Below are 72,089 nucleotides of genomic sequence, written 5' to 3'. Positions count from 1 at the left end.
GCTTCAGCCTAAAGGCAGTGGGGAGCCTGGGAGAGTTTTAAGCAGAGAGACGGAGTCAGGACCGCATTTGGGAAAGACATCCGCCGCCACGGGAGAAGGGGTGGGGAGAGAGCAGGTGGGCATGAGTCGTGATCCAGGGAAGACTGTGCAGCCAAGAGAGGAGGGACGTGCAGAGGGAGAGAGCTGGAAACGGCGGCCTCTCTGGAGGGATTAATAGGACCCTCAGATTTCACTGCTTGCTTGTTTGGGTGCCGGGGGTGAGTGAGGGGAAAGGAGTTGGGGAAGATGCCTAGAGTTTAGGCCCAGCCCTGGACGGAGGCTGGGGTCGTTCACTGGAAACCTGGGATAGAAGAGGTGGGACACAGACCAAGTGTTCCAGTGTGAACAGCATGTGGGACATCCAAGGGCAAAGCCCAGGCATCTGTAGATAGAAGGTTCTGGACCTGGGAAGAAATGTCCTGGCCGGGGACAGAGATGTGGGGGCAGCTTGGAGACGGACTGTGAGCCTTTGAGGGAGGGACCCTGTGGGGGTCTGCTTTGCAGTCCCACATAGCCGAGGCCTGGGACAGAGATCGGGCTGGGTAAATGTGTGCTGGTTGGATGGGTGGGTGGGTGGGTGGATGAATGGGTGGACAAACGGATGGACGGACTGACAAATAGATGTGTTCTCCCCTCATAGAAACGCGGGCTTTCTGAGGGTGAGGACTGGGCTCTCTCTTGAGAGAGCCTAACCCAGGCCTCCAAAGTAGCCAGTACGCAGGATGCGACTACTTCTGCCACCCTCACTGTGAGGATGAAGGCGCAAGAGCGAGGAGGAAGGGGAGGAAGAGGTAGCCAGGCCCTCGCTCTACAGACAGGTAGCTGAGGCCTGGAGAGAGGCAGAGCGGGGCTCCCGGGCCAGTGCTCCTCCCACAGTGCCGAGCGGCCCTCTACCTCTACAGGCGCCTTTGGGAATACCGGCAACGTATCCCTCTGAAACACACCAAGAAATTGAGGCCCAGAGGAAATCACCTACTTGCCCACATCCACACCTTCAGACAGCACCCGGGATTAAAATAAACCAGTTTGGAGTTGAAGACTTGATTTCGGATTCCCAGATGGAACACTGGGCACTGGACACACGGGGCCATTCCGGTCCCTCCCTCTGTGGTCCCTCTTTCCTCAGTGACCCTGTGGAGGTGGAGGGGCCGGCCCTCTGGGGTGGGGGGAGGCTGGGCTGGGCATGGCACACGCGTGGTAACCTGCAGAGCCTTGCAGACGCTTGCTGGCCCTGTGGGTGGACTGCAGGGCCCTGCCCCCCAAGCCCGGCCCCCAGCAGGCCCTGGCTGATGTCAGTGGGTCTGCTGGCCAAGCAGGCCTGCCTGGGGGAGAGATCAGAGCTGAGATGGAGCATCTCTGAGATGAGGCGATATGACACAGCGTGGGGCTAACGCAATTTGATGGGCCCTTCCTCCACCCTCGGGAGGTGGGGCACACGCTGAGGGGCAGGCACAGGGAGGCAGCTTCACCCGGAGAATCTGCCAGGGTGCACTTAGCCCCACCCTCGTGCCTATTTCTGAGGGGCAGCTGGAGGGTCCCACTACTCCAGTGTGCAGATGCGGCATTTGAAACCAGCATGGAACAGGGCTTTGCCCAATGTCACCAAGCCAACTGGTGGCAGAACGGAGGCCCAAGGTTGCAGATTGGAGATATTTGCACTGCCTGTTTCTTTCATTCATTCATGAGTTCATTCAACAACCTTCCTTCCTGGCCCTGTCACAGGAGCTGCAGACTCAGAGGAATCGGGCAACGCCCGCCCCTCAGGGGATTCCTGGTCTGAGAGCTAAACAAGCACATAACTAACTAGTCAATGACAACATGGAGCTTGTGCCACAACAATTCATAAGGGAGAGCCCAGAGTGAGGTCCCATCCAGGCTCAGGTGCAAAGAAGCTTCCTGGAGGCGGTGGAGTCTGTAGGAGAAGAGGGACTCCCAGAGGTGGACTCCCAGCCAGGCAGGGAGCACAGAGGTGTGAGAGCCACATGGGAGGGCAAGACACAGGAACCCACAGAGGGGACACCCCGCTGCTAATTCAGCCCCCAACCCACATCCTCGGTTCTCTTCCCCCTCCTCAGATTTGCCCTGCGTACCCCTCAACAGTGGGGGCTGAGAGAGAGGAGATGACACCCTGGGAAGTTGTGAGGGACAAGCATGGCTCTGCCCACAGGCAGCTCCTCTCTGGCCTCGGCCGCCACCTCTGCACAGAGAGTATGGTGGCCGCCAGCGCTGGCACTGAATGCCAAGAAGGGCAGGTCATCTCAGCAGCCCCCAGCCCTGAGAACTAGCTCATCACTCACCCAGTCATTAAATAGGTATTTACTGAGTCCCTACTATATGCTAGTTACTCCCCCCAGTTACAGTCATTTTAAGAAAAGACAATGCATGGACTTTCTCTATACGTGCATGGGGACAGCTTAGGAAAAGGAGTGAATTTGGATTCCAACAGGTTTACATTCAAGTCCTGGTTACCCAACAATTCAGGGTCTCAGCTGGTCAGTGGGGACGGTGACGCCCACTGCTCATGGAGTGGCTGTGAGGACTGGTGCAGGAGGCATTTCCGCAAGCAGGCACTCAGCACGTGTGCGTCCCCTGTCTTGACCAGTGGAGCACGCACCCTCCACACACGTCCCTGGACAGGGAGTGGATGTCTCAGGGATGAGGCAGTCTTGAGGAAGAGCCAGGAGGCAGGAGGAGAGGATCTGGGGCAAGTTAAGATCGCCTGATTTCCCCACTTAGGGTGGGATGATGCTTACCCTTCATGACCCCTGCAGCAAGTTGGTGGCACCATCTCAGAGGCTGATCTGACTTTTCCCACCAGGGAACCAGCAGGGACGTCTCTCTGCAGCCCACAGCTGGGGAGCAGAGACCAAAGGCCCTGCCACTGAGAACTGGGTGGTGGTTGGCAGAGGCGCCCTGCCCTGAGAGTGATGACCCGGGGGAAGAGTTACCTTCCAACAGCAGTGGCTGGAGCCCTTGGCTGAGTCACAGAGAAGCCCTGACCAGGACGCCGTTGGGGCTCCCAGAGGAACGATGACCTCACCAAGCGGTGTGATGCTGGCGGGCAGGCGTGGTGATGGGCTGGCAGGCATCGGCCACCAAGCAGACACCCCTCTCCACAATGCCCTGCCCCAAACACACCCCCAGGCAGGGTGGCTGCAGCTAGAGGGAGCAGGTCAAGATTCAAGGAAGTTCTTCAACACTCTGGAGTGGAGTTAGGCCAGGAAGGCATTCGGGACACTTTCTCTTGGGGTTAAGGGTTAAATTGCTGCTGCCCAGCCACAGGGGCTGCACCAAATCACCGCCAAAGGGTTCCCTCAGCTGAAAGACCTGAGCACTAGCCTTGGAAGAGCAGGAGGGAGTGTGCCTTGTGCCGTAACCAGGTCAGACGGGGAATCAGAAGACCTGGATTCTGGGCCTGGATCTGTGTGCTACGTGGGCAGGACGAATCTCTGCCTGGGCCTCAGTTTCTCCTTCAGATAATGAAGTGCCTGGGCTTAGACACCAAGGATGCTTCTGTTCTTCTGTGTAGGTTCAAGACTGGAAATCTAGACACAGTTCTCTTGGAAGATTCCAGGCTACAGTTTCCTTTATTGGTGCCCAGAGAGGAGCAGAGCCCAGACCCAGGTCACACAGCAAGTTCAGGACATGCCCATCATTTATACTGCGACCCAGAAGCCTGAGACCACTCTGTCTGCCCCTCCTTTTGCCCTCCCCACCCCTGGGTTTCTCTGCAGCAAATATTTGCAGCTCGTTCCCACATTCTGCCCACCTGTCCTCTGTGGGCAGCCCCGCCACTGCCACTGGGCCCTGCCCGTCCCTGGATCACCAGGCCAGCCTCTTTGCTGGCCTCCAGCCACTGGTCTCTGCCTCATGGCAGCCACGTAAGTACTTCTGGTCCTCAAGTCTGCCCAGGGCCCTGCCTGGCTCAGAACAACTGGGGGCTCCTCATGCTGCAAAACAGGGAGGGAACCTCCCTTCTTGAGGGCCCAGGCACCGAGTGTCCTCCCGATGGCTCCACACTAGCCTTGCTCAGCCCCTCTGGGAGATGTGGCCCCCACTGCCCTGTAGCTCCTCAGAGCTGAGCTGACCCTTCAGTTGTAGCCTGAGGCCTGGCTGTGCCATGTGACCTTGGGCAAGTCACCTTTCTCTCTGCGCCTCAGTCTCTTCTGCAAAACAGGGATAATAATTCCAATCTGACCCCTCCGGGTTGCTGTGAGGGTTGAGAGGCTGTGCGAGAAAGCACCAGCACAAGGCCTGGCCCCCAGCAGGTGCACAGTGACCTGGCAACATGCCCCCCAGAGTGTATCTGTCATTCAGTCATTCACCCAACAAGCCTGCACCAAGCTCCACCTGGAGCCAAGCCCTGTGCCGGGGGAGCAATGGTGAATCAGGTGCCAGGGTGCCCACCTCAGAGGCATTCCAGCAGAGGAGATGGGCAGGGCACCTAAACCCCCACACCTCAAAAGCCCCCACTGACTGGTGAAGGATGAGCAGAATTTGGCAGTAGGGTCAGCATGGATAAAGGCACGAGGGCCAGAGGGAGCAGGGGTCTGAGGGCCCAGAGCAGATCTGCATGGCTCAGGCCTGTAAGAGGAGAGGGGTAGCAGGGGAGGAGGGAGGCCTGAGGCACTGGACTGCCAGGCTAAGCAGCCTCTAGCGGCGATGGGGGCAGGGAAGGGTTTCATCAGGGGGTGATGGTTGGATCTGGGTGTGAGAAGAATCCCTGGGCTGGGTGGGGGATGGCTGGGCCAGGGCCAGGCGGGCAGGGAAGAGACCACAGTGCAGGGCTGGGGGGAGGCTGGGGTCATGGTCCAGGCGGGCAGATGGTGAGCACTGAGTAGGCAGGGGCGGGGGGTGGCAAAGAGGCGGCACACTGCTGAGGGGTTTAGGAGGAAGAGGCAGGATGACCGTCCACGTCTGGCACACTGGACCCACCCCCACCCCCACCCCGGGCCTTAGTTTCCCCACATGTGAAATAGGAACATGGGCCCCAAGAGCCCTGGAGGCCCTCTCTGCTCTCACACCCTGTGCTGTCAAGCAAGTGGCCTTCCTTGTTCTGGAGGAGAGGGAGCAAAGCCCATCCCCACCCCACCCCAGCCCTATCACTGGAGACAGGGCCCAAGCACCAGGGCCAAGCAGGACAAGGGGTCTCAGTCGCCCAGGTGAGGGCAGGTAGCCCCGCCCTGGAGGCTGCATACACAGAGCTGCAGCGCCACCTACCGTCCACGTGGGACGAGGCCACCAGTCCCAGGAGCCCGTCTCTGACCTAAGAATTAAGTCCCAGTGGACTGAAACACAGCAAAGCGTTCCAACTGGGACCCACTGCCCCAGTTCCGCCCTCAAGCCCACCCCAGGCCTCTCCACGTGACTCATTGAACACAGAATGTGTCCTTCTCTAGTGGATTCTGATCACGTCATTCTCTTGCACAGAAAGGTTTCATGGCTCCTCACTGCCCTTGGATTCCATGCTTGCTCCTTAGCCTTGAATGCAATGCAATTCAAGGCCATTCCCATCCCAGCCTCTGCTGACCTCTGCAGCCCCATTTCCTACACAGCAAAATAGCAGCAGCTCACTAAATACTCCACATGTTCCCCAGCCTCACGGCTTTGTATATATTCTTGCCTCTGCTTAAAATACCTTTCTCTGCCTTTTTGGCTTAGAAAACTCCTGCACAGCCATCAAGACCAGTGCAAATGCCACCTCCTCTGTGAAGCCTTCCTTAACATACCTTTTCCCCCAAGTTCACTACCGAGTACAGAACCTGCCTGCAATAAAGGTTCGATACCATCTTCCTCTAGGTCCCCACAGTCCCTGTGTTGTCCTTTATCCCTGCATTGGCCAGGTATGTTTCTGAGCCCATCTCTTGCTTTCCCCAGGCTCTGAGCTTCTCAGGGAAGAGATTAGGTGTAACCCACTGATTCCCAGGATAGGATTACTGAATAAAGTTGTATTTATTAAGCATCTACTATGTGCTATTGGACAGACACTTTCCCAAACTTTACCTCATTACCGTGACTCAGTTCACCTGTGTTGAACGTGGAGTCTTTACCACTTTGCTCCTGCTCTTCCTGTCAGCCAAAAGGCCCTGCCATGAGCCTGCTACATGACCATGTGTGGCTCACTCCACTTCCATCTTTTTACCTGTTATGGCTCCTTCATCTAGGACCTACCTAAATCCCGTGGCTTTGCTCACACACATCTCGTCCTGTTTTTCCCAAGATGCTCACCTTAGTGCCCTGATACCTGCTGCAGCTGTTCCAAGCCAGGCCCTTGCCAGTTTGTCATCTTAGACCTGTAGCTCTGGGCTGGCCTTCCAGGTACCTCTGCCTCCCAAGGAATCCCAGGCCCAATCCCACCAGATTCCAGGCCCTGCTGGAGGACAGGCCCCAGGTCTGGTCTCCGGAGGTCTGTAGGAGGGAGGGAGATACTCTTTCATCCCCATCAGGTGGCCCAGGAGGAAGCCAGACTCGCAGGCTGGAGGGAGGAGGTCATGACAGCCTGGGAATGAGCAATGTTATCCCACAGTGCTCAGGGCCTTCTGGGAGCCGTGGAACTCCACTGGAAACCAAATGACTGAGGGGAAGCAGTGGGGACACTAGGGGTCATCCTGCCCACCCCTTTCTTGTCCAGGGTGCACACAGGAGCCCTAACTTGCCTGAAGTCATATAGGGAATCCACAGCAGGAGCCCAGGTATTCCAATCACTGGCCTTAAAAATCTCTCTATCCATTCTGTTACTTCTATCCAAAGTCCTAGGGACATTTCCAGGCTGATCAAGTAGTGGGAAAAAAGCTCACTGAGCATACACCACATGCCAGGCATATAGAATCCTTCAAGAGAAGGATCATTACCCCCATTTTACAGAGGAGGAAAGTGAGGCTCAGAGGCAATGAATGACTGTCCTAGGTCACAAATCTGCATAGGACTGGGGCTCTCATGGAATTTTTTTTTTTTTTTTTTTTTTTTTTTTGAGACAGAGTCTCACTTTGTTGCCCGGGCTAGAGTGAGTGCCGTGGCGTCAGCCTAGCTCACAGCAACCTCAAACTCCTGGGCTTAAACGATACTACTGCCTCAGCTTCCCGAGTAGCTGGGACTACAGGCATGCGCCACCATGCCTGGCTAATTTTTTTTTCTATATATATTTTTAGTTGGCCATATAATTTCTTTCTATTTTTTAGTAGATATGGGGTCTCGCTCTTGCTCAGGCTGGTCTCGAACTCCTGACCTTGAGCGATCCACCCGCCTCGGCCTCCCCGAGTGCTAGGATTACAGGCGTGAGCCACCATGTCCGGCCTCTCATGGGGTTCTAACCACCATGCCAGGCTCCCTTGAAGGCTGATGCACACAAATTAACTCCAGAACAAGACTAGATTGTAAATAACCAAATACAAGTCTTGATGTTCTGGAGCAAGGAAGGCTTCCTGGAGGTGGTGGGGTGGGACACTCAGTGGGCTTTGGAAGAAAGATCCAAGCTGGGCAGACAGGGAAGGAGGGGTGTTTTGTAGGAGGAGGCATCACCCTCCCCCTTGCTTTCTATTTGGGAAAGGGCCCTCTCTCCCTCCATAGCCCTCTTCCTGACCCACATCCAGCCTATCACCAAGTCCTACCCATTCTACCTCAGAAATTCTCTTTTGTTCCTCCCCTTTCCTCCATTCCCACTGCCAATACCTCGGCCGAGGCATGTGACTTCTGCCTAGAGACTTCTCACCCGTGCCCCTGTAACCACTCTATTCCACCGCCCACGCCAAGCCAGAGTGGTCTTCCTTAAAAGCACATGACCGGCTGGTCACAGTCCTGCGTAGAATCCTCCAGTGACCACCCACCCCTCCAGCCTGGGACTGGCCCCTGTCACCCTCTCCCGCCCCATCTTGAGACACTCCACCTTGAGCTCAGTATTTCAGTGACACATAATATTTGAAATTTCCCCAGCTGCCACCCTCTTGGTCTTTGCATGTTCTGTTCCCTCTGTCATCATGTTCTTTCCTCTTTCAGAGCTTAGCTTAAATGTCCCCAAGAGGCCTTCCCTGTCCCCTGGGCTGAGTGGGGAGCTCTCCCCCAGAGGCCCACAGCGGTGCGGGTCTGCCTGCCCTGCCCACGCAGAGCATGCACCCCTGCAGACCCCAGGCTGTGCGGACAGCGAGGTGCTGACTGGCTTCCAGGCTTCTCCTCCAGGGTTCCATAGAGGAAGGTGGGCCAGGGCCAGAAGGCGCACTGGAAAGTCAGTTTCCGCCCCCTCTGGGCCCAGGGAATATTTATGGCCTGCGGGAGGGGCGAGCGGGGGGAGGCTGGAACAGCAGTGCACTCGGGTCTCCTGCGGTGCCTGGCCGGGTGGAGGGGGGTCTGTGTCTGCGGAAAGCGGCCTGAGCCCCCAGCCTCTGGCCGATTAGGAGGTCACTGCAGCCTGGAAGTGAGGCGCCTCCAGCTGTTTCCGGACTGGACCGATGGAGGCGGGCAGGAGCCGGTGTGTCGGCCCACTGTACAGGTGGGAAACTGAGGCAGTCCCAGGGCCAGAACTAAGAGAGGCGGTGCTGACCCCAAGCCTGCTGTGCCCACCACGCCCCCTGGCATCACTGAAGGCCAAGAGCAGCTCACTCTTAGGTCACCACAAGAATCACTGGGGGCAGTTGTTCACATACAGGTTCCAGGGCCCCACCTCCCAGAGATCAGGTAGGTCTGGGGAGGGACCCAGTAATCAGCTTCTTAAAACAAACAGACAGTCCACACTTTGTGAAACCTTGGTGAAGAGATATTTTGGAATAGGAAGGTTCCTCTTGGCCTGGATAAAGCAGAGAGCCTAGACTTACTTGGAAGGGAGGGATTTGAATCCTGAAGCCAAAGCTTTCCAGCTGAGTGATTAACTTCTCTGTGCCTTGATTTTCTCTTGCCCTAAAATGGAGATAACATTCAACCCACAGGATTCTGTAATCTCAAAGAGATCTGTGTAAAAGTGCTTTGCAAACTTCACCACCACCATCATTATTTGCTGTCACTGCCAATCCCCTAGGTAGGGAGAGAAGGCAGCCTGAAACGATGAGGCCATGAGTTCATATGCCACCACCTCTGTAAAGGCAGCCCGGATTCAGTGGCTTGGGTGAAGGCCTCGCTGCTTTGAACTGCACACCACTCCCTTTCCCCATTCGGTACTCCTTTCCTGTTCCTGGGGCTGACTTTGCAGTACATGTGCCATTTTTCACCAAAATGTGAGCTCCTCCTTTGGGGAGCCTCAAAGTCAGCAATAATGTCAGAGGGCTGGGTGGTGGAGACAAACTTGAGTTGAAGTCTCACTTTTGTCACTTACTAGCTGTGGGAACTTGGTCTGTGGCTTCGCTTCTCTAAGCCTCAATAGCTGTAATGTGTAAAGGTTTAAATGGAATGTTGTCTTAAAACACCATAATGTTTATCACTCAGTTGGCTCAACTTGGATAAAACAGAATACAAGACTGAGACAGGGATGACTTTAACCTGGGCTTTTAGAGCCAGGAAAGGTCATAACAGGTCAAGAACTGGTGGGAAAGGGCCTCTATGGGCCCTTCTCCATATTCTGGTTACATTCTCTATTTGCATTTATAAATTGGCAGCCGAGAATTCCTGATCTGAAATGTGTTGTTGCTGTCCATTTAAAAATTGAACTAGTATAAAGATAGGAAGTTGAATTCACACTGTGGTCTTTCCTGAAACCAACTAAAATGACAGTAAAGAGATTTATCAAAATATTGGAAACCAGGCCCGTCGTGGTGGCTCATGCCTGCAATCCTAGCACTTTGGGAGGCTAAGGCAAGAGGATTGCTTAAGACCAGGAGTTTGAGACCAGCCTGAGCAAGAGTGAGACCCTATGGCTACAAAAAACAGAAAAATTAGCTGGGCATGGTGGCACACGCCTGTGGTCCCAGCTACTTGGGAGGCTGAGGCAGGAAGATCACTGGAGCCCAGAAGTTTGAGGTTACAATGAGCTATGATCACACCACTGCATGCTAGCCTGGGTGACAGTGCAAGACCTTATTTCAAATAATTAATTAAAAATGAAAAAATATTGGAAACCAGACATAGTAAACAAGAATGGTAAAGAATCCTAAACAGGCAACAAAGACAGCTGAAAAGCAGCTCAGTTTACACTGTGAAACCCCTAAATGGTTAAGGAACAGGTTGTACCAGGTACTTCTGGAAAGTGGGTTGGTGGGTAAGCCAAAAACAGGAAGATTGCTTAGAAATCTATTTAAGAAGCAATCAGATTCTCAGATACCCTTTCCCCTGGCAAAATACTAATACTTCAGGCCGGAGATTAGAGGAGCTTTTCTCTTGACCAACTCGAAAGAAAAGACACAGAAAGGCCCAACCAGATCCCTGGGCACAACCCCAATCCCGTTCAAAGGGTATCAAATCTGTTTTAGTGTCCCATTCTTAAATATGAGCAGACAGCAAAGGGTAAGTAAGCATTTGAGGAAAGCCTGTAATAAAAGAAGTCAAAATAACAGGGGAAACAAAAAAGGAACTTAGAAGATAGCAACTATACAAAATGCAAAAGACCTAAAAGAAGAAATAAGATAGTATGTCCATGAAAAACAATGGGATGCTACAAAAAAAGAAGTCTTGGAAATTAAAAATACAATAGCAGAAGATGAAAAACTCAAAAGAATGGTTGGAAGATAAATTTGAGAAAATAGAGGAAAAAGGCAAAGAGACGGAAAACAGAAAAGATAAGTAGAGGGCTAGTCAAGGGGATTCAACATCTGGATGGCAGGAATTTTAGACAGAGGGATTAGAGAAAATGTCTGAAAACTAAAATACATGAGTTTCAGATTGAAATGATCCATTGAGGACTCAGCACAACGTATGAAAACAGATTCACAGCAAGACATCAAAATTTCAGAATCCTGAGAACAAAGAGAAGAACACAAAAGTTTGCAGATCGAAGAAAAAATAAGCAGGCTTCATACAAAGGATTAGAAATCAGAAATATCATTGGATTTCTCAATAGCAAGATGGGAACTAAGAGACAATGGGAAAGTGCCTCCAAAGTTCTGAGGGAGATTATTTCCATCCCAGAATTCTATACCCAGCCAAATGATCATCAAGGGTAAAGACAGAATACATTTTCGGTCAAGTAAGTTCTCTTTGCGTGCTTCTTTAGGAAGCTGCTGGAGGATGTGTTTCAGCAGAAATGAGGGAGTAAACCAGGAAAGAGGAAGACATGGCATCCAAGGAAGAGAAGATGCAACAAAGGAGAGGGGCAGAGGAATCCCCAGGCCAATGGTTATACAGTAGAAAGCAGCCCATCTTGACCAGAACAGGATGGAAGACTCTGGAGGAGATTTCTTTAGGAAGATGAAATTGGTAGAATAGCCAATGCATTTAAACATATTGACAGGAGATTTACATAACTGTAATTGTTATGCAGGGAAGCAAAAAGAATTGTAGAATATCACATGGCTCAGTTGTCCACAGTGTTTACATGGCCTAATAACACAAACAATGACTACTCTTCCAACCAAACTTGTGATGTAATCATACTTGGGGGAGGTGGGGAGACGCAAAATGTATATGTGAATGTGGAGAGAGCAAGCAAAGAGGCAAGAGAGAGGGAGAGGGAGAGAGACTGAAAAATCAAGAAGTAGCAATATAAGCAAATAATTTAGAGGTGAAAACTTGCCTCTGTAGAGTGGAAAATATTATGTGTGCATGCATTTGTGTGCGCGCGTGTGTGTGTGTGTGTGTGTGTGTGTGGAGGGTGGATGGCAGGGGAACTGCTTTCCATTACAAGTCTTGTAGACTTTCTAAACTATGTGCATGTACAACTAAAATTTTTTTAAATTGAGTGACAATAAGCCCTTAAGTCAGGGCTACTAGTGGCAGGAAGGCAGTCATTTTCAGTAGAAGCTCTAGCCAGATACTAACCAACTCCATGAGGCTGGCAGGAGAATGTTCTGGGGACTCTGGGATGTTAAGCAGAGTAGGTGGAACACAATTCACTTATGGAGGACAAATTCAAGTTCCGTGCCTTTGAAAAGTCTTCCATGGTCCCTGCAAGCTCATATGATGCTTGCTTCCTTCTTGACCTTCATCCCACTCTCATTACTGTGATTATGGCCTGGCTTCAACTGTAGATATTTTGCCTGGTCAGCTCTACCACCAGGCTGTGAACTCCCCAAAGACAGTGACGTCAGCCTAGTGACACAGAGAAGCTGCTAAATAAATGTTTGCTGAATGGTCAGCACTTAGTAACGGCCAGGCATACACTTATTAAACCTAAAATACTTAGTACCTATTGAACAGAGAACAGAATAAATGTTCTTCCTTAGACTCACCTTAACCCATGTTTTGATACAAAGCAAGTCCTTGATAAATGTGCATGCCTTGGTTGAGTGGATATGGCCTCCCAGACTCCCAGCCTGAGAGATTTTAAAAAAACTCTCATAAACTTTCAGAAAAGTGCCAGGATTTCCCCATATATCAGTAAAGGAAACCGGGTAGAGAGTGAATTCCCAGGTCTGGGAGGCCTGACCTAGGAGTTGAGTGGGGGGAGAGGGGATGGCAAAGATGGAGCACTGAGGATTCACAGGTGTCCAGAAGACCTGGCCCTCGGGCAGGCAGGTGGAAGGGGATAGTAATAGCTAATGAAAGGGGGCTGCAGAGAGGCCTGAGGAATGATTCCTTCCCCACCCCCATCTCCTACGCAAAGACACTCCTCCTTACTGCCCCCTTGGCTCTGGCTCCCAGCAGCCAGCCATGCTGAGTGAGTCCTGCTTCTGGAGGGATATTTTGGCCAGATTCTCCCTATCCCTGAGATTGGGTAGCTGGGTCCCAGGCCCAGGCCTGCTTCCTCTGGCTGGTGCATCACCAAAGATAATGGCTCTGAGGGCTCCAGCAGAACTGCACAGGACATTAGTAGATCATCTAGCCAAAAAGTCCCCACATTTTAGATTTTACCAACTGGTAAAATTTAAGTAAAGAGGAGGCAACCGATATAAAGTTACCAACTTTTTAATTTTGTTAAGAAAAGGACATTAAAAAAAGCACTATCACAATGTTGTGTCTCTTGATCTGGGTGGTGGTTACACGGTGTGTCACTTAGTGGAAATGCATCAAGGCTGTACATTTATGAGCATGACTATTTTGTATAGGTGTTTGACTTTGTAAAAAGTTTACTCGTGGCTGGACTCGGTGGCTCACACCTGTAATCCTGCCACTCTGAGAGGCCAAGGCGGGAGGATCACTTGAGGCCAGGGTTCAACACCAGTCTGAGCAAGAGTGAGACACGTCTCTACAAAAAATTTAAAAATTAGCCAGGTATGGTGGCACATGCCTGTAATCCCAGCACTGGGAGGCTGAGGCAGGAGGATCACTTGGGCCCAGGAGTTTGAGGTTGCAGTGAGCTATGATGACACCAATGCACTCTAGTCCAGGGCAAGGGAGTGAGACTCTGTCTCAAAAAAAAAAAAAGAAACAAAAAAATTTACTCAAACTATCATGTACTATCACACCATTATTTCATCTTTAAAAAATGTTAATACCCAAAAATGGGAAAGGCATAACCTCAATGAAGGAGAGTTGGTCCTTCTAAAAAAGGGCAGGGATAAATTTACAATAGCATATTTTTATATACAATAGTTAAAAAAAAATCCAGGGGAGAAACTATCAAAATCTTTATTTGACAATATTACTCACACATTGGTTTTGTCAATTTAGAGATTTAGATGTGAAGTGGAATCCTATATCCAGCTGTTCTTAAGCTTTATCACAGTTGTTGAGAAAAATCCAGTTTCACTTGGTTATCCTAAGGGGAATGGAAGCCATGTCCAATGTAGCTCCACTGAATTTGGATGTTCCCTGACTCCTGATAGCAGCTGCCAGCCCCCTGCACTCCCTGCCGCTTGAAGGGCTGGAAGGCCGGGTGGAGAGGACCACGGCCCTCCCATCGGGCACCCTGATCACCCCGCACAGAGTAGTCAGACCTTCATCTGCAAGGGAGGCTGCAGACCGAGAAGACCCTGGCCAGTCGGTCCATCCAGAAGCATGTGGGGACCATCTGTCAGACTCTATTATATGAGAACTGAGGCCCAGAGTGAGGAGGTGACATATTCGAAGTCACACAGCAAGTTAGTGGAGAGCTGGGGCTAGAACCTGGCCCATCAGCCCTGTATCACCACCCCCTGCCCTATACCCCACCGGCTCTGGAGCTCCTAGTGGCCACTCTCCTTTCTGATCTTGAAAACTGCTCATGAGTCCTGCCATGTCGAAGGTAAACTCTTCAGAACTCTGGCTCTGGTGGCCAGAGCTGGGCTGCAGGGAATCAAGTTACCTGCTTAGAGAGGGCCCCCTCAGGAGCCAGCCTCTCTCCAGCTTGGCAGGACGACAACTTGGCGAGGCTGGGCTTGTGGAAGATGCCAGAGTTGCTACAATGGAGGGCTTCAGCCATCCAACACCTCCTTCAAGGCTGCTGTCACCAAACCCAAGCTGACACCCTGGCTGTGGGCAGAGGATGGTGGGGGTGGGTGGAGGGGGGCAGCTTGTTAGGAAAAGCCTCTGCCAGGCAGGCCAGAGGGGGTTGGGGGGGAGGGTTGGCCCCTGAAAAACGGGCCTCTTTCCCGCCTGGAGGGCTTTGCGCTTTGCTCAGCCATGCCTCCTCCCTGTTTCTGTCTCCTCATAGACACACCCAGTCTCCACCAATCGCACAAAGCCTCTTTGATTAAGGATGCCATAAAGAGGCTGCTTCAAGGGGACCAGGGCCTTCCCCACCCAATCGGTGACATGGCCGACTGTGGGTATGTGAGTATCTCTGAGGCTCGTGTCAGTGCTGACAGGCAAGCTTTCCGCTCAGCACTGTGATCGGGGCTCCCAAGTGAGGGCGTGGCCCCATGGCAGACCAGGTGGCCCGTTCCTACCCTGAGTGGGGGGTAGGGACGCTTAATTTCTCTAACACATGTCAGAGAGACTCAAAGCAGGAAGAAAAGCAGTGACCCACATGTTTCAGGTACCCTGAAGGTCTCAATATTTGTTGAATGGATGAATGAACAAAGTTCAGCTTAAGATTATTTTAAAGAACAGTGCCACTGCTTAAACAATAAAATCAAAGACCTCATCTGGCTGCCCTCATATGACAGAAGAGCAATAGAATGAGTGAAAGACCCTCGTTCGGAAGGTCCCAGGGAACACATGGGGCCAGGCAGGCATCCTGAGCCTGGCTGCTTGACCGCTGCTCTCCTGCTGGGCGAGAGCCCCCACTGCTTTCCTGCAAATCTACAGCTTCCATGGACAGACAGCCCCAGCCTAAAATTTCTTGAAAATTCCTATCATTTTTTGGGCGAGCCTGCTCTACCTCACCTTTCTTTGAACTTCTTCCAACTTCCTGGACCCTCCGCAGCTGGTTGTGTGACTTGGGCAAGTTGCTCCGCTTCTCTTTCTGAGCTTGAGCCTCCATATCATTGAAGTGAGAGAAACTACTGACCCTGAAGGGTTGCCGTGAGGCTCACAGCTCTAGCCAAGAAAGTGCATGATAAAGCCAACATTTATGGGACCCCCACTCTGGGCCAGACACATGCAAGATACAGGGTGATCTCCTGCACAAAGTAGTATGGGGGGTTCAGTGAAAATTTGACTCATAGTTGGGGGCAACCTGAGTTAGAAGTCTAGCCCTACCATTGACTTACTGTACAACCCTGGACAAGTCACTTAGCCTTTCTAGGACTCTCTTTTTTCATCTGTAAAATGGATGTGCCAGTTGCTGAAAGGATGAAATGGGAACCCTATAAATGAAATGCATATAGCAGGTGCTCAGTGAAGGGCAGCCTCCACGCATTTCCTTCTCCCACCAGGCCAGTCCTGTAAGTAGGTCCCCCAGGGCCTCAGGTGAGCACTGGCCTCAGGTGCTTAGTGCATCCGCAGCCCAAGGCTGTGGAGCCCTACTTGGGTCTAACTGGAAGCACCAAAGTAAAGACAAATGAGGAGGCCCTGGCAGGGAGAGCTTGGAGTGGGGGTGCTGCGTGGGGCGGCAACCAGCAGGCCTGGCTCCGAGTGTTGGGGCAACCACCTTTCTAAATCAGATCCTGCCCTCCCAGCAAGCAGGCAGGCTCTGGTGAAGGCTCTGGCCAACCACAGCAGAACCTTTGTGAGCTCTTGGCTCTCCCCATGGCTTCCCCCTCATCCTTGTCATCACCTGCAGGGAGCTCTGGGGCTGGGCTGCCCAGCTCCCCGTCACCTCCAGCAATCTCAGAGATTCAAGGCCTGAAAGACTGGTCTAGGCTCCTCTCTCCCGTCGCACCTCCCTCCAGCCCCCTCCTCCCCTCCCAGGCTGCTGCTTTGTCTTTGAGGCATGGCTCTCTTTCCCTTCGGGTCTCTGGAGAGGTGTGAAGTGGAGTGGAGGCCAGGGCTGTGGAGGGGCAGGGAGAGGCCTCCGCTCCAGGAGAGGCCAGCTCTGCTGCTCCTAGAGCAGTGTTTTGCCTCTGCCCCATCCAATCCTAACCCCTCAGACCTCAGTTTAAGTCTCACTGAGAGGGTGACTTTAGCCTTGAGAGTCACTTTCCTCCTCTCTACAAAGAGATGAAACTCTCTAGACCCCAGCAGGGCATCTTTCAGTCTACCTCAGGGACTCGAGGAGACTTCTTGGACTCCTGTCTTTGCCCCTCATGCCCAGGCACTTCATCACCACCCAGGACAGCTTAGGCTCCAAGAACCTGAATTCTAAAACCTCTCCTCTCTGAGACCTAGCCTTGCACTAGTTACTGCTCAGAACTCTCCCCCTGCAGCCTGGACCCCTGGGGAGTCCCTCTTCACACCTCAGGTCTGGCTGGGGGAGGTGTTCCTGTGACATCCTTGCTGAGTGCTGCCCTGCTCACCCACCATGGCCACGATGGCAGAGCTTCTGCCCGTCACACTCACACTCACCACTGGATTCCAGTGTCTGGTCCAGGGCCTGGAATAAGGTACGGGCTCCAGAAACAAGTACTGCCTGCCTGGCCCAGGTCCCCCATCACCTTCACATCAGCACCTGAACCCACCTTCCCTTCACTGAGAAGTCAAATAACAAATAGAGAAAACATTTGCACACAAGACAGACAAAATGCTTATTACCTCAATATTTTTATAAAACAGTAAGAAAAATACCTTTGTTCATATTCTTTATTTTTTGAGACAGGGTCTCGCTCTGTCACCCAGGCTGGAGTGCAATGGCACAATCATAGCTCACTGTAACCTCAAGCTCCTGGGCTCAAGTGATCCTCCTGCCTCAGCTTCCCAAGTAGCTGGGACTCAGGCACATGCCACCATGCCTGGCTATTTGCCCCTTTGTTCATATTCTTTATCCAATTGGAGAAAAAAAATTTATAGAACAGAGGAAAGTAAAAATTTTTATATCTATAAAATGATGTTTAACCTTTCATAATAAAAGAAAAATCAACTAAAATAACAGTAAAATGTACTTTTTGAGCTATGTCTCTCAGATTGGCTTACATCAAATAGGATATTTATGAAAGATCTCTCACGTTTGCAGTGATGGGGAAAGATATTTCTTGCAGCAGTGTTTAGAGCAGGGGTCAGCAGACTTTTTCTGCAAAGGGCCAGAGAGTAACTATTTTAGGCTCGAGGACCATAGGGTCTCATTGCCACACATACGCAACAATGCTATGGCAACTCAAAAGCAGCCACCAACAAATGAATGGGTGTGGCTATGTTTCCATAAAATCTTATTTGTGAACATTGAAACTTAAATTTTGTATATTTTTCATGTGTCACAAAATATTTTTTAATCATTGAAAAAACACTAAAAAAAAAAACAAAAAAACCATTCATAGCTTAAAGGTCATACAAAAACAGGTGCTAGGCTGGATTTGGCCAGCAAGCCAAGTTTACCAACCCGGGTTTAGATTAACAAAAGACTAGAAACTATCTCCATGGCTCTCACTAGGGGAATGGCTAAATGCACTATGTTATATGTCACTATTTAAGATGGACTACACCCATAGCCCTTAAAACGCCTGCAGTAGAGATGCGCGTATCAGTTGTTTCCACCTGCATTTTGAAAAGAAAGCACACCCGTACATCCTCCTATAGCCTAGACCTTCCCTGGAAGGATACAGAAGAGAGACAAATGACTACCGGTAGGGAAGGAAACTGGGGGGCAGAGGGAGCCACGGGTGGGAGGGAAACTTTTCAAAGTATACCCTGTGCTCTATTTGAAACGTAATATTGTTAAGCAAATTAACTTTCTAAAAAAACAATTAATCCCCCCAAATAAAGATGTTCCCTGGCACCAAGTGATCTGTGGTAAGTTTGGTACATGCAGGGTTAAGCCAAGTTAAAGTGTCTTTGCTGCGGGATTTGGGATGGGGTGGCCTTTAATGTACTGCTTTGCCTTGTGAATTACCTGAGGACGGATGCTTCTCGCACTTATTGCTGAGACTGTTTTCCCACAGAGCATCTCTGAAGACTAGTATGCTTAGAATAGATGTTGGGGATCACCGCATGTAGGAGCAAGTACAAATGCCTTCAGCCTCACCCTTCTCTCCGCACACACTGCATACCACAGCATTTTCTAAAGTAGTGCATTCCTCAGGCCAGGGATCTTGCGAGATGCTCCGTGGTCAAATATTCTTGGGGACCAGTGCTCTGCCAAAGTGGATGACAAATTATTGCTCACATTTCTCCCAAACTTTACTACTTCTCTGCCTTTGCTCCCACCATTTTTTTTTTTCCCCATCTGGACTGCTCTTTGTTTTAACCCATTTCTGTCTGCCAAAGTTCCATCTCATCTGTCAAGGCTTGGGTCTCATGCTTTCTGCACCATGATGAAGGCTTCTTGGATCCTAGCAAAATACTAGAGGTGCTTGACAGGTGTCCCCAGACACTCGTTGAAAGAAAAAAATTACTGAGTGCAATAGAAAATGACTGAAAGGAAGGAAAGGAAATGATAGGTGGATGGATGAGTGGAGGATTAGATTAATGAGGGTGATTGTGATTGGGTTCATGAGTGGGGACATGCAGTAGCTTGTTATAACTGTGTCCACAATTGTATTCATTGTGGGTGGTGCAGGCAGGAACTTGAGTTCTGCAGGTCTGAGGGTCCCAAAGCAGCTTTTTGGCCAGTTCTTGGGCATCCCCCAGGGACAACTGAAAAGTCCCTTTCTCCTAAGCATTCTCGTTGGTCTCTCATTCCTGTTTGAAGCCCCACCAAGAACATTGCCCACTTCTGGATGTTGGCATGGGGGTGCCTTGCCACATTCCTCATTCTTGCCCTTTCGACCATCCCCACAGGCACTCCGGCAGAGGGGAGGATGCCCGAGGTGTTTTGACCAGAGAACCTGGTGGGGATCCTCACTGGGCTATGCTCACTTCCCACTCAGACTCTGCAGCTCACTGGACACCCCAACACGGCCCCTGTCCGGGGCCATATGAGGGTGGACCTCCACAGGGATCCAAAATGGAAAGAGGCCAATTGATCTTCTTATTCTTATAAGCAGGTTTCCTTATAAGCAATTTCCTCTGGAACATTCAGCAAATTGCCTAACCTCTTTGAACCTTATTTTCCCCAACTCTACAATGGGTATATCTACCTCATTGGCTACTTACACGTTAAATAAATTGGATGAAAGTGCCTGGTCCTTCGCAGCAGTTACTTTCCTCCTTTTTCCCCAATTCTGCTTCTGAGCTGCTGGAGAGAGAGAGTTTCTTAGTTTTCCATTGCACGGTGTCAGGACACTGAATGAAGGATAAGTTGGGATGGATGGGAGAGGGCAGCTGTGGCCCAGTCCATGACAAATACAGGTATGCAAATATCAAAAGCAGCCTCACCCTCTAGGGAAAGCTTCCCTGAGCGCCTCCCCTTCCAGGATTGCTTTTATCATGCTATCTCGTAACTACCTGGTTTTCTCATCAGTCTCCCACTCACCCACACCCACCTCGCACAGACGTGAACTCCCCGCAGATCAAGTGCCGGGGATGACCCCTTCAGGGCTTGGCACGGAGTAGGCTCACTCAATAGAATCTGAGAAAGGCTGTGCTCTACAGTTGTCACTGATGGTCGCTGAAAGAACAGTGTTACTTGCTGCCAAGAAGGTGTGGAGCTCTTGGCAAGAGAGAGCAGGCACTGGGGGCCAGGCACGGAGAGGGGATAGGTGGTGAGAGGCAGGGGTGCACTGGAGCTCAATAAGGAACAAGCTGCTTTGAGATTTACCCTTGGGCATTCACTCATTAACTCAATTAACAAGTGTTAAGTGCCTAATGTTTGCCAAAATCTTCGCACATTCTGGCTTAGGGTACTGCAGTGTGTTGGTTAAGAGTGATGTGAATTCTATGCATTCTTGGGCAAGTTACTTAACATCTCTGAGCCTTGGTGATATCCTCAGCAATATGGCCATAATACTCAAGGAGCCACAAGGTGGTTCCGAGAATTACATATGTTTACTTATGTAAGTTGCTTGACACAACCTCTGCTAGATGACTGTTCACTAACATAATTGTTAAAGATAAAAATAATCCTCACTCAGTTCTGTATGGTTAGAGCAAGGACTCCAGCAGGCCTTGGAGCGCAGGACAGCAATCCAGTTCCTTCATTTGAGGGCTCAGAAAACCAGGGCCAGAGAAGACAGAGGTGGAGCAGGAACAGATCCCTGGCCAAGGGCTTTTAGGACACTCTCTTCCATCTACACTGTTGTTTTTCCTGGAGTTTGGAGTCTGCAGAGGAGGCATGTATGCTGGTTTGCCAAGCGCTCCTTTGGGGAAAGTGGTATGTGAAGCTGGGGCGCAGTTTGCACATAACAGTGCAATAAAGGCGACTTCCTGGACTCACAGCTGAGGATGTACTTAAGGAGCAATTCGCTGCTGGGCCTGCAACGTGCTGCTCTGAGCACCTCCTCTCTCTGGCTGTCCCTTCTGCTGAGTTACAGCCTGGCCTGGGAGAGTTTATTGCTTTGCCCCAGAACATTCCCTGTTCTGGATGGAGTTTGAGGCAATAATAATGATACAAGTGTATTTGTAAAATTTTCCACTGTTTCCACAGTGCTATCATATCCTTGATTCCATTGGATCCACACATTTTTTAACAGATGGAGAAATTCTGGCTCAAGGAGATAAATAACTTATTTGGGGACTTGGTACTGGTCACCAGGTATTTTCACTAAATCTAGTGCTCATTCAGTACTCGAAATGAGAGCTGACACTTACCAAGTGCCTTGTGGAAGCCAGTCTCCACTTGAAATGCTCTGCCTGCCTTAAGTCCTAATAATCCTCACAACTGTTACCCTGTGTGATAGACACTGTTATCATTCCTCTCACAAACACAGTGAGGGACAGAAGTCAAGTAACTGACCCAAGGATACACAGCTAGTAGACGGCAGAGCCAGTGTTCAAATCCAGGCAGTCAAGCTCCACAATCTACATTTTAGAGTAACCTCTATGTCAAGGTTTCTTAACCTTTATGGCAATTTTGGACCAGATGCTCCTTTGTTGTGGGGGCCGTCTTGTGCATGGTAGGACGTTTAGCAGCATCCCTGGCCTCTACTCACTAGACGCCAGTAGCACTTCTTCACCACGGTTGTAACACCCAAAAATGTATCCAGACATTGCCGAATGTCACTTGGGGGGCAAAATCGCCCCCAGTTGAGAACCACTGCTCTGTGTCATGCTATGCTAAATGACAACATAGTTTTTACAATTAATAAATGATAACCCCTAATTTTAGACAAAATATGTTCTTGTAGACTTCTTTCCAAACTGAATCAACATTCAGATTCAAATAACCTTCACTGTTCACCTCCTATACCCAGGCAATTTATAGACCACTTAAAAAATGAATTGACGCTTAGAGAAATCAAGTGACTTGCCCAGAATAACAAAGCTAGTATGTGGCAGAACAGGAACCTGAATGTTGGTCCCAAAGTCCACATGACTTTTTTGGTAGTATTCATTCTGAAGTGTTGTGACTGTATTTTCTCAACTCCAAGATACATTTTCTCCCCACAATTTAATGGTTTTGAAATTGGGATGCAACTTAAGACCAGTGTTTGTTTATAGTAGGAATGTTTTATAATTCCCTTAAAAGTTATTTTTTTAAATTAAAAGTGAGTCTCAAATAATAGCCTTTTAGAATTGAGAATCGAGGGCTTGAGCTGTGAGTGTGGAGGATGCTGACAGGGCATTAGCTCTCCCTGTTCTGAGAGGGCGCCTGCCTCTGCCCTAGCTGTCCATGCCAGCTCTGCATCCTCACCTGCTGATCCCCACCCAGTCTTTGTGACTGAGCTCACACCACACTCCTCCAAGAACCTAGGGCTAGGTCCTTGGGAGTAAATCTCACCCTTTTCTAATTTCATCTAGAAGCTTTTTTTCTTTTCTTTTTTTTTTTTTTTTTGGAGACAGAGTGTCACTTTGTTGCCCTGGCTAGAGTGAGTGCCGTGGCGTCGGCCTAGCTCACAGCAACCTCAAACTCCTGGGCTTAAGCAATCCTACTGCCTCAGCCTCCGGAGTAGCTGGGACTACAGGCATGCGCCACCATGCCCGGCTAATTTTTTCTATATATATTTTAGTTGGCCAGATAATTTCTTTCTATTTTTTTAGTAGAGACGGGGTCTCGCTCTTGCTCAGGCTGGTCTCGAACTTCTGACTTTGAGCGATCCACCCGCCTCGGCCTCCCAGAGTGCTAGGATTACAGGCGTGAGCCACCGCGCCCGGCCAAGAAGCTTTTTTTCTATAAGAGCATTTCAGTAACATGACATAGTATACAGCTGGTTAAATATTTTCTCCTTCATCATGGGCAATTTTAGCATCCTTGCTTTACAGATGAGGAGACCGAGGCACAGAGAGGGGCCGCAACTTGGCCAACATCTCTAACAAGGCCAGTGGAAGGAGAGGAAAGAGGCATCTCCAGATTCTTCACATCAATACTTCACGCTTGTTCTGGGATAGCTAACCACAACCAGCTGGTTAGCAGTTGGGCCAGCCAAGCCTTTCCCTGGAGAAAGTGGCACTCCAGGATGTGATGAGGTTTGCGCATGTAAACTGCGGTATCTGAGCTCAGAGTGGTGAGTGGTTTACCAAGGCCCCACAACTCCTAAACGGTAGCACTCAGGCTGGGGCTCTTACACCAAACCCCTGCTTTCTCTTGCTCCTCGCTGCCGGTCTGTCCAACCCTGCCGCCTCTCTCACTCTGATGCTTCCAGGTCCTGGCCAGGCCTGCCTCTGCTCTCACCAGCAGGAAAGGGACAACAGCCTCTTCTAGGCCTCCCTGAGAATAGGGGCCCAAATCTCCACTTACGGATGTCACAGGGGTTGTGGTCTTACTCCGCCAGCATATCCCACCAATGCTCTAACTCTTCAAGAGCTGGACCGAAATCCCTCCGTCTAGCACGGTGATGTGCACAGGATCCTGTGCAGCAGATCCCAAATCAGAGGTCCACAACTGGAGAAAAGGAGACATGAAGTCGAGTCCCAGCAGTGCTGCATTTTGGCAAGTCACTTGGCGATGACACCACCGTCTCACAGGTTGTTACAAAGACTGAAATGACAAAACATCTGTGAAGAGCCTTGGCACACTTTTAGTGCCGTGGTGAGGTTGAGGCTGGCTGCGCAGTGTAGTGCAAAGAGCACAGCCCCTGGCTTTGGACAGACATGGACCTCAGACAAATGATCTCTTTGAAATTCAGTTCTCTCATGGGAATAATACATCAGCCTCATCAAATTGTGAATCTTAAATGAGATAATACCCATAAAGCATCTCACACAGTGCCTGGCATACAGGAAGCACTCAATAAATATTATATTCCTTCCTAAATGTGTCATTAAATGAAGCATAGCAGAATCAATCCCTTAATTCTATTATATAAGCACATAGATAAATCTCATGCTATGAGTAGGAAATTTAACCTCAAATGAGCACTGAGATTGCTAATGATTTTAAGGCACTGGCAACCACCTTTGCATTTAGTCATCTATTTTCCAGGGAGACCGCAAAGCTGGAAAAGAAATTGCAGTTCAGAAAGACACACTATGTAATGGGGGTAATTTAAAATTGCACATCTCTTCATCTGTACAGTTTCAGGTCTGCTCCCCTTCTCCATAAAAAGGCAGGAGCCGAGATACAAACAGGTTCTAAAGAGGGCAATGAAAATTATATGGGTTGTGGTTTGAGAAGGGAAGGAAGAGAAGAAAAAACAAGGCAGGAATTACTTAACTTGGAAAGGAAGGGGTAAGATGGGCGATAAAGAGGAGGATATTATATGGCCGAGGATGGTGGTGAGTCGCAAGCCAAGGTCGTTACTGTGGCAGGGGCCTGGGGTACAAAAGGGATCGTATCTCCAGACTTGGAACACTTTGGAAGAAAGACTATACAAATCACAGACATTATTAATTATGATTAACAGTGACCAATGTGAGGTTTGCTTTTTGGTTTGACTGTGTTCTTTCAGTTTCTACACATGCCCAGAAACTGCAGGCTGTCCTTTGCCGTACACATCTCACCTATGAAGGGCAGCGTTGCTATGGCCAGTTCACATGGGCGGGATCTCCAGGCTCAGCATCTCTTGGTGCACCTCTTGACCAGAGAATGATGGCCAACTCCTGAGTAGGACTTCCTAGGGTTTTCACGGATTGACCCCTAAATTGCTTTCTATCCTCTTGTGTGGTTGCTTTCCTTGCCAATCCTCTAGCCGTTCTGAATTTCCCACTGGTCCTAGAACACATCATTTGTTCATTCATTCAACAAGTATGGAGCAACTCTTACATGCCGGGTCCCTTTACACAGTGGAGATACAACCACAGTGAACAAGGCAAGATCCCAGCCCTTGTAGAACTTATATACCAGTGTGAGGAAACAAATAATTTCTAGGAAGTAGGCTAGTTTTGAAAGGGTAGTCAGAGAAAGCATCTCCGTGGAGACATTATTTAAGCAAAGACCTGAATGATGCAAAAAGTGAGCTAAGAGCTAACTGGTTCAATAGCTTTCAAGGCACACCGAGTATAAATAAAGGCCTTAAACAAACTCTGAATGAGCTTGGTGGGTGGGAGACCATTAATAGCTGTGTAGAGTGAACAAGTCCAGAGGGTGGCATGGGCCAGCTCATGTATGGCCTTAGAGTCATGGTCAGGAGCTTGGATTCTGGTCCCATCCTGGGGGTCTGAGAAGAGGAGGTGCACATGATCACTCTGCCTGATGGGCGGAAAGATGAGGTAGAGACGACGATGGTTTGGACTAGGGTGGTTAAAAGCAGAGAGGGTAAGAAGTACCTGGGGGCAAGAGACAGGGGCACACTGGTGACAGACACTTGAGCTGGGCCTTAAAGAACTAGCAGCTTTACAGTTTGCCAACAGGGTCAATGTCTTACCTTTGCGGCCAAAACACCTGGCATAATACCTGGCATGATGTGTGTTAAATGGAACTAGAAAAGTAGTAACAAATATTTTAGGAGAAAAATGTTTTCATATAATCTTATTATAATTTTCTATTTGAGAATGCTACTTAATCCTTACCAAGATGGGAAAAAAATACTGTACATTACAGAAAATTTGGAAAATAGAAATGTCAAAGGAAAATTTATAACTCCTGTACTCCCACCACCTGGAGACAAACATTGGTATTTTGGTGTACTTTCCCCTGTTTTTTTCATACTCATGTTTAAAAAGGTGAGTATTTCCACTTTAAGGAGTAGCCTGGTCTACCAGAATGAGTTGGTCAGGGTCTGAATCCCACTCTACTACTGAGTGGCCTTGGACAAGTCACTTGTTTTCTGGTCCATTAAAGGGGGATAGCAACACCTACTGTATCCAGTTATTGTGAGCCTAGATGAAATGACTCATACAAAGTACCTAATATGATGCTTGGTCACAGTAAGTGCTCAATATATAGTAGATGCTATTAATGAAAGAAAGTCCAAATTTCACAAGACTCAATTATAAAGAAAGCTTTCAACATCTTATTTTTTAGGAAAAAGGCTTTGTAACTCTACAATCTAATCATGTGTACTGTTTTAAAGAAAAATAATCATACCAAGAATGGGAATTTGCCAAACAAGATGTAAACAATACCAAATATTTTTAAAACCAAATTTTACAGTAATACAAAACCAAAATGTACCAAGAACTAACCCAGACCCTGGCCTGTTTAATAAATTTCTCTTTTATAAAGTCAGCATACTTACAGGATTACCATTTACATTAGTAACTGTTTAAATGATAGACGCTGTTCGCCCTTCAGGAAATGATCCTTCAAGTTTTCCATCTTGAGTTATGTGTGGTACAGGACAGAGGACAGCACTGAGTTAGGCCGCTTCTGTTTCCCCCTGGCCTGTCATCATCAACCAGTGTGATCCTGAGCAAGCTGTCCTCTCCAGTCCCCTGTAAAATGAGGAGTTGTCCACATAGTTTCCAAGACTCCTTCCAGCTCTAAAACTCTACCACCATGCAGAATTTACAGTTTACCATGTCTAACATTGGTGTGAGGAAAAAGTATTACATATTAATCGGGTACCTTGAAAACTTGAAATAGCATGCAGGTTACAGTTATCATCTACTGTTTCTTTGCAGGGGAGACATGAATCACACAGTGTAAGGGTATACTTCTAATACCAAGATAACAACTACATTTTCATTGAGAAGAAAGTGAGAGACTAATTTAAAACCAATTGGGGTCATGAAGTCTCACAGTACACACCATTTCCAAAGGTCCACCTACTCTTAGAAAATGCCAACTTCTCAGTGGCTTCAAGCCTATTCCAAGTGGACCTACACTGGCAAAGACGGTGGTGAATTTGGCTTAGTTTTATATACCATCATCATGCATTAATTTAATGAGGTAATATATGGGGAAACAAATGTTACTGTTTTTATAGGTTTCTTCTGCAAAGGCTGTTGCCTACCTCCTTGGCCTCCTATATTCAACACCATCTACTACTCTGAGCTACACACTGGGAGATGCGTCAGAACCACACAGGCTCTCACACAGCTTGTACCTGGTGGAAAAGCCAGGCAAACCTGTGAGCACATGTAAGGGCCACTTGACCCAGATTTCAGGGCTGGGGAAGCCCCCAGAGGAACGGACATCTAGGCCAAAGTCTGTGGGCGTGACAACTGCAGCACTCTGGGTTGGTCCTCTGTCAGTCAGGGCCCTCTCCTCTCCTCTGTGCTCCCCTCACACCCTGAGTTTACCTCTAGTTATGGTGAAAAGTCCTGGTTTGCTCTGGACAGTCTCACTACTATCAGTTGTCCTGGCATAACTATTAAAAGTGCCCTGGCAAGAATCACTATTATACGGTTACCCTATCTTTAGCACTGCTCCTGGCAGTCCCCAGCTTTCCTGTCTGGCTCCCCAAGTTCCTCACTCACTGATGGCCTGGGCTCAACCTCTACTCATTCACCATTGTATTCATGACACTCAGCCTTGTGCCTGATGCTAAATAGATTGAGGACCACAGGTGGTCCATACAATACTCTAAATTAGAAGGAAAAACAAATAAAAGAGACAACAGATTAATTTGTGAATCTTTATATCATGTTGGAATCCTGTTCCACCTTTCACTAGCTGTGTGACCTTCTGATTTTTAGGTTTCCACCTGGAAAATGGAAATAGTAGTTTCTTCATAGGATAAAGAAGTTTAAATGAGAGGACAGGTAAAGTGCTTTTTTGCACATACCTGGCATATACTGAGCACTCTGTTAGCAGCAGCTGCTACTGTAGACAATGACTACTCCTCCTGCTACCACAACCCTGTTTTGTTGTAAGAAAATTGGTTTCAAACCAACACCTAACCAGTGTCCAGTAGGGATTCAGTAAGTGCGCACTACAGGAATGCTTGCTCTCATGCTAGGTGCTGGCTGCAGACCAGATTCTTGGATTACAAGATGCATTAATCAAAATTACAATTTAGAAGTCAAAAGTTTTGACTCCTCTAAGTCCAGCTTTAATACTAACAATTTAAAGAGAAACCTCCACCTCATATCCATAAGCAGCAAAGAACACAGCAGCTCTATCTGGCTGCACACTAGATGTCTTAATTAACAGCATTTAAACCTCACCCTTCTTATAACTATACTCTTTTTTAAGAAAGTTACTCTTATATAAGCATGCCAACTTGGATATTTGGGTCCATCTTTTCTCTTTTTGAACTGTCAACCTCTGAAGTTTTATGTGATTAATGTATATAGAGAAAAGTAGAAAGGTCTCAGGTTGAGTCAACAGTAGTTTTCTTGATCCCCCAATTACAATATCCTCTTTGCAGTATATTCTTGAACATTTGGAATGAATTAAGACTTTAAACTTCCAGATGTTTAAACTACTACTGTAAATTCAAACTCATTAAAAAGGGGCAGATTTACTACCTCTACTTAGTTTTGAAGTCTGTTGTTCACCCTATCCAAATAATTTATGAAACCAAATACAGTGGCAGGTAGTGTATTCTATTTATATAGTATTCCTGGTGAGAAATAAGGAGTATAAAAAAAGATCTGGAAATTAACTGCCATTTTAGCCAACCTATAGATCACACTTATTGTTGTTCCTAAGCTAGTAATTGTTTCCTGAAACCCATCTAGTAGATATTTTTATGCTAATCTGTACTAAAAATTACTTTGCTTTTTCTGGCCACAAAAAATCTGGCTACAGAGCAGCATTTGATTGTGGCAAGGAGACAGCTGCATCCAGTCTCATGAAATAAATGGACCTGGACCTACAGTCCTTCGTGGTAGTGTCTTGGCAGCCAAACAAAGGTGGCAGCATTTCTACAGTTTGTAAAGTCTTAGAAGTTTCAGGCTCCAATTTTTTTTTTTTTTGCAAGAAACCCATGTCGACCATAATGAGTGCATTTTAAAGATGTTGTGTTGAAAGCTGGCAATGGATAAAGCAAGAACATAAAAAGAGCCTATTTCTAAAGCAAATATTTCTTTCACAAACCTTAAGAATGAAGTGGCTTTCACAATCAATTTTAATATCGAAGGATTGCATTGAAGTACCTGGCTCAGGCACTTAGTAGCTATATAATTTGGGGCAATTAATTTATCTCTGTGAGCTTGATGTCTCAACTGAAAAATGGGGTTAATACCTGCCTGAGTTTTTCTGAGAACTTGAATGAGATAATTCAAGGTGCTTTGTAAGCTCTTAAGTATCATATAAGTATTAATAAGCACTCTAAGTACAATTTTCCTGTTTTCTGAATTACTCACTTTAAATTGCACTTAAAAAGTGGCAGCCCCTAATATCAAACAAAAATAAACCAGATCCAACTAAGTTACTACAGAGGAACTAGCCTCAAGAGGAGGGCTCTTTCAACTCAACCAACTACTTACCTTATAGGAGTGTTTTTTGTTTCTTTTTTAAAGACAGGGTCTCACTCTGTAGCATAGGCTAGAATGCAGCCGTGCAATCATAGCTCGCAGCAGCCTCAAACTCCTATGCTCAAGAGATCCTCCATCTCAGTCTCCAGAGTAGCTAGGACTACACTCAGCTAATTTTATTTATTTAGAGACAGGGTCTTCCTTTGTTGCATAGGCTGGTCTCAAACTCCTGGGCTCATGTAATTCTCCCTCCTCAGCCTCTGAGTAGCTGGGATTACAAGTGTGAGCAACTGCACCTGGCTTAAAAATTATATAATATTACTAATAAAGCATTTGTCCCCATTTATTTTACAGGTAACACATCCCATATTAGGCTTCAACTATGTAACTTTTTCCCAAAATTGAGTACATATGTCAAGAGCAAAAATTCCTCTAATTAGATATGCTAAATCTTGAATCTATTTTCTAGTACATTTTGCAAACTAATATGACACAGAATTTATTTTTTTTAGAAGTGTACAAGGCTTCCATGGATACTCTGTTATTTTCCTCTCCTTTAATTTCCATAAATCTGATGTACTGAAGTCTATGAAGTTTGTGTGTGTAGTTATAAAAGTACAATTATAGTTCTGTGGGCCAACTCTAGGCTGTAAACTCTGCAAGTCAGAAAGTACATCCGATATTGTTAGCACTTAGCCAAGAAGTCTGGCACACGGTAAGCATTCAACTCATATTTGTGAAATAGTCACTACACCTACCATTTTCTACCTACCTAATCTTGCAAAAGACAATCTGTTTTTATCTGTGAAACTACCATTAACTCAATCTGCCATCAAAGATCATAGTTTGTGAAAACGCCTTTTAATAAATTACGGTTTTTAAGCTTTCAATAAAATCTCAAATTAGAGTACACAGATTATAAAAACAAATGATGCACACCTTAAAAGCTTAAAGGTTGTTTCATGAATGTTATTGGATACATTATTGTGGTAGACTGAAAACAGGGCCATATTTTGCAGCTTCTCCCACCAAGAGGAGTCTATATCCTCATCCTCAGAATCTAGGCTGGCCAAGTAACTTCCTTTGACCAAAAGAATGTGGTCAAAGTGACACAGAGTTCTTGAGGTCAGACTTTGATGCTACTGCCTTTGCCTTCCTGGTACTGAGACCACCATGTCATAAGCCCAAGATAAAAGACCACAGGAAGAGGCCCTGCCATGCCACCCTGTCCCCAGCCAGCCACTCTGTCAACTGAATGCAGAGAGCCCAGATGAAATTAGCAAGACAACCACTCCACCAACCCACAAAACTTTTAGAAACGGTAAATTGTTTCTTTACGCCATTATATTTTGAGATATTGTTAAACAGCAATAGGTCATTGATGACAAATGACCTAACTCTCATGGCACAACCTTAAGGTAGGTTTTATAGTTAAGAAAACAGACCCAACTTAAGTAATCAGCCAAGGTCACAGCACTCTTAAGTGCCCTAAGAACTGGATGAAGGTACTGAAACACCAGCTGTGTCTCCTTCACTGTCATCCTGCCATCAGGAATTTGATCAATTAGTTCTTTCTGCCAAGGACAGAGGCATCTCTTAGAGCTCTGGCTATAAGATAAGATAAACTCTCATGCTACCCTTTTTTATAACTTGCATGGGTAATGTGCCCTGATCTGACACATGTGCTGGGCTTGCCCTCAATAGGGAAATGTACTGTGGGCATCAGTAAGACTCTGCACTTCAGCAAATGCACCCCATTCTGCTTTCAACATTAACTGATCCCAACGTAAACTAATTCAATGATAGCTCTGCAATTAAATACATTCATTTACATTTGAGCCAGCAACAAACACAAACCCTGACAATTTATATCAGGGCACATACAGTATATAATATTAAAAAAAATCAGCTAGGTAAACCTTACATTTAGTAATTTCTTAATTAAATGTCTTTTTCTATACCCCAACTAGTAAATTGCATACAACTGTGAAGCTGATTATCAAATATTTTTAAAGAGAATTTACCACAGAATGTTTTGACCACACTAAAAATAATGTACCTGAACTTTAAACAAAATTCATTTTATTTAGATTGAAATAAACTATACAAAATTAATTTTCTTCACCAAAAATAACAGCAATATTTTCCATATTATTTCTAGATAAACCACAAAACACTTATTTTTGTAGCTTTTCCAGGTTTTGCTTATAAATCAAGACGAGGCAGTAGATAAAGCCATGGAAAAAGACAAGTCAGTTGTCAGTATCCATGGCCTGATTTTGTCCTAATCATGAAACGGAAACATTCAACATACACCTGCTAAAAAGCTTAAGAAGATGTAGGCTCAACAAAGGAATGTAAACAGCAACAACCAGATGTGGAACAACAATGGCAGGCTCTTCCATTCAAACTTTAATTGTCACTTGTTCCTTTAAGTTCATTTGATAAAGACAAAATCTACAATGAAATCCTTGTTTGGTGAGCTCACAAGCTTCTCTCTCTGATAATTTCTTTTACTGTCCATTATAGATTTTTAACAATATATTTAAAACTTCTACTAGTCAAAAGTCAATCATAGGCTTCATTGTAACATTTTATAAAATGTATTCCTTCCTCCCACACCTCCTCAAAATGTATTTCTTCAAAGAATTGATAACTCAATACCTGCCATGGATCTACCGTGATAGTAAATGTTATGTCTAAAATGACTTAACTAAAACAATTCCAGAGTGCCACCGGCAGAGATCACAAAGAAGTAAAATGGGGCACTTTCAATGCTATCTTCTGGAACAACAGATAGGTCTTCAAAGCATGAGAGTTCAAATGGGGGCCATTCAAACAGGTAGATTATCAAAGGCTAAACTATTCAATGGAGGCCTGTAGGCAAAGATAATCAGTGATTAAGTGGCCAACATACACCTTAGGGCTCTTCTTTCAAATATCAAATACATGAGAAAGCTTATTTTAAAAGTCTCTTAGGTATTTTCAATGGTTTCTCAATTATCTGTAGGAAGCTCTGATTTAGTTGTATAGAGTTTGATATATGTGTCTACCATTAAATCCAGATCATGTTTTATATCAAAATTTATGTTAAGCAAAGCCAAGTTACTAGACCTTTGGTCTGTCAAAGTGTTCCTCAAGTATGCTTTGAGACGCTTTCGTCCATTTTCGTAGCGCTCATTCTCAACCTTCATCACAGGAAGAATACATAGGACCTTCAGCAATGCATACACATTAGGAAAAAACTTGATGTCAGGCAGGTGGAGGGCCTCATAAATGGTGGATGGAAGCTCAATATCTTTCCCTCTGTGTTTCCATTTGATTCTCCAACAGTGAAGTTCGGCTGAGAGCGTGTCAGGATTGGGTAAATCACTTCTGTACATGTCAGCATGGTGTTCCTCTGATGTATTGAATTTGAGTTGACCCATGACTGAGGGTACCAGAGATAAACATTTAAGAGCTTTGAGGTGCTGTTCTGAGAATATATCTTTAAGTTCCTGAATAATGTGCTCCACTGTTGGAACACTTAGGGTTTCCTTATAGTAACTCTCAGAGGTTAGCTGAGGTTCCAAGTTACTATGCTGAGCTCTACGGAATTTCCCAGGGAGTTTCATCTGAATATCAAGTTTGGCAGCCAAATTTGTGGCTTCCTCAAACCAAAACTCATGATAAACTTCAATATTTTCCATCACTTCATTTAGTGAATGCAGTACTGCAGTCAAGCTACTGGCTGCAAAGAAGACATCAGAGGTTTGCCCCTGGAGATTTTTCCCAAAGGCCCTTGTAAAAGAGAGGACATTTTTAAGAACAACAATAGTAACAATAAAATCAAAATCTGTTACTGCACTACAGAGGACAAATGCTCGGCCAGCTATACAGTTATTCCATCTAATAGTTGTGTCACTATTTATACCATCTAAACATAAAACAAGTGCTTGCAGGAGGTCCACTAAAATTTCAAAAGCATCATGCCTTCCTGTCCACTGAGAATGGCAAATTTCCTTCAGTTCTTTACCCCTTTCTTCACTGTTCTGAAAAAGAACAGAAATTACATTGTCAAGTTCTAAAAGCAGTTGTGGTGATCGATGGAAAAAAGAACAAACTTCCTCAATTGTTCCCAATGCAACAGATACTCCCATAACAGGCACTGATTTCGCCAACCACATATTTAAGGCACAGGAAGAGCAAAGTGTGTAGATAGCTTGGGGATATTTCTCTAAAAGTCTAGAAGCAACAACTTTCATTTTGGAAGAAAATCCACTGGACACAATGTAAGCCTGTCCACGACAATACTCCATATTTAGCCCCCACTTCTCAGTTATTGTAGTGTGAAATTTCACAGCCAAAATTTCTGCATCAGCTTCATAGGGCAGAAAGCCCACAAACTCCTCTCTCAGGTTATGAGATTCGTCGACGAACCTCACCAGTACGGGTAGGTGCTCTTCCCCTGCTATGTCCACTACGTCATCAGTAATAAGGGAAAAGAAGTGTGAGTCTCTCACTTCCCTGAGGGTTTCTTCCCGAATACAACTCTCACAGATCTCTAGCATCTGTCTCTGCTGTATTTTTGAACAAAACAATGTGTTAACTGCTGTTGTCTCAAAGCGCTTTCTCAGGACCTCTTCACCAGAATTTATCCGGCACTCCAGCAGTGCTTGAAAGTTATCAGGAGTAAAAAGACCTTCTGGGATTTCGTCAGCCTCATGTCCATCCAGAGGTATGTTTTGCTTTCCCATAAGAATCAAGATTTCAAATAGAGATTTTAGGTATTCTTTGTTTTCCTTCTCTTCAAGGGTTAGAGGTAAAATGTCCTCATCCTGTTCTTCACCCCCCTCTTCCGCACCGGGGTTCTGAGCATTGCTGTTGTTGGTTTCTTTATGTTTTTGTTCTTGTTCAGAAGTTTCATCAACTGGAAAACAAAGAATTATTTTACAAACAGGCTCATGACAAACTACACAAAACAAAAAAATTACATCTTTGATTGGCTAAACACTTAAAATCCACAAACTCATTCATTCAACATTCACAGGGCATCTACTGGACCACAGACTTAGATACAAAGGTTAAAATAAACACATTCTAGTGGGAGAGACAAACAAGGTCAACAGATATATTTTAATCCTAGAAGTAAATGCTGTTGTAAGATAGGAAACGATTTTTTATAAACTTAAGGTGCTTAACATACAGAGTAATGATACACAGTGCATACCTCCAGAAAAAGGGAGAGAGAACTAATATTTACTATCATATATATTATTATATTTATATGCATCACATTACTCTTTCTGCAGACAGGTGATGTCAACCCCATTTGACAAATGGGGGCACTAAACAACTTGCCCAACATCACAGATACAGTTAGAAGGATAGAAGTGAAATTCAAATCCATGCTTGTCTAGCTCCAAGGTCCACGCTGATGCTGATTCTATCAAACCATTAAACCATACTTTTATTCAGAAGATAAGATGACTATACAAACCAATATGTATTACGTAGATTAATGTGATTCTCAGGGCTAATATCAGAATACCAGAAATCTTAGCCTAATCTCTTCATATTTGGATGGGAAAACTGAGGCTCTGCGGGTTAAGTGTCCTACACACAGTCATACAAAGTCAGTGGCAGCCCCAGGAAAAGAATTCAAATCTAAGGAATCACAGTTAGAACCTAGTTCTTAGAACATAAGACTATGACAGGGCCACCAAGAGTTGTACAGTATTGTGGGGGGGGGGGAGTGGGCAGGGGAATAGAAAAAATTCAGAACAAAGAAGCTGCATTCAATAAAGACAAGGATAAGGAAGGAAGACAAGGCGGGGGTGGCACCTCAGTTGGCAGGAAGTATTCCAGCAAAAGTGCTAAGGTGAAAGAGAGAAGCAGGCTGTCCAAGTACAAAGGGAAATCTAGTCTGACTGGAGCCTTTGTAAGCCATGCTTCCAAGCATCCCAGGCCCTTCAGAGTTTCACCAGGGTTCGGTAAGTGAGGGCAACATCCTTCTCTCACGCCTCCTCAATGGTTCTATACTAGGTAGGTTCCTAAGTCAGAAAGAGGTTATCCTGGACACTTGCCTACTTGGCTCCCTCCCTCCTCTACTACTTCTGCACTTGCAGTCAACAGGTACTAATTCTTTTGTATTTTTTTTTTTCCAAAAAGATGCTCACTAAAGAGCAAAGAGTATAAAGTGAAAAGTCAGTCCCTCTCCTTTTGGCATCTTTCCATATGCAAGTCATAGGTATACAAGTTTCTTGAGTTCCTTGAATCTATTCCCTTTTCCCCACTCTCCCTCCCACTGCCTTATCTCAAGGCCTTTCAACTTTTCATTGGTCTCCTGACAGCCTAACTGGCCTCCCTGCCTCCAGTGTTACCTTTTCTAACCCAACAGTGCTCTATATAACATGGAAATCAGGTCCATGTTATCACCTACTTACAAACCCCTCAATGGTTCCCTCTTGCCAACAGCCCACACAACACTGCAAGTTCTGGCCCCCGTGGTCCCCTCTAGGTTCACTTTCTAACCATCATGGGTTATGAGAAACTGTAACAACACCAAAATGAGTGTAGGTCCTCAAATCTAGTACCCTGTTTCATGCCACTCTATTTCTGCATAGAATACCTTTCCCTCCTTTCTTTGCCTGAGTCCATGTCTCCATCCACAAAGGAGGAAAATAATAGTACTTATCTCAGGGATACTGTGAGAATTAAATGAATATTAGCAAAGCACTTAGAATAATGACTTGGCACAAGTACTTAATAAAAAGTCATGTTAGTAATAATAATAGCAGCAATAGGTGAAAGAAACATAGGAAGAGAAGTAATAGTAATATCTGACAAGAATAAAGATCCTTTGGTGACATAGCTCAGGTATCAGCACTTGTAGAAAGGCTGCGATCACTACCCTCAATGACACAATGTCACTAAGTGCCCCCACAGCATTTATTCCTTAAACATTTACCAAGAACTTACGATGCACCACAAACTGGGTGGACAGAGATAGAGTGCCTGTCCTTACCGTTGCCCTTCCTTCCCTACACTGGGACGCCCTGTCTATGTGCCTGCCACCCTTACCACACTGAGAGCACTGAGTAGGGAGAAGGAGTCAACTCTGTGAGGCCTGCACATGGCAAAGCGTGTGGCACAAAGCACTGAATAAAGACAAGCGGAACTAAGTGTTTACTCCCACATACAATTCCAGACCACAGGACAAAGCTGAGCACACACTTCCATCCATTCTCAAGGTAAGTTTTTGGGTAAAACATATTTATTTGTCCTTACCAGGTCAAGGCGTTTTTAAAAGGCATTCAGAAGTTGAGTCATTAACACTATCACTTACTTTTTTTCTGTTTTAGTGTCCTGATTTCATCTTCACTCTAAATGACAAGAAAAAAACAAACCATCCTTAAGAAAACTGACTTCTAGTATACCATCTTAGACTCACAAATAAAAAAGCCTATTTGGAGACAAATTTAATTCTTTCAAGAGCATAAATTCTTTGTATGGAATACATTCTTCAAACAGACAGATGATGGGAAAACCAGAACAATAATTTGCTAATGACTCCAAGCTTATAATAAAGTCCTAGAGCAAAAAGAGAATACATCATTTAACTTACTTTCTATCTAAATCTTCGTTAACTTTGGGTTACAATTGTTTACTGGCTGGTAAAAGGCATGAATGTACACCATGGCACTTGGGGTCAAATTCGAGAGGACACAAATCATCCCCCTTCCTAATTTAACACTGGAGATGCCACAAAAGGGAGAGGTTGCTGAATCTTGGAATCTAACACATAAAAGTGGTAAGTAATCCCTGGGAAGCAGAAGGTGACAGAGTGCCAGCATGAAAGAGAAATGAATACAGAACACAGTAGGCCAAGTGGCACAGACAGGTTAGACTGAGGAAATACTTTCCAGCTGTGTCCTTTAGTCTCCCTCCAATCCTCTACTAAATGCTTACATCATGACCCATCCCATTATTACTCTGTGGCAGGGAAGCAGCAGTGCCAGTCACAGCTGAAGACAGCAGGGTACCCGCTGGGCAGCACTGGACATGGGGTGCTGGTAACAAGAAACATCAATCAGTGGGCCTGTCAATCTGGAACATTCCCTCCTTATACTGTGGGCTGCAAATTATAAGGTTGGCAGATCTGGAATAATGTGCCTACTATGAGGTATCTGAGGTTCCCTGAGGGGTAAAAGACAACGAAATGATAGCTACAGGGCAGGAAGTGGTTGAGCTCCTCACCCCTGGTACATATTACAAGTGGCCCTCTGTATCAGTGGACTCAACCAACCGTGGGTCAAAAATATTCAGGGGGGAAAAAAATGGATGGTCGTGTCTATACTGAACATGTGCAGACTTTTTTCCTTGTCATTATTCCCTAAACAATGTAGTATAATAACTATTTACACAGCATTTACACTACATCAGGTATTATAAATAATCTAGAAATGTTTTGAAGTATATGAAAGGATGTGCATGAGTATATACAAATGTATCATTTTATATTGAGTATCTGTGAATTCTGGTATCTGAAGGAGGTCCTGGACCCAATCCCCCAATACAAGTTTTACTAGAAAAATTAAGAAAAAAAAAAGGAAAGGTATCCAATTCATTTTATAAGGCTAACAGAACTTTGATATCATAAATGAATTAGGAAAGCACATGAAAAGAAAATCGTAAGCTAATCATTTTGTAAATGCAAAATCCTGAATAAAATATTGACTACTTGAATCCAATAGTATATAAAAGCAAACAGATATATTGCAATCGATTAGGGTTCATCAGAGGAATTTAAAGGTGGTTCAACTTCAGAAAATTTATTAATGTCATTCACTGCATTAAAGAATTTTTTATAATTGTGAACTTTTCTACTTAACAGATGCAATGAAAGCATTTGATAAGTTTAATAGGTTATAAAAACCCTGAATATAAGACTAGAATGGAATTTCCTTAACTTGATAAAAAACGATTTAACAATACCAACAGCAAACATCATACTTAGTGGAAGGAGGCAAGTGTGCCAACTGTTACTGGAACTGTTGATCACAGTACTAGGGATCTTGACTAAACAATAAAGTAGGCAATAGAAAAAATTAAAATAAGAATTGGAAGAAGAGACAAACTTCTCTTTATTTGTAGATGATACAATCGATTGCACAGAAAATTCAATAGACTATTAGAATTAATTAAAAAAATTATTTAAAAATTTCAACCAGAATATATAATCTATACTGACAAGAACTATAATATTTAGGAAGTAATCTAAGGAAGAATACATATGTTCTTTTAAAGAACTGCAACAAAAACCCCAAAACATTTTGAAATATTTGATTTTCTGTGCTCCTAAAGGTATTTTAATAGTCTTTTCAAACAACTGGCATTTAGTTTTGTTAGTGATTGCTGTTACCTGACAACTAATTTATTGGGTTTTTTTTCTATTCACGGATGGGACTAATTAATATGGTAAAGATGTCAATTCAAAACAATTATAATGAAAATTCCAACACAATTTCTAAGAGAACTTGACAAAAAGATTTTCAAATTTATATGGAGGAATAAAGCTCTACAAATAGCTAAGACAGTTTTGAAAAAGAAGAGTTAAACAATCACCCTATCTGAAAGTAAAATATATTACAAAGCCATGGGAATAAAACAGTGTGGTACAGATGCAAATATTCCAGTGGAATGGAACAAAGCTCCCAGAAACAGCCTTGCATATATGTAAACTTGGTATATGACAGAGGTGGCATTTCATACCAGTGGAATAAAGCATAAATTAATTAACAGACTATATTGGGAGAACTGGTTCTCTATAACGAGAAAAATTAAGTTAGATCCCTACTAGACACCATATGAAGAAACTCCAAATGGATCAAAGATCAAATATGAAAGGTAAACATAGATGAGAATAAGGAAAATTAGATAAATGTTATCTTAAAACAGCACAAAGTAAGTGGACTGATATGACATATATTAGATACAATAGCATGGATACCAACAGGTAGGGGAGGAACAAGAATGATACCTGTAGACAAAGAAAAAGTAATAAGCAAAATAAGGGCCTTGCTAGTGGCAATGATGACAGAAAGCCATGGACTGAGGAGTCTGAGTAATTTAATTTTGTTTACCTAAGGTCAAAAAAAAACAAAAACGGGTAGGTTTCAATCTTCAGAACTGAAGGATATCAAAGGAATATAAAAACATGTATAAATTATGCCTTGTACAGAGATTTAAGAGCTTTTTCTAAGCCCTGTCAGTATTTAATAGTGAAAAAATCTTCATCTTTAAAACTGTCCATGCCTCAATTTTTATAGTTTCCCTTTCTTTACTCCTTTGTACTGAATTCTGAAAAACACACCTCCGTTCCATTTTCCTTACCACAGAAAAAAAATGTATCTTAATTTTTTTCTTCCCCAGGAACAAAAGGAGCTGGTGGCCTGTAATTAACACATTCTGGCCAAGTCAACCAGTATCAACTAGCTATCAATTTGAGTGAGATTTTCCAATTTAAATACTGAAACAACTAATCATCTTACATTCAGGGTACTTTAATAATAATTATAACATTCATTTCCCATTATACTTACTACTTCTGAAATAGAGAGTAACTTGAATTAATTTTAACATAAATGCATCTATATTTGATTTCCTAGTATTATGGAGGAGGAGGCTGAAGACACATAGACATACCAATTCTTTTATTCGTTTTCTGTGTCTACTGTGTGGATTGTTCAAATGACTGGTAAGATCAAATATTGTTGGTATTGCATTATCTCGAAGAACTGTCCTATAAGGACTCTGAAAAAGAAAAATGTGTTAATTCAGAGATGGCCTTTAAGAACGTATTGCATCTGCCCTTCTGGCAATCTATTATAAATTAAGGAATTGAACTGATGGTAGGCATAAAAAAGAAAATGTACTCGCATTTTGCATATCTATTTCTAATTCAGCCTCCTAACTATTTTATCTGTTCTGTCCTTCCATGAGCCTACCTAATCTACAGGAGGCACAAGTCTCCCAAATAATCCGCCCTGTTGTATGTTGTATAGTAATGCTTCCCTTCTTCACCTTCTGTTCACTCTACTTTTGCTAATATTACTGAAAAGCATCAAGGCACAGTGAAAATAATATTGGACTTGGACCCAGGAGACATAGGAACTAGTCCAAAGTCTACCAGTGACTCACTAAGAGACTCAGGCTAAATTACTTTCCCTTTTTGGACCCCAGTTTCCTTTTCTGAATAAAATTCAGCTATTGACCTAAATCAACATTTCTCAGAATGAATTTATTCACATACTAATGATTATATTTACCATTTCAGTTATATCACCACCTGTACTTTACACAATCTACTCACTTTTTTAGTTAACATTGTCTTAATAAAAATGGTAAGAATAATGATTTGATGGGCTAGTTATGTGTTTAACATATTACGAAATTTCTAAAACAAAAATTGGTTCAAGTGTCACTTGAAATCATACCTCACATCATAAGTGATATACATAATCACATTTTTGCAAATGCTAAACTAGGTATCTCTAAATTTCCTTCTATATAATCTTATCACTGAAGGATGATCATTCTCTACCCTACTTCCTATTAACCTAATCCAACCTGGTTAGAAGCTGGATGCATACTTAGATGGTAACAGTCTTCCACAGCCAGCCCTGAGGCTGGGTAGGGACAAGAAGTTTATTAAGAGGGAGAGTAACAGATAAATAACTGCTATTCCATTCTCTCTATCTAGTCCAAAGAACAGTACCTTTAATTTCTTCCTGAATTTGCAATGATAAAGACAAAACGTACTTCATTTAAACAAGCTTTCTTAGTAGTGATTGTTTCAAAGTAGTAAAGCATGTTCAAAGAATATGCCAAACAAAAATAACTCCTAAATGTTTTCACCCAGGGAAGGGAGGTTGGGAAGATATGAAGGGAAAACACGTATGTAAATGGAACACACTATCTTGGGTTTTATCCAAAGGGTGCTAAACATATTTAGGAAGAATTTCTATTCAGAGTCAGTATTTTCTAGTTCAATCCCATGCATCATAGAAAACAAAGAAGAAACATAGATTTTCTAATGACACTCAGCTTCTAGTGCTAGGCTACTGATCCTGGGTCTACTAGGGAGTTTGAATCAGGGACTGATCAGGGATGCAATCATTGAAGGGAACAAAAACTATTATATCCAAAGCTTCCCATCTTTCCCACTGAGCAAACATCTCAAATCTCAAAAATAAGAAAACACACACATACACAGTCAACTCTTGATATCTTACCAATTATTAAAAAAGGAGGGGAGGAATAAAACATAATAAATTTTAAAAATTCAGATTCAATTAATTTGCTGTTTGCAAAGAAAGCAAAGATATTACACACCAGAAAGCAGAATATATAAATGAAAAACATGGCATTATTTTATAAATATTTATTTATAAGAATACATGCCAAAAAAGGCTATATATCCAATTCATATGCATGATATCAAGTATTTCAGTATCAAGATTTAATCTCTAATTGCTGAATTAAGGTTTGAGCATACAGTAACAATCTTACTCTAGCCTCAAAATAAAATATTAATATTTGGCTCTGGTTAAACTAGTCATGAATGTTTACCGATAAGAGCTTAAATGCCAACTAATGAAGTCAAAATTCTCAAACATTTGGATATAGATCTCAGATAATCTAGTTTTAACAGCAACATTTTCTTCTACATGTATAGAAAGAACATTTTCTCATAATTGGATTTATTCAAAATTGAAGAATCATTTGGAAATTAAAAAAGCAAACCTAGCTCATCTTTCTGTTCTAGTCTCTAATTAAACAAGAATATAAGAATGAACTCTATTTTAAATTTCTCATATTAATCTGGTTGGAATTATCTAATTAAGAGATCATATTTATTACTGAAGTAAAAATGCAAAAATGTATAAGGCTTATGTATTTAAAATAACAATTTGGGATATTTTTACTTAATGTCAAGCACATAAAAGTAGTTTGCCTTTTAAACGTATGAGACCTCTTATTTTGGTTGCTCATTACTACCCTCTTAACAAAGCAAGGCAAAAATATCCCTCAAATATTCGTGATTAAACTGTTGAACCGGAATTGGCTCACCTCCCAATGACTTCACAAGTATCTGCTTCAATTAATTTTGAGAAATAAAATAACCCAATCATTCTTTAGTTTTCTGATGCCTCTGCAAAATGTATCTGAAAAAAATATCAAAATAAATTGCTGCATAACAATATATAGTGTACCTTCAAATCAAGTTTATGTCTATCTCAATATCTGTGATGATACATTATTTATACCTAAACAGGAATATATTACTTAATAAAACTGTCTTCCTAGCAGTTATTAAAGTGTTTCAAGTCTGCTTTATTTCAATCAAATCTGCCCTACTTGTGCCTTTTATAAATCACAGCAATGGAATCACAGAGAGTTAAAAGTCCTAGACCTCAGGAATTATCTGGTCTGATCTCTTCATTAGAAACTAGGGCCCAGAGAGCATAAGTGACTTGGCCAAGCTCACACAGTTAACAGTAGGTTTTGACTTGAAATTGCAAATGACTGATGGAAATTACCTGTATGATTTGTTTCCTGTTGTATCTAGCACATAAAAATTAAGGGTTGGTAGTAACAGTACAAACAAAAACATGAAAACAAAGAGCTCCATTCCTAGATGAAGATTACACTCATAAAAAAGCTCTAGAGAACTGCTCCAAATAAAAACACCAACTTTACCTTAAATAAATATATACTTTTATAATCATCTAAAATTTCTCTGAAGACGAATTAAGTTTAAAAGTGATAACCTCAGGTAACTGGAGGCAATGGGGCATCAGGAACAGGGGGTTGGGGGGGTGAGAGGGAAAGATTTTTTTAAAAATCAGGTTTTTAAGAATAAAATAGATGCTATTTGGCTCCAAATCTGTATTCATCTTAAAGTAGCAGGATATAGGGATACCTTCCAACAGTAATAAATATTTACACTTCCAACCAGACAGAGTGAGACAGAAAGAGAGAGAGAAGCCAAGCCCTTCTATTACTTACAGTTCTACAGATCATAGAGGTCTCAAAGTGTTTGGCACATAATCGATAATGTTTATTTAGTTGATCAGGTGTTTTATCTTCTAAGTCCGCTCGCCTACAATTCTCCACCCACTTCTGGCATCTATAAATAAAACCAAAATACAATTATGGAATATCAGTTCAACATTTAAATTTCAGCCTTCAGTTGTAAGTCAAATATATATCATAAGCAATGGATTCTTATGCCTCTCCGCAAAAACATAACACAATTTGGAGAATTTGATTAATAACAAAATGAGAGTTGGAAGAGACCTTAGAAATCATTTAGTACAAACCCTTCAATTACAGACAAAGTTAAGAAGTAACTTATTTGGAGTCCTGTATAAAATCAACAGCAAAACTAGAACTTAAACCTGGGTCTTTCAACTCCCAGAACATCCTAGCATCAGAAAGGATTCAATCATCAGCAGTATAAGCAAAAAGTTGCACAATCATGAGGCCAACAGCCTAACATTCCCTTCAGGCTTATAACTTAAGCAAATCAAACAACATTGTCATTGTAGAAAATTAGATGTCCTATAAATAACGGGAGTTTCTTAGGGAAGCATGAAGACTGTATTTGTTTGCCTTATTAGGAAGGTGATTTATTATCTACAATGATTCGTATAGATTAGATTGCAAGCTCCATGAATGCAGGGATTGTGGCTACACAATCTAGTATATAGAAAGTGTTGAAGATAGGAAACAAGACAAAGTTCATGGCCTCCTGGTGCCTAAATATTTGCAGAAAAACAATAATAATAATAATAATGCTTGCCAAGCACTTATTATGAGTCAGACACTATTCTAAGTCCTTTCCAAAGGTGGATACTATTATTATCTCCTTATGCAGATGAAGAAACCAAGGCACAGAAATATTAAGTAATTTGCTAAAGTCACAACTAGATCTTTCTCTCATTCCTCAAGTTTCTAAGAATAAAAAGTTCTGCAATGGTTAAACACTATCACAAATCTGAAAACTTATTCATTTTATAATTACATCCTAATATATTCTTATATTTTAACACTCCTGTCTTATGCCCACCACCATACACACATCGACACTCAATTCCCTCTACCTGCAGCTACTTGGGAGGCTGAGGCAGGAGGATCGCTTGAGCCCAGGAGCTCAAGACCAGCCTGGACAACACAGCAAGACCCCATCTCTTAAAAAAAAATTTTGCTAAGCGCAGTGGCACATGCCTATAGTCCCAGATACTGCAAGGCTGAAGTGGGAGGATCCCTTGAGCTCAGGAGTTCGAGGCCAGCCTGGGCAACATAGCAAGATCCTGTCTTAAAAAACAAATAATTAATTTTTTTATAAAAATTCCCTCCACTCTAAAAATGTAAAACAATGGTGCTCTTGGCCTACAAAGGATAAAAAATGATGGTGAAATGTTGGTTTTCAAACCTATACTAAAACTATATCTGAACTATATAGCATTTTATTCAACAAAATATTACTGCATATAGTAATGATGCTTAAGATGTCCATATTTTAATAGCTTTGTACTTGTACATTATGATTATAAACATTTATGCTCAAAATCCACATATTAAGTATAAAAACTGTTTCACTATAAAATAACTTGCCATACTGCTACAGTTAAGTTTCTTTTTTTAATTCTTAAATCTCCAGAGACCTTCCACATAGAACACTATTGTCCATGCTACCTCTGAACTAAGTTGAAACAGCTTTCTGATACCATTACCAACTCACACTCAATCAAGAACAGATTATGCATCAGGCAGAGTGCCCAATTAACTACACCTCTGTCTTTCCATATCAAATATTTAAGAATAAATCTAGTAAAAGATGTGCAAGACCCCTTATAATTTTTTAAAGTAGAATTAAATAAATGGTGGGACAGACAAGTTCATGGATTAGCAGACTAAATTCTAAAGATATCAACTCACCCCAAATTGATTTACTGATTCAATATAATCACAATCCCAATAATTTCATGAGAGTATGAGAGCAAGAGAGAAAGAAATGACAAGATTACTCTAAAAATTTTTATACAGAAATTCAAAGGACCAAGAACAGTCAAGATAATATTGAGGGGGAAAAAAAGCTGAAAGACTTACACTAACAGATATTAAGACTTATTGTAAAGCTTATTAAATCAGGGTAGTTTTGGTACAAGATAGAACAACGGAACTAAATAGAGAGCTATGGATACTTAACCTAAAGGTAGCTTTGAACAACAGTGAAGATGGATTTTTTTTTCCAAAAAATAGTGCTGAGATAGTTGCATATCCTTATGCTAAAAATATATCTTGACCCGCTACGTTCATACTATACACAAAAATAAATTCCAAGTGATTGTAGATCTAAATAGGAAAGGCAAACAAAGCTTCTAAAAGATAACACAGGAGACTATCTTTACCACCTTGGAGTAGACAAAGATCTCTTAAGGAAAGCAACAGAAAGCACAAACTCCAGTGGAAAAATGAATAAATTAGGCTACTTTAAAGTGAGTAACTCTTCTTCATTAACAGAAGTCATTTAAGAGCATGAAATGACAACCCACAAAATGGAAGAAGATATCTGCAGTACATATATCCTATGTATGAAGAACTCCTAAAAATAAACCAGACAACCCAACTGGGTAGGTGCCTTGAACAGGCACTTTATAACAAAAAGGTCATAAAAATGGTCAATACGTAGATTTAAAAAATGTTCAATCTCATTGGTCATCAGGAAATACCAATTAAAACCATTAACAAAATATTACACACCCTCAAGAATGACTACAATGTAAAAAAGATAATACCAAATGTTGGGGAGAAGGTAAAACAACTTTGCCCACCAACAGCACAAAGAGTAAGTTGTGGTACATTCATTCGATGGAATACTACTCGGCTACGAAATGAACAAACTACCTACGATCTCACAAACTTAATAATAAGCAGAAGCAGCCAGGAGTACATACTACACAATTCCCTTTAGATGAAATTCAAGAATAGGCAAAATTCATCTATGATGATTGTTTCAGAAAAAGAGTTAACCTGACCTGAGACTGCTATCCTTGACAGGCCTATTTGTTAAGGGCCTTGGGCTGGTGTATGGGAACTTGGCTGGTAAATACATACTGCACAGAAATAAAACTTTTCCTAACTATGCCTAGACTGCTTGTGCAAACAATATGATTTATACTGAACACCTGCCCTCCTTTTGGGAGTTTGGAGTTTTAGTATGTGCCAGGCAGAAGCTGCTACGTGACCAGGCCCCAGTAAAAACTTTGGCCACTGGGTCTCCTCTAACGGGCTTCTCTGAGCAGAAACATGGCTGCTTCATTTTCATTGCTGAGAAAAAGTGGGCTCTGCCTGACCCCTCATGAGAAGGAAAGCATAAAGAAGCCTACACATGGATTCCTCTGGACTGTGCCTGTGTCTTTTCCCCTTATTATGATCCAGATGTGTATCTTTACTCCAACACTGTATTAAATCTTACCCAGGAATACAACTATATCCTGAGTCCTGTGAGTCCTTCTAGTGAATCTCTGAATACGGGGTGGTCTAGAGCCTCACCGAACACAGTAACAGAGGAGTACATACATTTGGGAAGCGGTAACAGCCGACAGTAGGCTCAAAAGAGGCTCCTGAGGTGCAGGTAATGTTCTATATTTTGAACAAAAATGCTTCCCCTCACTCTTCCTGTTCCCTCCAAAACCCAAATAATCTAAGGTAAAGTCACAATGGTTGCCACTGAGGAGACAGGATAATGACTAGGAGGGCCACAGAGGAGAAGGAGTTGGGATCCTTAGTAATATGCTATTTTGAAAAAAAATCTGGGTGAAATTTTCATGGAAATGTCACTCTGAAAATCCAACATGCTGTATACTTATGATTTGTGGTATGTGTGTATGTTTTTACACCAAAAAAGTTATAAAAATTATGTATGACCACAGTCTTTTTACATACTTGTGAATGCATGTGTATATGTACATGCATATATACTTATTTATGCTTATAAACATATATAATTGTCTTTCAAATTTTTATCAGTGCTTCCCCTTTCCCAGCTCTCCCTTTCATTGTTCTGCTCCCTGTACTCTAGATTCTGGGGTCTTTTCCCTTAACAGAGTGGAATGATTCCCCAAATCCACCTGCTTGTCTCCATCACTAACATCCTGACCCAAGTTACCATTATTTTTCACCTGGTTTACTTGTAACCTCTTCCAAACTGGTCTTTTGCTTTTCCTAACCCCTTCTCCGTCGTGCACAATGAATATTTTTAAAAAATAACTTGAGAATGTCTTTCCTCTGCTTAAGATCTTTTAGCGGCTTCTCATTACTCTTTTTTTTTTTTTTTTTTTTTTGAGACAGAGTGTCGCTTTGTTGCCCAGGCTAGAGTGAGTGCCGTGGCGTCAGCCTAGCTCACAGCAACCTCAAACGCCTGGGCTTAAGCAATCCTACTGCCTCAGCCTCCCGAGTAGCTGGGACTACAGGCATGCGCCACCATGCCCGGCTAATTTTTTTTTTTTTCTATATATATTTTAGTTGGCCAGATAATTTCTTTCTATTTTTAGTAGAGACGAGGTCTCGCTCATTGCTCAGGCTGGTCTCGAACTCCTGACCTTGAGCGATGCACCCGCCTCGGCCTCCCAGAGTGCTAGGATTACAGGCGTGAGCCACCGCGCCCGGCCTGCTTCTCATTACTCTTAAGATGAAGAAGAACTCACGTCTCATAAGACCCTGCACAATCTGGACCTTGTCCACCTTTCCTCCTTCACATTGTACCACTCTTCCAGTCTCTCTTTGTCCCCTCACATGCCTTACTTCAGTTTCATGAATGGACTGTGTTCATTTCTGTCCTAGGGCTTTCCCCATGTTGTTTATTCAGCCTAGTATACTCTTCTTGCAGCTTTTTATCCAATTTTTTTGCATAATTAACGTTGACTCAGCCTTCAGATCTTAGCTTAAATGTCATTTCTTGAAGGAAACTTTTCCTGATTCACATGTGTATATAGGTAGGTGTATGAATATGTATATACACACAAAAATCCAAGTATTTAAGACTCTCCACCTCTTTATATATGACCCCTGAACGTCTTATATTTATCTTACTATATTATTCCCATCAGTATAAACATGCCCTAGTATCTCCCATCTTAAAAACTCCCTTAACCTTCATCTTCTATATAGCAAAACTTGTTAAGAGTCCATTTTCACTCTGTCCACTTCTTTATCTCACATTGTCTCCTTAATTCCAAGGAGGCTTTGTCTCTATCCCTTTTTCACTGAAACTACTCAAGATAATTATTAGCAACTTCCATCCTATAGAATCCAGTGGTCACTTTCTGATTACATCTTAATCTACCCGTTCAGCACTATTTGACCATCACTGACCACTCCTTTTTTGTTTTGTTTTTAATGTGTTCCGTCAATGGTTTCCTCCTAATGCAGCATTTCTAAAAGTGTATTCCAAAGACTACTAGGTCAAAGAATTATTCCCCCCCTTTTTAAAAAGGTTCCATGGCCAAATAACTTCAGGTAATACACATTTTATTCCATCCTATTCCTGGAGTTTTAGACATTCCTATAGGATCCTGAACAAATCAGCTAACTTTTCTGTGCCTACTTTGGTCATCTGTAAAGCAGGGACTACCTCAAAATTTATTGCAAGGGTTATATGAAATAATGCACATAAAAAAGAACAGTTCCTGGCACAAAGAATATGCTATACAAAAAGTATTATTTTTATTACTACTCACAGCATTGTTTGGAGGATTAAATGAGATGATATGAAAGTACTTCATACTTTAGAGCAGTGATTCGCAAACTCCACAGTCTCAGGACTCCCTTACGCTCTTAAATTATTGAGGACCCCAAAGAGCTTTTGTTTATGTGGCTTTATGAATATTTATCATTATAGAAATTAAAACTGAGAAAAAATGTTAAATATTTATCAATTAAAAATACCAACCTATTACATGTTAACATAAATATTTTAATGAAAATAACTGTATTTTCCAAAACAACATTTAGTGAGAAGAATGACACTTTTCCATCTCTGCAAATCTCTTTAATGTCTAGGTTAACAGAAGACACCTAGATTCTCACATCTGCTTCAGTATTTAATCTACTGCCATATGTTGTTTTGGTTGAAGTATATGAAGAAAATCCAACTTCACAATGATATACAGTTAAAGGTTATTAAAATACTACTCCTTTTCCATATAATTATGGATGTTCTTCTTTGATACTATACCAAAACTCCACAAGTAATGGTTTCTTAAAGATTAGCTGTAATGTGGAATCTGAAACCAGACCAATGAGCTTTTTCACAGTGTTACATTAAAATCCATTGGTCTTTCACTTTTAATATATCTTTTATCCATGTATATCTCTGTAAAATCGTAAATTGGTCATTTGGAAAATACTAGTTCGGTTAGTTATGCAGACCATCTGAATGTTAATGCATTTCATCATATAATATTTAAAAATCACATTTATCAATATTATCAGCGATTTCATCAGAAAAGTCTTTAAGTATTAGACAGCTGTTAAGCTCACGGTGGCACATACAATTTTCCAACATTCTAATTTTCACTCTAATGCTCAAATATCAGTTGTTTTCCTTGAAGTGGCAGGCTTATTTCATTTATTTCCAAGAAAATGTCTACGAAACAAAATCTGAAGAATTGTATTTAGAAAATTCTAGAAGACACAGTATACAATTTATCAAAGAAAAGAGACCATCTTTTGTTATGTAGCCCCCAAAGACTCCACTGTCCACTCCTGAGAAAAAGACAAATAACATCAGAGTGTTATGAAAACAGTTCGGACATTGAGAACTCCCCAAAAGGGTCTTTGGGACTGCTGTGGTCTGAATAGCTTGTGTGCCCTCAAAATTCATATGTTGAACCTTAATCACAATGCAGTGGTATTGGAAGGTGGGACATCTAGGAGGCGATTAGGACATGAGGGTGGAGCCGTCATAAACAGAATTAGTGCCCTTATAAAAGAAGCCCAGTAGAGCTTGTTTGCTACTTCCACCATGTAAGGACACAGCAACAAGGCACCATCTATTCAATATGAAGCTGAGAGCAAGTCCTCACCAGATGCCAAATCTGCTGGTGACTTGATCTTGGATTTCCCAGCCTCCAGAACTGTAAGAAATAAATTTCTGGTGTTTATAAACCCAGTCTAAGACATTCTGTTACAGCAGTCCAAAGGGACTAAGACAGGAACTCTCCTGAGTACCGGAAAACCACTGTTTTACATTTTACAAGGTAGAGTACATCAACTCTCAATTAACCTTGATTAAATTGTCGGAAGAACTCCTGGATGAGTTAGTACTAGCTGCCTGAGGAGGAAGAAGAGAGCTTCAATTGCCCACCTCACTCTAATCAGAGCAGTTCATTAGCCTATATCTTCACCTGGTCTGGGGATGCGGCCCACTATGAGCTGTCCTCAGGTTCCCACCAAGCCTTGGCACTAGGCACATAACCCTGGGGCAATCAAGATTTAGGCAGTGATTTTTTTTTTTTTTTTTAACTTAAACCCTGCCACTGCCCTAAGCTGAGTTGATTATATTATTTTACTAAAAAAAAAAAAAAAAAAAAAAAAAGTGCATCAATGTCACTTTTTCTGAACCAGTAAGAACTACTATAGTATGTAAATTCCACACTCCGTAATTTATTAATTATTCTTGAATTTTAAATTATTTCTAAACAGCCATTTCTAAAGGTGTTTGAGGAATGTATAAATATGATGAATGGAAAATGTACTATGTAATGGCACTAAATATATTTATCTTTGTTAGTTAATAATGTCAGTTAACTTTGAAGAATATGTTGGCAATATCAACTTTTATCAACTTCCCTACAACCTGTTTACCTAAAAAAAAAAAAACCACCTAAAAATACTGTTATTAATTCAATAAACACCTTTGGAAACTATTTCTCTATTATAACTAACTCTGAGAACTGTGAAAAGGAAAGTGTCAAATACAGAAGAACTTGAAATCATGAGATTTGGTTTGGATAAAAAGACCTTGAACACATTATGTTAAGCAAAATATGCCAGACATAAAAGGACAAATACTGTTATGATTCCACTTATATGAGGTACCTAGAACAGATAAATTTATAAGGACTGAAAGTGGATTAAAGGTTATCAAAGGCCGGAGGGGAGGGGAATTGGAAGTTATTGTTTAATGGTTAGAGTTTTTGTTCAGGATAATGAAAAAGTTTTAGAAATAGTGGAGATGGTTGCACAACATTGTAAATGTAATTACTGCCACTGAATTATACACTTAAAAATGGTTATGGCCCGGCGCGGTGGCTCACGCCTGTAATCCTAGCACTCTGGGAGGCCGAGGTGGGCGGATCGTTTGAGCTCAGGAGTTCGAGACCAGCCTGAGCAAGAGCGAGACCCCATCTCTACTAAAAGTAGAAAGAAATTATATGGACAGCTAAAATATATATATAGAAAAAATTAGCCGGGCATGGTGGCGCATGCCTGTAGTCCCAGCTACTCGGGAGGCTGAGGCAGTAGGATCCCTTGAGCCCAGGAGTTTGAGGTTGCTGTGAGCTAGGCTGACGCCACGGCACTCACTCTAGCCTGGGCAACAAAGTGAGACTCTGTCTCAAAAAAAAAGGTTAAAATGGCAAATTTTGTTATATGTTTTACCAAATTTTTCAAAATAATGTAATATACCAAAAACCCTTGATTTGTATGCTTTAAGTGGGTGAATTATTAATACATGGTATGTGAATTATATCTCAATAAAGATCTTTAAAAAAAGAATTAAGTTCATGATTTGGTCTTGAAATATTCAAAGGGTTCTAACACAGAAAAAAGCACAGACTTAGTGTGATCCTGAGGACAAAACTAGGGCCTCCAAAGCATAAATTACAGACGGCAGATTTCCACTCAATACAAGGAAGAGACAACAGCCAAAGTTATCCAGAGTCCTCAGGTGTCCCCTCACAAAGCAGAGAACCATTATTACATTACGTGTCTCACAGACGCCCACCTGTTAGGAATGCACAGGGCCCGTAAAGGTTCCATAAACACCTTTATGGTGGAATGCAAAATTGTATGTCTATGTTTTTCTCAGATAAGGGCCCTTATGTTAGATTCCCAAAGGGAACAATGACCCCCCTCAGATGGTTAAAAGCCACTATTATTGAGAAAATTCTGACATTGCAAGGGAGACATCACTAAATCTTAAAACTCCTTTCAAACCTAAGACTGTAAACCCCTATAGTCTATACTCCCCTAAGTATAGTGAAAAAAGCATTCACTAGATATGGATGCAAATGACCTGTGGTCCAGAACTGTCTAGGGGTGCCCTAATTATGCAAGTAAATAAACTTTTTTCTTTTTTTTCTCTGAGACAGAGTCTTATGCTGTTGCCCAGGCTAGAGTGCCATGGCGTCAGCCTAGCTCACAGCAACCTCAAACTCCTGGGCTCAAGCCATTCTCCTGCCTCAGCCTCCCAAGTACCTGGGACTACAGGCACATGCCACCACACCCCCACACACCAGCTAATTTTTTCTACTTTTAGTAGAGTCTTGCTCAGGTTGGTCTCTAACTCCTGACCTCACGTGATCCTCCCGCCTTGGCCTCCCAGAGTGCTAGGATTACAGGTATGAGCCACTGCACCCAGCCAAAATAAACTTCTAATAATACCCTTGGGCTAAAATTTGGGTAAAAGGAAGATAATATTGGGATAAGGCTAGGTCAGATTAAGATGCTCCTCTTCGCTGCACCCATGAAACCCAATAGCTATTTCTCATTCTCCTGAGCTAGTTCCTTCTCATCTCCCTGAACTTGAAATACTGAGAATACCTCAGACCTACTCTCTGCTTGAGAGTAGTACTCTCCCTGAACTTGAAATACTGGGAATACCTCAGACCTACTCTCTGCTTATCTTGCTCACTACTTAAGTAACCTTACCCAGTACCATGGCTTTAAATACCCTCTATAAACTGAGAACACCTGTATTTACAACCAGCAGTCTGGAAGTCTCTGAATTTCAGACTTGTATATCCTACTACCTATTCAAGACATTTTTTTAGGTGAAATGCACGTAACATAAAACTAACCACTTTAAAGTAAAACAGTGGCAATTAGTACATTCATAATGTTGTGCAATCACCACCACTATCTGGTTCCAAAATATTTTCGTCACCTCAAAAGGAAACCCTGTACCGTTAATTAGTTGCTCCCCATTCTCCCTTTCCCCCAGACCCTGGCAACCACCAATGTTTTCCATCTCTATGGATTTCCTTATTCTGGATATTTCATATAAATGGAATCATACAATATATGATCTCTTATGTCTGCCTTCTTTCATTTAGCATGTTTTCAGGATTCACCCATGTTATAGTATGTATTGGTACTTCATTCCTTTTTAAGGCTGAATATATTGATTACATTTTGTTTATTCATGCATTGATAGACGTGGGTTGTTTCCACTTTTTGACTATTGTGAATAGTGCTACTATGAACACGTGTGTATATCTGGGTTTTTTGAGTACCAGTATGAAATTCTTTTGGACATATAGAATCTAGTATCCTAGATACTAGACCCTTATCAATTGTAGTATTTGCAAATATTTTCTTCCATTCTTTTCCCTTTCTTGGGTAATGTACTTTGATACACAAAGTTTAATTTTAATGAGGTCCAATTTATCTCTTTTTTATTACATGCTTTTGGTATCATATCTAAGAGTGTGCTGCCAAATCTAAAGTCATAAAGATTTGCCCCTATGTTTTCTTCTAAAAGTTTAATGGCTTTGGCTCTTATATTTAGGCCATTGATCTAAGTAAACATAGGCCATTTTGAGTACATTTCTGTATACGGTATGAAGAAAGACATCTATTCTTATTAGGCCTCTAAAACTTCACATGTCCCAAACCAAACTTTTAATATTCCCCCACAAAACCTGCTTTTCCCAGTCTTCCCTATCTCAGTAAATGCTCAGATTAAAAATCTTAGAGTCATCCTTGATTTTCATCCTTTTTCTCCTACAATTTACATCCAAACCATTAGCAAATCCTGTTGGCTTCACCTTCAAATCATATCTCAAATGCAACAATTTACCACTCTCTCCTCTTCTAATCTGGATTACTGCATAGCCTCCAACTGGTCTTTCTGCTTTCACCTTCACTTCCCTACAATCTATTTAACAAGCAGCCAATGATCCCTTTAAAGTTTAAGTCTCTCTGCTCTAAAACCTTTAATGATTTCCGATTTCACTCAGAATAAATGCCATAGTGCTTTCCCTGGCCTATAATGTCCCATACAGTTTGCTCCTACCATACATACACCTTTCTGGTCTCATCTTTGACCTCTCCCTCTTTCCCTAAAGCAATACTAGCAGTCCCTGGATGCCCTGCTTTTGCATTTACTGTTTCTGGAATGCTCTTCCCCAAGATAGCTTCATGGCTGGCCCACTCACCTACTTTGGTCTTTGCTCAAATTCATCTTGTTAGTCACGCCTTCACTGATCACTCTATTTAAAATAGCAAATTCTGCCTACCCTGTAACTTTGCTTTCTTTTTCTCCATAGTATTTATCACCATGACATACTATATATATTTTTTTACTTGTCTATTTCTCCCCACTAGAATATAATCATGAGAGCCAAGGGCTCTGATGTGTTTGTTCATCTGTAAACCCCACTGCTCAGAACAATGCCTTGCACACAGTAGGACCTCAAAAAAGTATCTGTTGAACTAATAAATAAATTGCATGCCACATTATAATCGCCTGTCGTATCTGTCCCCCTAATAGGCTGTGAGCTTTCTGCAGTCAGCGACACCGTCTCGCTTACCTCTGAATTCTCAGCACCTAACATCAGTGCTCAGCACATAGTAGGCCTTGATTTTAAATGAATGAACCAGAGAGGCCTACGAAACATCCTCAGCCTTTCAAATACAGTCCCTACGCTATCATTCCCTAAATTTAAGTTAGAGCGTATACATTACCTCAAGGAAGAGGTTTCAATACCAATTCCCACGCACTCACGCGTATCCTGTTATCTCCACTATAACCAAGTAAGATAATGAGTAACGATCAGCTCCAGAAATTGAGCCCTGAACCGCGCAATGACAAGGCCGAAGGAGAGAGTAGCTGCGACTTGACTTAAGATTAAAGGTGGGCGGTCTCCACAACCATAGAGTCCTAGTCTCTCTTTTGACAGCTAAGGGAACTAAAGCCCAAAGAGGAAGGCGACTTGCCCGAGGTCACACAGCAAGTTAGCCACGGCGACAAACCACCTCACGCCGCTTCCGCGCGCCACCCCAGTAGCCTCGTATTTCGGGTGGTGCCCTCCGCGCCGAACCCCCGCTAGCGCACGTGCTCCGAGGCCCCCGGACGCCCGCCCGCCCACGGCTCGCGGTCCTCTCCCAACCTGGGTCCGAGGCTGGGGTCTACAGCAATGCGCAGTACCCGCTACGCCTCTCTCAGCCCCGGAGCCTGCCCGGGGCCGCGGGTTGGCAGCGCTCACCGCGGAGGTGGGCCCGGATTGCCAGCTCGGCGCCCGCCGCTTACCTGGCCGGATCCCGCGGGAACCTGAAAAAGGCCAGGTCGGACTGCGTGCTCTTCCGCGTGCAGTTGGGGGCAGCGCAGAAGTTCGGCATCGTTGCCTGCCCGCCGGCCGACCCAGCCCTCCCCTCCCCGCCTCCTCAGGGCAGTCCGCCCGCCCGTCGGGGCCGGGGAGGGGAGCCAGGCCGGCCGGCCGGCTCGGCAGGGCCGGCGCGCGGGGGAGGGGCGGGCGGCAGAGAAGCCGCGAGGGGCAGGAAGGGTGCCGCGGTCCGAGGCCGGGCTGAGGACGCGGCTCCACAGTGCTGTGAGCGGCCGGGAGGATTTACCGCCGCCGCCGCCGCTGGTGCACCTCCCGCCCGCCCGGGACGCTGCCGCCTCCTTCCCACAATGCACCCCGGCGCCCGGGGGTGCCCTCTCTTCCCTCAGCTTTCCTCCCCCGCCCCTCTTTTCCACCGCCTTCTCCGCAGGCGAGCACGCGCAAGGAAGCGCGCCCGCCGGGGTGTGGCGAGGCAGAGGCGGGGCTTGGCACGGGCTGCCGCAGTGCGACTGCGCAAAGCCTCACCCTCGAGGAGAGGGAATTGCGCATGCGGGCCTGTCCCCGGGACTCTAGAGCTGGCGAGCCCTAGGCTGCTCCGGTAGGTTTGGCGTGCGCGAGTTTTGCACATTTGGGGCGAGCTTGCACGTTACATGACCGATGCATCTGTCCTTGCTTGCTTATGTTGCCACCACTTAGGCCTTTATTGCAGAAACCGTCGTAGACTCTTGAGGGCCACGGAATCGAGATGACCTTGGTGACTGATTTGCAAACTCCGAGCAGATCTGCGTGCACTGGTTGAACACAAACGCGGGTTGTAGATTTAATTTTTCCCTGTGAGCGTCCCATTAACAGGTCTCCCCAGCCTCGACTGGATGCCAAGGGGCGAAAACGCAGAAAAGCAATTACTCTTTCCTGGTGAGGCTCGTAGAAGAGCAAGAATAACGACAAGATTATGCCTACAACCCTATAGAGATTTGTCTCTGTCTTCCCCCCTACAGTCGTGGCCTGTTAACCTTCCTGTGTTGTTCAGTGCCAAAATGAGTGACCGCTATTTAGAACAAAGGATAAGTATCAAATTTTGCGTGAAATTGAACAAGTCTGCAAGTGAGACCCACCATCTTTTAAAAGAAGCTTATGGGGATGAAGTCATGTCAAGGGCCAGAGTTTTTGACTGGCACAAAAGGTTTAAAGAAGGGCGGGAAGATGTTCGAGATGATGCCCGAAGTGGTCGTCCAGTGACCCACCGGACGGATGAAAACATCCAGAAGGTCAAGGACTTGGTTTGTTCAAACAGGCAGTTAACGGTGAGGATGATGGCTGAAGAATTAAATTTAGATAAAGAAACTGTTAGACTCATTCTGAAAGAAAACTTGAACATGAGGAAAGTTTCTGCAAAAGTTATGTCAGGTATTTTGAACAATGAGCCTAAACCTGGAAGACTTGATTTCAGGTCTGATCTTTCAAAGGAAACTAGGAAAAATAGTTTGTGTGTGAGGAAAAAGGTAACAAGTTATGAAACATGGAATCAACAGGGCGACGCTGGTGGGGAAATGCCCCTGCCTGTATCCCATCCCAGAATCCACTACCCTGCCAGCCAGCTTCTGCAGGCCTCATCTTCAACAAGCCTTCCCACCAGGGTAGCTGAGGATTGGTTCACACCGTGGTGAGAGGTAGCTGAACCGGAACTAGGGAGCTACCTCACTGCTAGGCACCCTTTGCTGCTCACCTGTTTTCAGTCTTTACCACTTCTCCCTAGGTGTCAAGGCCCTCCTAGTTACTCTTTGCTGGACTATTGGACCGTATTCCTTGCTGTTCTCCAACTTTGAGGAACTTTTGGCTGTTGACTTCTGGTACTTGCGCATTTGTGACTTCTTTTGCCTAACAATTGTGGATCTCTTCACTGCCCAGACCTTAGCTTGCTGTGGCTGTGCTGTTCGTTTGTTCTCAAGATTCTGCCAGTGAGAAGTGGGAGCAGGATCTCCTGGTGTCTGTATCTCTGTGCCCAGGGAGGCATGCTCTTCTTGGAGGACCCCAAAAGAAGGCTTACAGTTTCAGCCTGCTGCAAGTTAGGGCCTGAGGTATGGTACAGAAGGCAGTGGCATGCTGACATATTGAGCTATGCTGGGCCTAAGGGCTGACCTTGCCCAGATAACTCAGTGGGAGCCCCTTGGAACTCAGGGGTTGGCCACCATTGCTGATCTCCTCACAGATCTATCCCTCACAGAAGGGCTAGGTTTGTTTCATTTTAGTCCTCTGCTTTGGACCTCCACTCATTTTAGTATCCCCTCTGCTGGAAGAGGAGGATCTGGTCCTAGAAAATAAAAACCAGGGGATCCAGGCCTAGGCTGTGATGTGTAGGGAGGAAGACCAGGTGACTCTCTAGACTCTGAACTAAGGGAGCTGCTGTCTATGTGCCGATTCCCACACAGCAGCTTGTTTTTAGTAACTGATGTGAATTTGTAGATGTGTTTTGAGAACTTGCTGTTTTTAGAACGCTGCTGGGCATTGACAATGTGAGGTTGTGGGGTTTTTGGGTTTTTCTTTTTTAAGTCAGGATCTTGCTCTGTCACTCAGGCTAGAGTGCAGTGGTATCATCATAGCTCACTGCAGCCTCAAATCCTGGGCGCAAGGGATCCTCCTGCCTCAGCCTCCTGAATAGCTTGGGACTACAGGTGTGCACCATCATGCCTCACTAATTTTTCTATTTTTTGTAGAGATCAAGTTTCTTGATCAGGCAGGTCTTGAACTCCTGGTGTCAAGTGATTTTCCCACCTCAGTCTCCCAAAGTGCTAGGATTACAGGTGTGAGCCACCGTGCCCGGCTGACAATGTGAAGTTATGAAACAAGATCACCAATGGCTGATGGGCTTCATAAAAGAGGTGGTTCTTGAATGGGATCTGTGAGGAAGGGTGAGACAAGGAGCTATGAAATTAAGGAGTTTCCCAGGCAGATGGAACAGCATGAGGCTTTGAACCTTATCAGTGGAAAATGATGACACTATTGGCTAAAATAAAAAAGTCTAAAATAGTCTTACAGAAGATGAACAATTTGGGATAATTTGCTTCCTCTCCTCTGCCACCAACTCTATGTCAGTAGTTTATAAATTGCTTCTGGGTCTGTGAATAGGTTTATAATAACTGATTTATTTGATTATCTAATTTTCTAGTCAGACCCCCAAAAGCCATCTCTATAAGTTTAAACTCTGCCTCTTCTGTTCCGGCCTCTCTTCCAGGATTTATGAAATGGGACTTTTCCCAAGTGGGTTATAAGTAATATCAAATAGTCTGGAGGGGGCCCCAAGGATTTTTACACATAAAAGCTCCTGTTGTTTAACTTGTAAGGAAGCAAACAATATTGGTTGATAGTAGAGGCCCAACACTTATTATTCAATATACTTTTAGTTCTGTTCTTTCACTGACTCTACTCCCTTTGAAAAATTACAAGTTTCCCATTAACACCTGTCAGTTTTGAGGCACCCTGAAAGCTAGACATTGTCCCACAGAGAAGAGATATTGTATAAGAACACTTTAAACCAAACAACAGCATATAGACTTCCATCCACCTATTTAGCAATTTCTAGACATTCCATTTCGGGACCATTAAGTCTTCCTAGATCAGACCAGACTCTGGGTTGCCCACAAGCACTGGCCACTAGGGACACTGTACTTCGGGATCAAAGCCCCCACCACTAGCTATTGTAACTTTGTTGCTCAACCTGATATTAACCCTTTCTGGGCCCAGTCGTAATTGTTGCGGACTTATATGTTCCTGGGCCAGGCCAGGATCCCACAACAATACCTACAAGCATTGTCTCCAACCTATTATGACACAGAAGTCCTAAGAATATTTATTTCTGGATTTTATTCCAGTCCCGTGAACAGGGCTGGAGTGACCCTGCCAGTATGATGCTGGGCTAAGACCCATGCTGGAGTCTAGGGCACCAGAAGCAGCGTTGCCCTAGACAGGATTTAGACACAGGACAACCAGAAGCAGGTACTCAGGAGTGTGAATTCAAATTCTTCCAAGTGGCTGTAATGAAAAGGACTTAAATTTATTGCCTTAGATCATGTGCTGAGTAGTAGTCATGTTGAACTACTGCCTGTACCCCATTACCCATTTGCAGAGCTTCCTAGAAAATATTCAGTGATTATAGGATGCCTCAGATTTTTGGAAAGTAAAATTATTGCCCTAATACTCATCCAGAACAAACCATTCACACATAGCTGCTGCTCAGAATCACTAAACCCCAAGGCTAAGGAGCATGATTTAGAAGAATCTCCAAACAGGAGAGTTGCTGTGTAAGAACTTATAGAAGGCACTCCTTATGTGTCTACCCACCAAGTCCATTTTATTGCTCATCCAAGTTTTGCCCTGGCCTGCACCGTGCTGCCCAGGACTCTTGAGCTCCTGGTCTTAGAGTCTCACAGATCCAGCCATGCATCACACCCAGGCTCTTCTCAGACACCTCTCAATTTATTCGCCTGTTTGCTCTTGCTCCTCTATTTCCCTGGTGTTTTGTTTTCTGGTCCTGGAACACACCTGCAATGGCTGCTTTTGGCAACTTTGGTGTGCTGATCCTTGAATTGCCCTTTGGGTCATGGTTTTCCACTCAACTTGCAACTCTTCTCTTATTTTTGGATCCCTCTTCTAGCCCCCTACTTTAGCTATTGAGTAAGGAAGTTTTCTGCTCCAGCCCTGGCCCCAGGTTGCCTTCCTATCTCCACGAAGTAGGGTGGGGAGATGAGGGGCATGACGTATTCTTGTTTTTGTTTTTTAAAAGGGATATGGGGGAGGAGCTCCTCCCACCCTTAGCTGCTATCATTTCTGCTCCTCAGAGGCAACCAGTGTTAGCAGTTTCTCAGGGAAGCAATTGGTTACCTCTGGTACTCAGAGTCATGAAATTTTTTCAAAGCTATAACATCCAAATCCCATTCTCCCAGCAACTGTATTTTCCCTGGCAGGAGAAACTCTGCCTAACCATAGGAGATGAATCTTGGCTGTCTGTGGGCTTCTGCAAACCTTGAACATCATCCTCAAGCTTACCAGCATTAATCAGTGAATCTCCAGCTTTCAGGTTGACCTTCCTCCCCACCCTCACCCTTACCTCCATTCTGGTTCAAAGTCCACCTGGAATGTTTTATGCCACAGCTGAAAGTCCAGGAGCAATAGACACCTTCCAGGGTATTTACAAATGAATGAATGAATGAAATGAGGTCAATGATTTATTTATTTGTTTACAAATGAATGAATGAATGAATGAATGAAACGAGGTCTTGCCATTGCCCAGGCTGGAGTACAGTGGCCCAATCGTAGCTCACTGCAACCCTGAACTCCTGGGCTCAAGCAATCCTCCTGCCTCAGCCTTCTGAATGGCTGGGACTACAGGTGTGTGCCACCATGCCTGGCTATCATTGATTTTATCTAATTCTCCCCCCATGACCCCACCCCACCTTGCTCCGTCTGCCCCACTGGTAATGATCAAAAAGAGAAAGAATAAAATGTTCACTGAATCTTTGACTTAGAAAAACATGTGGATGGTTCTGCAGTCTTCTGAATTCTGCCCCTGACTCAGTCATTGAAATGTTTCCATTATTTGGGGAGAATATTTAGCCAGGGCCTACTTTCCAGAATCTTTCTTGTAGATCTATTTCTTAGTCAAAGTCCAGACTTGCCTTTGGAGATGCCTGGCTAAATTTGGGTGCTAAATGATTTGAGGACCCCTAGTAAAGGAGTAGGGCATTATTGGGGAATTGTCTCACTGTATCACATACACTGCTCAGCTTGCCTGCTATTTTCAGACATCTCCACCAAGTTTCCCCAGCCTCCTTGGGATTGGATCTCCCCTGGGTCCCATGTGGCTCAATTAGTAAGTGGCTACCTTTGCTGCTGAATTGTACGTTACCCTGCATTCTCCAACTGCTTCAGTTGGATCAGCCCTCCCAGATTTTACCTGGTGTTTATATCCTATCTGGGGCAACCCTCATATATTTATGTTCTGTAGTCTCTGCCTTCCCAGGGCCTTGCAAATTCTCAGTTGTATCACCCTTCTCCCAGAATTAATATCTAGAAAGAAAAAATCTGCAGTGGGGAACTTCAATACCTCGAAGGACCCACTTGGATCTAGCCCAGGGGTCAGCAGACTTCTGTAAAGTCTTAGGCTTGGGCCATATGGTATCTGTTGCAACTACTCAACATTTTAATGCAAAAGCAGACATAGCTAATATGAAAATAGATGAGCATGGCTGTGTTCTAATAAAACTTTATAAATGTCTACTGGAATTTGAATTTCTTGTAATTTTTACAAAATAATATTTTGATTTTTTTCAACCATAAAAAAAATACTTAGCTTGCAGACCATAGTAAAAGAGGTGGCAGGCCAGATTTTGCCCATGGGCCATAGTTTGGCAATCCCTGGTCTAGTGTATATAAAGTATGTATATAAAAATGACAGGTGATTGTTTTCTATCATTAACATTGTTAATGCTACATTGATCTGGCAGTGTCTGACAATTTACTGTATAGAAATTATGAAATATTGGAGAGAATCTTTATGAGACCAGGAGAATAAACTAGAGCTGAATGATTGACTATTTTCCCTTGACTATGTTCAGATTCACAAAATGGATTTTGTGCTATTTTTCACTAAAAATGACATTATATAAACTACCACCTATATTATTTCCGTGTGGTATCTCAAAAGCAATTTTGGCAATACTGAAAATGAGGCCAAGTTGCAACTTGCAATAATAGAATGAACTGAAGGTAGTTCTAAAACTGCCTTGACCATGGACAGCATTTGAGCAAGTTTATGTTACCACCTATTAAAGTGTACACTTAGGGAGATGACAAAACTCACTGAAGTACATTTTCTTGCACGGTTGCAAATATTTGCATCTTGCAACTGATGCCGAGGTATTTCCTCTTAGGGGAGTATATTTGTTTTTCCCCTAGAGAGAACTTTAATGTGTGACCTTTATTTAAACTGATTTTCCAGAATCGTAATAGAATCTCAGGATTGAATAGACCTTTACAAGAGTATCTGATCCAGCCAGTCATGTTTCCCATGAATCCAGGAGTGACTGAACCCTACAGCAGCTGAAAGATTGCATCTGAAAGAATATGCTGTGTTAATTCACTCAAAAAAAATTTTTATTGAGTGGCTGTATGTGCCAGGCACTGTCCTGTGTACTGGGATACAGCAGTGGGCAAAATAGACACAGTCTTTGGATTTGGCAGTCTGAAATCTAATTACATTACCCTTCACTCTTGCACAATTTCTGTTCCATGTGCTCACACTAACTCGTTGTTAACTGCATACCTGGAAATAGGTATGACCTTTGCTACATACCTTTGTGCTGTGGTCTTGAATCCCTCTCCAGCTACATTAATAATTTGAAAACTATGTTTCACTTAAATTTTATTTTCTTTTAGACAGATCTATATTGGTAGAAAAACACACTGGCAGTGTTGGAAGTATAAATTGGCAACAGCTTTCTGAAAAGCAATTTGGCAGTATCTGTCAGGAGCTTTAAAAATGTTTATATCCTCTGATCCTCTAATTCCCCTTCTGGAAATCTGTCCTAAAGAAATAGTCTAAAATGTGGGCAAAATTAATGTTTAACAATCTTAAAGTCCAACAGTAGAAAATTGGTTAAATAAATTGCAATATGACTATGCAATAGACTGTTGTACAGTCATTATAATTAATGTTTCTGGAGAGTATTTAACAGCATGGCAAAATGCTTATAAGTGAAAAGAGTGATATACAAAATTGTTTTTTAAATGACTAGACAGATTATGCTAACTCTAGGTGGTTAGATTGTGGGTGTTTTAAAAATTTTCCTAGTTTTTATGCTTTTTAAAAAATATTTCTCCAAAATATTATTACTTTAATTGTCAGTAAAAAACAGTAGCCCCAGAAGATGGCAGTGGAGAGATGGAGGCCAAATCACTAGTTTGACCCCGCAATTAACTGGTTGGGTCAGTGTGGTGGCCGTAGGATCCTGTGTTGGCAGTAGGACTGGGACAGAAGGGAAGGCACCTGCCCCAGAGGAGAAGGGGATGTGACCAGAATCCCTACAAAAAACCACAGTGGTTAGAGGAGACACCACGGGTGGCATGCTTCTGTTATGTAGTTCTAGGTAGGTAAAAGAGTACTTGTAAATCAAGTACATTCTGACAAATGGGAAAGGATATGAAATACTCTCCTGGGTAAAATTAACCACCTTTGGATTTCACTCTCACATTCTCACACAAAATGAATTCTCGAGACAGATTTTATAATAGCTGATTCTCTGAAGAATTGTTGAGCCTGCTGTATAATTTCTTTAGTATAGGAATGGCTTTCAATGTACCACGTCTACCTCCTCCCACACTGGGACACTCAGGTGACACGGATGTACACTGGAATATTTGGTATTCTACATTGAGAATACTACACACACATCATTAGTTATCTTAATGTTATAACTTACTAAACTCTTAAAGTTTGCAAATGTTATTTTGTTGACATCCAGAATTTCTGTACTTTTTATTTATGTCTGAAGAGTAATCATGTGGGATTTTAAAGTGAAAAATGATGTAGCTAATGCCTATCCATAGATGAAATTGTTATGTTGGGAAAATGTGTACTTAATTGTTGCTTTAGTAAAATGATTATTATTAAAATGTTAAATATATCTCCTCAATGAAATTTTAAACCTTCAAATGAGTGCACAAGGTAAATACATTTTTACAGGGATGTAGATCAGATAGTTGCGAAGCTGGAAGAGTTCTTTAAAATCTAAATGTAAGACCCTTGGTCTATAGAAAGAACAAAAGGTGAGACGAGGTTTTATTTCTGCCTCCTTAACTAGCTATGTGACTTTGAGCAGTTCATTTGTACCCTCTGTGATATTCTTTTATTCATCTGTAAAAGAAAAACAATACCATCTATCTCATGGAGTTGTTTATTTTTTTCATTCAAACAAATATTTATTGAGTGCTTATATGTGTCTGACACTGTTCCAGACAGAGGATATAGCAATAAACAAGACCAAAAAAAGTTTCTCCTCGTGAACATACATTTAAGTGAGGGAAACAGAAATAGGATAAATGAGTAAAAATACAGTATGTTAGACCGTGATTATTAGATGTGAGGCTCACATTAAATAATGTATATGAGGTACACAGCACAAGACCTGGCATGTAATAAGTGCTCAATAGATAGTAATTTCCTTTGCTTCTTTAGTCTCACTAACAGCTCCTGAGTTATTTTACAAAATGGTAATAATCAGCCAAAAAGCCTGACTCATTCATTGCCTTCTGTCTTGCCAGTTAATAAGGCCTAAACCTGTTTGTGCTTAAGAAGACAAAAGAATTCTTACGGTTGTGTTTTGTACTTCCTGAATGGCAGATTAATCAAGGTGTTGCCTAAAGACTTTTGATAAATGGCCTTTTCTGGAGCCAGTTGGCAGGAGTCTTTGCCTGGGGCTGGATGGCAGGTGTGTTAGGTCCACAAAAGCAAATGCATAGTGTCATTACTGTTTTAAGCAAAACAGACTAGAAGACTGAAATGGCTGTTTCTCTTTAAGAAAGGATGGGTGCCCTATGTCCTGTGCCAAACATTGGAGCACTGAGCAAAGTTCGCAGTACTAGAAGGAAACTAGCTACCACGTTGTTTATGAGAGACCAGGGAATTAACAAAAAGCCAGGAAAAGGAGGGTTGAAGGCTTGTGGTTTGTTCATATTTTTGCCCATCGTAGAAGATTTGGAAAGTTCAAAAATGTTTAAAGAAGCAGCCAGAAGTTTATCTCTAGGGTTCGAGTCTTTCACCAGACCCATCTCTTGCCTCAGCTTCCTCCTTCAGAAACATCCAGTGAACAGTTATTTACTGAATTTCTTTTTGGGGCCTGGGCATATGCTATGCACTGAGGGTACAGCCCTTGCCTCTAGGCAGTCCCCAGATCTGTGGGATAGGGGAAGGGCCAGAGGTGGGAGGAGCACCAAGAATGGGTTCCTACCTTAGACTGTCAGTTTTTCCCAGAAGACAGGTCTAAGGAACAAGCTCTTGGTAAAGAATTTGGAACAAAAAGTTGGAATCATCACACTTAGGGTGATTGTGAAAATGAGGAAGTAGGGTATGAAGATGCAAAACACACATTATCATGGTAACTGCAGCTCCTCTTATGTAAAAGGGCCTTCACCTCTGTCCACAAGGATTCAATGTGGAATATCATTAATATCTCTCAGAAGAACTGGACTTTAAGCTGTGGACCAGTACCCCTTATACCTTACATTGAGAACCTAATAAGTGAAAATTCAGAATTACAACCCAGATTAGATGAGGAAATTGGCCCAGGGAGGTTGAGTGACTTTTCTTGAATCACATCATCTAGTTGGTGCCAAAGCCAGAAAAATAACGAAGGACCTTGAACCTCACTCAATCCAGTGAGTTTTTTCTATTACTCTGTTGGTAATAATTTCCTTTACTTTACAAAATGTACATTCTTAAGATATCTTTAAAATAGTCCTCACCTTTGCATTTAACAAATGATTTACCAACAGGTCGTTTATATACAATTTTTAAGGAACATATTTATAGCATAGAAAGTGGTGCAGAGAGTTTTTCCAAATTTCCCTGGAGTGTCCAGGTCCCTTGGTCCTTCCAGAGGTGTGTGTATTCATAAGTAAATGTTGGCATTCTGTCATTCGTTTTTTCCAGATGTTCTTCCCAAGTAGTGTGTGATGTTTTGTGTTTTTAATATTTCTTACATACATTTTTTAAAATCTGGGCACATAAATCCTAATAAAGCTCTCAACTATCTCCTCTGTGCTGTCTCAAATTTCCGAGTGTGCTTATATTCATGACACAGTGTCTGAAGTCATGAACACTATCACATAATTAGGGCTTATATCCCTAAACCCCAGTCTTGTGTTTCTAGATGTTCTGAAAATTCTTTACACTTCACTTGTAAATGCCGCTGTCCTGTGCCATGACATTACCATAGTAACATAGATTTCAAACAGGAAAACAGAGGAAGCCCAAGGAAAAGGGAAGTAGGTTTCAATGCAAAAAAAAAATTAAGTTAAAAATTATAGAATATATAGATGGGGCAAGGGGGATTGTGTAAGGGGGTTGAATATTCTATTCTAGTTTGATGTCTTCTGAGAACATAATGTCCTGCAGGCTTCCTTTAAGGATGGGCAGTATCCACAGCCCACCAAGTGGCCCGATCTTGGAATCACATTTTCTTTGACCCTCACATCCTGGCAGGTCCTCACCATTCCCCTAACATTTCTTACTGTCACCTACTGCAACTGGACAGGAGTGGTCACCCACCTCTCACTGAAGTGCATCCCCTACACTGCACATGTGCTCTTTGGCTTGTGGTTGGCTGAAAACTGAAGACTTTTGGACACCAACTTTTTGAGCTTGCTCAATCAAGCCCCACCCTCTGCTGGAACCCCTCCCTGTGCTGCCATCCACCTGGCAAACTCCTGCTCAGCACTCGAGCCTCAGCCTTACTTACCATTGCTCTTCTCTTCCCCCTCCCCACCGCCCCCATTTAGGAGGCAGCCACCCCCAATGTACAATGCACATTCTTAGGTCAGGAAAACTACAGCACTTAACTTCATTGTTTGCAGGATGTTTTTTCTCCCCTAACAGCCCATGAACTCAAATGCCAAAACCGCATCTGATTCGTCCCTTTGTTCCCTGCATCCAGAATGAATCTGGCCTGGAACTGCTCAATAAATGTTTGATGGATGAATTAAAGAAGGGACTTTTATGGTAATTGTTTTTTGTCATGGTGGTAAAATTGACATAACAAAATTCACCATTTTAGCCACTTTAAAGTGTACATTTCAGTGGCATTTAGCACATTCACAGCGTTGTGCAATCATTACCACCATCTAGTTCCAGAGCATTTTCGTCACTCCAAAAGGAACCCTGTACCCAGCAAGCAGGCACTCCCCATTCCCTCTTATCCCCAGCCCCTGGCAACCATCAATCAACTGTCTTTCTCAATGGATTTGCCTATTCTGTAAATTTCATATAAATGGAATCATACAATATGTGGCCTTTTGTGTCTGGCTTCTTTAACTTAGCATGTTTTCAAGGCTCATCTGTATGATAGCATGTATCAGCACTTAATTTCTTTTTGGGGGTCCATGATATCTCATTGTATTGATGTACCACATTTAGTTTATTCATTTATCCATCGATGCACATTTGAATTGTTTCTGCCTTTTTTTGTTTTGTTTTATTTAAATCTCTTACTACGTAATGGATTGTTTCCATCCTTTGACTGTTGTGAATAGTGCTGCTATAAACATGCATGCACAAGTCTTGTTTTCAGTTCTCTTGGGTATATACCTAGAGGTGATACCAATAAATAATTCATTACTTTTTGTATTCAGCGGTGTGCTGGTAAATATTTAACAACCAGTTCTTAACTTGGTAGGGGTTGGGGATCTCTGCTTTGTAGCATTTCTTGATTTCTAGAGTATAAATACTCAAGTTCCCAATGTGACATCATTGAATGTAAGGTTGGGAAGAGATGAACAGTAGTATTTTTACCATATAAATATAAGAGATATAAATATGCTCAAAAGCATAGATAAGAGTGCAATGTAGTAAAATAATTAAGAAGTGATGCATTGTGAGGATATTTTACTTTTATATTTTAAATCAGTGGTCCCCAACCTTTTTGGCACCAGGGACTGGTGTCATGGAAGACAATTTTTCCAGGGGGGTGGGGGCGGAGGCAGAGTTCAGGTGGTGATGCCAGTAATGGGGAGCGGCTACAAATACAGATGAAGCTTCCCGCGCTAACCTGCGTGCCCCCCTCTCTGCTGCATGCCCCCCCCCATTTCCTAAGTTTCATGGAAGACAATTTTTCTACACATGGTGACAGGGTGGGAGTTGGGGGGGGCTGAGCTCTGCAGCCTGGTCCTGAACAGGCCTCAGAGCGGTACCAGGGTTTGGGGACTGCGGTTTTAAATGATTCATTTAATGGTAGGTTTATATAATTTAATTTTTGATAAGACTATGTCTAATAAGCAGTTCTCAAAACTCCTAAAATTTTAAGTCTTCTCTCTGGGCTGATGTCAGCTCCTGTCAGTGCGTCACTCATATCCCACTCCTTACATCTCACTTCTTTCAGGATCTAATTTTCTCCTTATTGAAGTTTATCTATTAATGGACTTTCAGCAAGAGTTTGTATGAGGTAAACTCATTGTCTTTACTTGTCAGAAAATCAAAGTTTGGCTCTCACTAATTTAACTGTGTACAGATTCTGGTTTGAGATTTATTTTATCTCCACCTTTTGAAGATATTATCCTACTGTCTTCTGGTTTCCATTGTTGCTGATGAAAAAGCTGCTTTCATTGTAGTTAACATCCCTTTTGGTAATCTGTCCCTTGTCACTGCAGACCTTTTTTTTGAGACAGGGTCTTGCTCTATCACTCAGGCTGGAGTTCAGTGGCAAGATCATAGCTCACTGCAGCCTCAAACTCTCAAACTCCTGGGCTTAAGTGATCCTCCTGCCTCAGCCTCCCAAGTACTAGTACTACAGGCACATACCATGATACCCAGCTAAATTTTTTTTTTTTTAAATTTTGTAGAAACAGGGTCTCACTATGTTGCCCAGGCTGGTCTTGAACTTCTGGCCTCAAGCAATCCTCTCACCTCAGCCTCCCAGAGTACTTAGGATTATAGGGGTAACATTGTTAGCTTTTATGAATAATTTTTGCTGGCATTTTGCTGAAGCAAATACTCTGAAAAAGATTCCTCCTGCTTCCTATGTAAGGCTGTTTAGGGGAGAAGGAGAGGAAGTAGAAAGCAAGCAGGGAAGCCAGGCTCTCCTAAGCCTAAGAGGCCCTGGTAGGAGCATTTGGCTGGGAAGATGTGGAAGCCAGTAAGCATTTCCTGCACCATCCAGAAGCATCTCCAAACCCGCCCAAGAGGTGGGCAGGGAAGGGGACATAACAAGCGTCCTGCATGTTGTCTTGGGCCTGCCTCAGGTAGGAGGAAGCTCAGGCCATGGCAGAACCCACCGGTCCGTTCTGCTGGGTTGGGGGATGTCTCAGCAGAGCCTGGCATACTCTCAGGCTTTTCACTTCCCTCCTCATACTGGGACTGCTTCTTGGCCTGTGCATCTTCCTTAGAGCCTGGCCCTGAGAAAGTGTCCCACAAAGGTGTGGGGGATCAATGGGGATAACTGAGGTCTAAGTGAGGGAAAAGAAGGCATTTCAAGTATTTACAATAGAGGGACTTAATGAGGTGGAACGGTTTCACAGGTGATGGGATAGAGGACAGAGAGACATCCCAGAGCTTGAGAACAGGAAGCCACTGCCATATCAGCTAAAGGGGAGAGGGAGGAGGCAGAGCCACCAGGGTCCAGGAAACTCACTGATCAGAAGCTTGAACCCTAGCAGACCTGTCAATGGGACCAGGAGCCATGGGGGACGTGTAGCCACAGAGACACCTGAGACAGACAGGGAGAAGAAACACCCTGCCTCTTCCCCATTCACTCAATCCCAGTGTCCTACTAGTACTTCCCTTTGGCTAAACTCAGCTGGAAGTTAAGTATCTTAGCGCCTGAATTCGTAGCCTGAATGAATCATGGATCAACCTCCCTATGTCACAGAGCAGAGTAGAGCGGAAGACTGAGGAACAGGTCTGAGAAAAACAGGCCAGGACTGGCATGAAAGGAAAGAAGAAAGGAAAAGTAAGAGGGAGGGAAAGAGGGAGGAGAGGAGGATACAAGACTGTGTGTAGCATATAAGCATTCTAAAATACTTCTTAAACATCCTTTGTAATTAAAAGGAGTCTTGATTTAAAAAAAAAAAAAGTTGCCTTCCTTGCATGCAGAGTTGTGAGAAACAAATGACAAAATGGATGTGAAAATCTTTTGAAAATTGTCAAGTGCTACATAAATATAAGGGGTGACCCTCATTAATATCATTAATTCCCTGGATGGAGGAGTTATATGTGAATGTGAGTATAAACAGCTACCTTTTATTGAGCATTTATAATGTGTGGACTCTTTTTATGCATGTGTATTTCAATATTTTTAGCTGCAATAATGATAACTAACAGTGACTTGAATAGGTAGTTGTTTTCTGGCATGGTAAGAATTCCAGAGGTGCTGCTTTGGCCTTTACGTCTTGGTTACAAGATGGCTGTGATGCCCAGCCATCACCTCCAAGTTCAAGGCAGGAAGGGATGTGGGATGAGGGGCAGTTCAGACTCAGCAGTCCTGTTTCATCAGAAAAGCAAAAGCTCTCCCAATAACTCCCCAGAGTCCCACCTAAATCTCATTGGCCAGAACTTGGCCACATGATCACCCCCAACTACAAGGGAGCTGTGGTGAGGTAGCAAGAAACAAATGGCTTCTGGATGGCCAACTAGCAAGGCCTGTCTGCCACATGCATAGGAGCACAGCATGTACTTGGCAGAGGGTGGATACTCAGTAAGCATTAGCTCATTCGCGTACCTGTGTGTGTTTGTGTGTCTGTGTTGGTTATAGACATTCTCCATTTCTCCTAACAATCCTGTGAAACAGCATCCTTCTTTACAGACGAGCCCAAACACACAGCTGGTAAAAGGCAGAGCTGGGCGTGGGACTTGTTTCTTCCTGACTGAAGTCTGAGGGCTCTTTGCATTGCGATGCCACGTCCCACCCTCCCTCTAACGTCTCGGCCTTGGAGTTCACATCAGGCCCAAGAAGGCTTGATGAAGAAAGAAGAGGGAAGATCAGTTCTGAAATATGTTGACACCTGTCCCTGGGGCTACGCACAGAGTAGCGATGAAGTCTCCAGAAGAGGTTCCATAACTGTATATGCTAGAGTCATACCTCCACCCGAGCGAAGCAGCTTCGGGGTGGTCACGCTGGGAGGCTCAGCCCTTATTCTGATGATGCCACCACTGCCCCAAATTCCTGTAGGACTCCCCTTTGCAAGTCACAAAAATACTTCAATCTCATTACTGCAAAATTACACCTCGTTTCTGGCCCCAAACCCAGCTGCAGCTCCTCATCTCATTTACCATGAGTTCCAAGTGACTTTTGACTGTGTCAAAAATCAAAAATTGAGAAAGACAGAAATGTATTGCAATTTAGATGTAGAAGAATTTGTTTTGTAGCCAATTTTCAAATAAAAATTATAGAAATGTTTAAGTCAGAGAAACACTGTTTAAATAAGTATACC

At 43.3% G+C, this 72,089-nt stretch overlaps 2 protein-coding genes across 5 annotated transcripts; one reads left to right on the top strand and one right to left on the bottom strand.

Moving 5' to 3' along the window:
* Positions 1-31,405: 31,405 nt before the first annotated feature.
* THAP12 (THAP domain containing 12) lies at positions 31,406-56,065 on the bottom strand. 4 transcript variants are annotated; one of them, XM_069469228.1, is made up of 5 exons: positions 55,868-56,065; positions 43,333-43,453; positions 39,967-40,074; positions 36,608-36,644; positions 31,406-34,189 (listed from the first exon to the last, which is right to left on the bottom strand). In XM_069469228.1, exons 1-5 carry the CDS (start codon positions 55,954-55,956, stop codon positions 32,277-32,279), a joined length of 2,268 nt encoding a protein of 755 aa, XP_069325329.1. In that variant the 5' UTR covers positions 55,957-56,065; the 3' UTR covers positions 31,406-32,276. The 4 variants fall into 4 exon arrangements, with proteins under 4 accessions (XP_069325329.1, XP_069325330.1, XP_069325331.1 ...); XM_069469229.1 differs by lacking the exon at positions 55,868-56,065 and adding an exon at positions 55,728-55,756; XM_069469231.1 differs by lacking the exon at positions 31,406-34,189 and adding an exon at positions 37,254-37,331 and having other exon boundaries at positions 36,627-36,644.
* Positions 56,066-56,795: 730 nt separating this feature from the next.
* On the top strand, positions 56,796-58,678 carry GVQW3 (GVQW motif containing 3). The gene has a single exon (XM_069469226.1). It carries the CDS (start codon positions 56,936-56,938, stop codon positions 57,563-57,565), a length of 630 nt encoding a protein of 209 aa, XP_069325327.1. The 5' UTR covers positions 56,796-56,935; the 3' UTR covers positions 57,566-58,678.
* The last annotated feature ends 13,411 nt before the right edge of the window (positions 58,679-72,089 follow it).

This window comes from Eulemur rufifrons, chromosome 6 (assembly GCF_041146395.1).
Source record: "Eulemur rufifrons isolate Redbay chromosome 6, OSU_ERuf_1, whole genome shotgun sequence".
NCBI lineage: Eukaryota > Metazoa > Chordata > Mammalia > Primates > Lemuridae > Eulemur > Eulemur rufifrons.
Note: the sequence above shows the minus strand (reverse complement) of the source record. Positions and strands in the feature narration are given on the sequence as shown.

Bases quoted from the DNA above. Each gene is read 5' to 3' on its own strand.
- THAP12 (XM_069469228.1), bottom strand. From the start codon at position 55,956: ATGCCGAACTTCTGCGCTGCCCCCAACTGCACGCGGAAGAGCACGCAG. The intron at 40,075-43,332 runs GTAAGTAATAGA...TTTCTTTTTCAG, and splicing joins CCTCTATGATCTGTAGAACT to AGTCCTTATAGGACAGTTCT. The intron at 36,645-39,966 runs GTATGTCTATGT...CTTGTCATTTAG, and splicing joins GAAAACGAATAAAAGAATTG to AGTGAAGATGAAATCAGGAC.
- GVQW3 (XM_069469226.1), top strand. From the start codon at position 56,936: ATGAGTGACCGCTATTTAGAACAAAGGATAAGTATCAAATTTTGCGTG.